Source organism: Zea mays, chromosome 1, assembly GCF_902167145.1.
Source record: "Zea mays cultivar B73 chromosome 1, Zm-B73-REFERENCE-NAM-5.0, whole genome shotgun sequence".
Classification (NCBI taxonomy): Eukaryota; Viridiplantae; Streptophyta; class Magnoliopsida; order Poales; family Poaceae; genus Zea; species Zea mays.
This window is the reverse complement of record NC_050096.1, coordinates 279,549,452-279,621,258: the sequence shown is the minus strand read 5'-3', so window position 1 is coordinate 279,621,258 and position 71,807 is coordinate 279,549,452. Positions and strand designations below refer to the sequence as shown.

General features: G+C 45.8%; 3 protein-coding genes and 1 long non-coding RNA gene across 4 annotated transcripts; 1 reads left to right on the top strand and 3 right to left on the bottom strand.

Moving 5' to 3' along the window:
- Positions 1-25,313: 25,313 nt before the first annotated feature.
- Positions 25,314-29,250, bottom strand: LOC103643967 (uncharacterized). Its single transcript, NM_001364080.1, has 3 exons — positions 29,076-29,250; positions 26,542-26,638; positions 25,314-25,858 (listed from the first exon to the last, which is right to left on the bottom strand). Exons 1-2 carry the CDS (start codon positions 29,228-29,230, stop codon positions 26,563-26,565), a joined length of 231 nt encoding a protein of 76 aa, NP_001351009.1. The 5' UTR covers positions 29,231-29,250; the 3' UTR covers positions 25,314-25,858; positions 26,542-26,562.
- Positions 29,251-29,823: 573 nt separating this feature from the next.
- Positions 29,824-31,329, top strand: LOC103643966 (uncharacterized). The gene is made up of 2 exons (XM_008667136.3): positions 29,824-30,083; positions 30,162-31,329. Exons 1-2 carry the CDS (start codon positions 29,836-29,838, stop codon positions 30,544-30,546), a joined length of 633 nt encoding a protein of 210 aa, XP_008665358.1. The 5' UTR covers positions 29,824-29,835; the 3' UTR covers positions 30,547-31,329.
- A 130-nt stretch (positions 31,330-31,459) lies between these two features.
- Positions 31,460-32,785, bottom strand: LOC118476170 (glutathione S-transferase T3-like). Its single transcript, XM_035964373.1, has 2 exons — positions 32,341-32,785; positions 31,460-32,255 (listed from the first exon to the last, which is right to left on the bottom strand). Exons 1-2 carry the CDS (start codon positions 32,773-32,775, stop codon positions 31,668-31,670), a joined length of 1,023 nt encoding a protein of 340 aa, XP_035820266.1. The 5' UTR covers positions 32,776-32,785; the 3' UTR covers positions 31,460-31,667.
- Positions 32,786-57,622: 24,837 nt separating this feature from the next.
- Positions 57,623-59,533, bottom strand: LOC103643965 (uncharacterized). Its single transcript, XR_561402.4, has 3 exons — positions 59,357-59,533; positions 58,839-58,890; positions 57,623-58,657 (listed from the first exon to the last, which is right to left on the bottom strand). It is a non-coding gene; the product is annotated as an uncharacterized lncRNA (long non-coding RNA).
- Between the last annotated feature and the right edge of the window lie 12,274 nt (positions 59,534-71,807).

Here is a 71,807-nt window from a genome sequence, read left to right as displayed (position 1 = left end):
GTGCTTAGTCACTCTCTCTCATTTACAGTCATCAGTTCAGGATGCCGCGCACGAAGAATGTGTCGGCGCCAGGGGGAGGTGATGATGAGGATCCTCGTCGCCCCTTCAGGCAGGTCAAGGGCAAGACAGTTTACTTGGAGCAGCAGGAAGGCCGCAAGAAGCGGCGTACGGACAGAGCAGCCCGTGCAGCGGCAGCGGCAGCAGCAGCCGCTGCGCAGGCCGAGCTTGGAGATCAGCCACAGACTCCATCAGATCAGATTGCATACCGTGTTCGTCGTCTCGCCTCCCGGCCTCGCCCCTCCACTCACACCACTGCTTCCACTCCTCCACCCACTCTGCCTGCTCCCGTCACCCCAGTTGCACCATCCACCACCACAGCCATACCCGCTACCTCCACTATGCCAGCTTCCACTGCTCCTCCTGCTCCCGCTTCAGCTCCTCCTGTCCCTCCACCTCGATTCCGGGAGCGAGATGAGACTGAGGTACGACCACTTGCTGTAGATCCCAGACTTTTTGACCTTCAGCGTGCTACAGCGGCACGGGTACGTAGGTTCAGATACGTACCCGTGGAGTCTTGGTTACCAGCTCAGAGGGATCCTGCAGCAGTTGACCTATTTAGCACCCGTATTCAGGAGTCTTTTTTCAGAGCTCAGATGTCTGCTCAGATAGCTCTGCGAGTGCACTGGCTCTTGGACCTTCCAGCTTTTCTGCTCGCCGCCGGTGCTGACTCTGAGGCGCACCTCACATATCTGCCTGGCCTTCTGACCCTTTTGACTACCAGCGACAGGTATGTTGAGGAGTGGGTCCGAGTCTTCTACGCGTCTGTATGGATAGACCCGGATCATCACTGGATGAGGTTCCGTTTTGAGTGAGAGGATGTCACCATTACTGCTAGTCAGATTCACCAGCTCTTTGGATTTCCCGAGTCGACGACTCGTCTTCACAGCATCTGCTACGGCACCTATGACCCTCCTCGTCGCCCTCACGGCGGTGTGGCTCCGGGTACAGCTCACGTCGCGGCTCTGTTCCGCCCGCCCTTCTCCGATGGGTCGCGACGTTCACCGGCAGATTTTACTACAGCAGCCAAGTACTTATTTGAGCTTATCAGACGGACTCTTCTGCCGAGGATGGGATACAGGGAGGCAACCACACATATTCAGCTCTGGCTCCTTGGTGCCCTGGTCTCTCACTCTGAGTTTGACGTCGTGGATTTCCTTATTTGTGAGATCGAGGACACCGTTTTGGATGGCATTCGTGCTCGTCGACAGTTGTCATATGCTCACTACTTGTGCCACATCTTTGCGCAGCTGATTCGGCCTCCACAGTTTCAGGGCACGCTTGAGGCCTCACGCCTTGTGTTTGGATCCTACCGTCCTACGCCTGAGGCTCCTGTGCCAGCTTCTGCTCCAGTTTTTGACTCTCAGGACGAGGATGCAACTCTTCGTCAGTTCAACACTCAGGATACAGTAGTTGATGATGATGATGATGATGATGATGATGATGATGATTTTGGGGTTCCTCCTCCGCCTCCGCCTCCTATGCCTCCACGCTCACATGATCATGAGGCTGGGAGTTCTAGTGCTACCCCTGCTGCTCCTCCGGCTATTGACCCTGCTATTGCTTCGATTCTCCAGTCTCTCACTCAGCAGCAGGCTCACCTGGCAGCCGAGCAGACCCGGTTGTCCGAGAGGATGCTCACGATGTTTCAGACCATACAGGACAGACATGATTCACTTCAGCAGCAGCTACTTCAGGATTGGGCTGAGAGCAGGGCATTCATGGCTCTTATGCTACAACATTCTGGTGTCTCAGTTCCCCCAGTTCAGTCTGCTCCACCTCCTCCGCTTCAGGCTCCAGTTGTGCCAGCGATTCAGACCGGACCCCCTATTCCTTCTGTTGGTCCTTCTCCGCTCCGGCCGGTCACTTTGGCTTTTACGTCACCGGTTCTCAGCTCTGTCTGCCCTCAGCCGCCAGTGCCACCAGCATCTGCGGTTACCACTACTGCTGTGGCAGTATCTGTGACCACTTCTGCTCCGGCAGCTCCTGCAGCGCCGCCTCAGTCCGAGTCAGTACCAGCTCCAGCTTCTACAGCAAATCCTGGATCCGAGACTGACTCTGACCCCCCGTCGGTGTTCGCTCTGCTGCCTCGACCGCGACCGGATGCGCCCCCGCCGCCTCCTCCAGCTTCAGATGTTTAGGTTCGGGTGCCCTTTTGGTGTTTGACGCCAAAGGGCGAGAGATATGAGTTGTGAGATCTAGGGGGAGTTAGAGAGTTAGTAGCGAGTCATTTTGATGTAATATATGTGCTTGTTACTCTCTGTACTAGCTTGGTGTTTTTGGCTCACAAACTCTATATATACTCTCGTTGCTTATGATTGACTGTGTGTATTATGTTTTCACCTTATATTTTATCACCAGTCTTCTAGTTCTTGATTCATTGATTTAACTTCACTTTTATATGAACAAGAATCTTATGATGTGTATGCGCTCACTCTTATTATTATGGTACATATTCTTTCTGTCAAAGATTACTGAGTATAACTAACCATCCTTTCTATTGACAGAAACTTCAAAACTACTCTCACAAATCTTGTAGGGTTGTCATCAATCACCAAAAAGGGGGAGATTGAAAGCATTTAGGCCCCTGGTGGGTTTTAGTGATTAATGACAACGTAATGTTATATGTGACTAACGTGTGTTTTGCAGAGACAAATGGTAAGTTAGGTCACATGACAGGTAGAAGTACTACAACGGTGAAAACAATCCCAGAGATAAGAACTCGAAGCGACGGCTAAAACGACGAAACAAAAGGTGAAGGACTACGGAGTCCGAGTGTCAGGGAGATGCGGACACTCGTGATTTAGTTAGGTCTTTTATTCTCTTTTAGCCGTACTATAAAGAGGGGTTGTCGATGAGTAGTTTGACCAAGAGAGTTCTAGTGTAGTATTGGTGCACAATCACACTCACATACAGTGCTAGGTGTCACTCTAGAACTCACTCACAAGTTAGAACGAAAACCGATTTGAAAATCATCTGAAAAACAAGAGTTAGGGTTTCTGGCCCTGGGGCACCGGACTGTCCGGTGTGCACCGGACTGTCCGGTGCACCCTCTGCCAGGTGGGGCCAGGCTGGTCCGGGGAAGAAGCTTCCCTTCGCAGAAACCCGAGAGCGCCTGTTTCAGAAAGGAATTTTAGTGGCGCACCGGACAGTGCACCGGACAGTCCGGTGTGCACCGGACAATGGCTGTTCATTGTCCGGTGTGCCATGAGTCCAACGGCTAACTGTCAGAACTAGCCGTTGGAAACGACCGTTGGCGCACCGGACTGTCCGGTGCGCCATTGCGCAGTGAGATGCCTGTAACGGCTAGTTTGTGGGTGAGGGCTATTTATACCCCTTCCACCCACCATATTCAATGTCTTGCACTCCACATTTATTCTAGCACATTGCTAGAGCATTGCAAGCACCAAAAGCCTAGTGAGGAGATTAGAGAATCTTAATCTGCGTTTGTTCCTCATTAGCGCTAGCGAGAGCCACCTAGAGCACACACCACTTGCATTAGGCTTCTCTTGGTCAAGCGAAAGTCTATAGCTTGTTACTCTTGGTGATCGGCATCACCTAGACGGCTTGGTGGCGTTGGGAGCTCGGTGATCACCGCGAAGATCTTGTTGGTGACCTGACTCAAGTTTGTAAGCGGTCTCGAGGGATCCACCGCGCCGGAGTGGCAAATGATCATCTCGTAGTGAGCACTTGGTTCTTACGAGGACCAAGGGGGAGCGATACCCTTGCGCGGGTGCTCCAACGAGGACTAGTGGAGAGTGTCGAGTCTTCGATACCTCGGGAAAAATTGGAGGAGTCTTCTAAACCTTGCTTTACATTCCGCACTTAATTCAAGCACTTTACATTGTGTATTTGTTTAGCAAGTATTTGAAGTATTGTCTTAGCATTGTTGCATTTCTAGTATTATATTCTTAGTGCTAGTTGTTGGGGTGAAGTTGGGCTCTTGCTTAGCTCTTGCTTAGGTTTTAATTAGTGTTGATTTTTAGAAAAGCCCAATTCACCCCCCCTCTTGGGCATCGTGATCCTTTCAGCATCCATCCGTATCGCCCAATGGGCAGCCGAACTCTCTGAATACCACATCACCTTCGAGCCCAGGACAACAATTAAGTCACAAGTCCTCGCAGATTTCATCATCGACTGGACAGGGCCGGCACGGCAGCAAGAAGAGCCCTCAGAGAAGGTGTGGACCATCCACTGTGACGGCACATGGTGCCATGCGGGGGCAGGCGCGGCTGCATATATCACATCACCCACCTGCGTCAAGCACAGATACGCAGCATGCCTCAGCTTCGCTCTGGAATCTGACAGGTGCATAAATAACATAGCAGAATCCGAAGCCATTATCCTAGGCCTTCGCAAGCTGAAAGCACTCGGCGTGACCACCTGCATAATCAAGACAGACTCCAAAGTCGTCGCTGGCCAGATCGAAAAAGACTATTCAGCAAAAGACCCCACACTTCTGCAGTATCTTACGGTCGTTCGCAGTCTTGAGAAGCAATTCAAGGGTTTCACCCTGCAGCATGTGGATCGCGCTAGAAACGAAGAAGCTGACGCGTTAGCCAAAGCAGCAGCTAGAGGCGAAGCCCTGCCCTCCGACGTGTTCTACCACGTCATTGGCACACCAGCCTTCCGTAGCCCAGAGGGTCTGCAAATAACCACCAACGCCGAGGGCCATCGCATTGTCGACCTCATCATGGCCGAAGACTGGCGGGCCCCAATAACCCTGTTCTTGCAAGGATATTACCATCCAAGTGATGTCAACGAGGCCAAGCGCCTCAAACACCAAAGTCAAGACTTCACACTTATTGAGGGCCAGCTATACAAGAAAGGGATCAGTCAACCCATGCTCAAATGTGTCACAGAGACCGAAGGCCTCCAGATCATGCGCGAAGTCCACAACGATACTTGCGGCTCTCACTCGGGGCCTAGGGCCCTCGCTGCCAAGGTGATCCGTCAAGGTTTCTACTGGCCCGCTATAATCTGCGCCGCAAATCGAGTCACGAGGTCGTGCGAAGCCTGCCAAAAGTTCTCTCCCCATTCGGGCAACCCCTCGCAATTCACAAAGCTGACCACCCACACATGGCCACTTCAACGCTGGGGGCTAGACTTTGTCGGGCCACTACCCACGGCCCAAGGAAACCTCAAGTTCACCTTCGTCGCCGTCGAGTATTTTACCAAGTGGATCGAGGCAAGGGCAGTATCCACAATAACGTCGAAGACTACCCAGAAATTTTTCTAGCAAAACATTATCTGCCGATTTGGAGTCCCGTCTGAGCTCACAGTCGACAATGGCAAACAGTTTGACAGCCAGGACTTCAGGGACTTTTGCTTCTCCATTGGCACCAAGCTCGCCTTCGCCTCAGTATATCACCCACAATCTAACGGCGTCGTGGAGCGCGCCAACGGCAAGATCTTCACTGCCATCAAGAAAATGCTCCTCGACGACAAGAAGGGTAAATGGGCCGACCTGCTACCTGAACCAGTCTGGGCACTGAACACGACCGAATGCCGGGCGACTGGATTCACTCCCTTTCGCCTGCTATACGGATTAGAGGCCATGACCCCGCAGGAAATCAAACATGGGTCACCACGAACAAGCGCTTTAGTCGTCCCCAACGTAGATGAACCAACCTCCAAAGACCTCATCGACGGAGACCGTGGCTTCGCCCTGTAGGCTCTCAACTAATACCAAGCTCAAATGAAGGCCTGGCGCGACCACGCAGTCGTCCCAAAAGAATTCGACGAAGGGGACCTCGTACTCGTTCGGACAACTCGGATAGAGTCACGGGGCAAGCTGGAGCCAAAGTGGGAGGGTCCTTTCATCGTCAAGACGAAGGCGTCCCCCAGCGCGTACAGGCTCACAACGCCATCCGACGAGGACCTAGAGCATTCCTAGAATATCGATAACCTCTGCAAATTTTTTGTTTGAATCCTCAGGGCTAACACGCCCTTGTAATTCACCAAACAATATCATTCCGGCCCGCACTCTTTTCCTCCTGGGGGTGAGGTTTTTAACGAGGCGGAGCCATGTAATATACCCGCAAAAATCCCCCTCAAAAACTAAGACACAATATGTCAAAAGAGACTGTGTCGACGGTCTTCGGCATTCGACCACACCGAAGTCACCGCGAGGGGCAGCGCTGACCACCCTCGCGTGCGACACTCTGCGCAAAAGTCGCCTAAGGGTGCAGCCGGAACAGCACAACAAGTGCGATAATCAAGTCTTTGTCAAAGACACTCCGCGCAAAAGTCGCCTAAGGGTGCAGCCGGACTAGCACAATAAGTGCGCAAAATCGAAGTCTTTTCCAAAAGACTCTCCGTGCAAAAGTCGCCTAAGGGTGCAGCCGGAATAGCACAACAAGTGCGCAAAATCGAAGTCTTTTCCAAAAGACTCTCCGTGCAAAAGTCGCCTAAGGGTGCAGCCGGAATAATAGGTGCGCAAACTTGAAGTCTTTTCCAAAAGACTCTTCGTGCAAAAGTCGCTTACGGGCGCAGCCGAAACAACATAACAAGTACGTAAAGATCGAAGTCGTTCCCAAAAGACTCTCCGTGCAGAAGTCGCCTACGGGCGCGGCTGGACCAACGAAAGCGCAACCTTATCACACAAATTATGGTTACATACACACAGCGAGGGCATCATATATTACATTGACTCAACCTTCGGGATGATACCCATCTCCTTGTAGTTGAACAACATTATCCTTAATTCCTCACCCTCAAAATGATTTCGCAGCTCCCCCTCACCTATACTCACCCCAATCGGCGAGGACAACAATTCTCGCTTACCAGTCCCGTCCACGCGAAGACGCCCACTCTCCATCTCACTACGATGACTCCCACCGCTTCACGACAATCCACTCACTCTCCATTTCGCCACCGCCATTCGCTGCCTATACCCAGTACTCGCGCCCGGAAGCTCCTCAGAACCCTCCGTGCGCGGCGAAGGCTCCGCTGCAGCCACATCCAACGCTGCAAAATAATCCAAGTCCTCATCTGAAGACTCCTCTGTCCACGCAATCGAACTCCCAGAATCATCAGACTCAAAACACTTAGACACAGAGCCAAACGAATTGCCATCAGCAGCCACGATTGAAGCCGCCACAAAAATAGCATTGTTAGTAGCGGTTGCGTGCGCAGGCCCAAACCCCAGAACCTGCGCAGCAACCGAGGTTCTGTATCACACAGACAAAATTTACAAACTCCTCAACACCTATTCAGCCACCTGCGAAGGCTCAACCGCGGTTGTGGGGTCTTCGGCTGCTGGCTCGGCTGCCGGCTCGGCCATCACCTTCAAGGCGTCTTCGCCCGTCGGCGCAGGGGCTGATGCGGGGGTCTTCGCCGACCGCAGTGGGCGCGGGGGTCGCCGAGGGGCCTTCACCGGCATCCGAGGGCGGCACCAGATCGACCTCCGCGGCCTCGGGCAGCGCGCCGTCTAGACCACCAAGGTCCTCGACGTCTTTGGCATGCGCCATCTGCAGCAACAGCACACTCATTCAGCAAAACCACACATACCCACACATATAACCACACAAAAACAGCTTTTACCTGCTCTATTGCCCGGTCGGACCGCTCCCTGACCGCCTCTCGGCCGTGCGGACCCCACATCCTATCGAAGTGCCCCCGCCGACTGCTTCAGCACAGGGTCTTCGACCTTGAAGATTTCACGTTCAAAGTTTTCGTCCGCTTGGTCGAAGACCTCGTAATGCCTGCACCCCTCGCGGGATCAAGCATTCACGGCCCCCTCGCATGTGACGAGGGAGGCGAAGGACATGAAACCCGTCACAATGGTCGGGAGCACCAGCAGCTCCTCCTGCAACCATTCAAGGAAGTGAAGGCCCGCTTCTTGGACGGGCACTTCGAAGTCAGCAGTCCGCGCACCCAGCTCGCGGTACGCGTCCACGAACTGTGCGTGCGTCCGCTCGACCTCCGCGCGCGTTGAGGCCTCGGCCTTGTCCACGCGGCTGCGCAGGGCATTGAACCTCGCCTCCAGCTCCTCGGCGCGTTGGCGGGCGAGACTGCCCTCCGCCCATGCCACTTTGGCTTCGGCCTGCGCAGCCTGCGCATCAGCGATGGCCTTGTTCGCCTCCCTCCTCTCCTCCGCCAGCTGGCGGCAGAGATCCGTCTTCTCGGCCTCCATGGCGGCCACCTTCTCCGACAGCCTGCGGTTTTTGCTTTTCGTAGCCGATTTCTCCCGCACAGCATCCGCATGCTGTGCCCAGAGACGCTCGACTTCGGCAGCAACGTCCGTAGTCAAGGCACCCGACACGACGAGGTCGGCAAAGTCGACCGCCTGACACATAAACCCATGAGACCCGAATCCTCATAAAAACAACAAACATCAAAGTCCAACACAACTTACTTGCTTCAGCTGCTGTGACAGCTGCTGCGACGCTTCCCTCAGTCACTGAGACATGGAGCCCACCACGTCCTTAGCGGCAGCGGCCGACAGAATCTCGCCGCTCGTGCAAAAAGTGGCCCAAGGGTCCCGCGTGGCACCCTTCGCCCCCACCACCACCGTTGCCGAAGTGGTTGCCACCGGAGGCGGGACAACAACCAGTTGCCCCTCACCCGACCCTGCACCATGATACTGGTTAAAGACCTAGTCGATCCAAAAAAATCCTGACGAAGTCGGCAAGAACTTACCAACAAAATAATCATCGACACTGATGTCCATGCCGAAGTCGGCAATACGTCGCGCCGGCGAAGGCGGCCTTCGTCCTTTCACGAGCCCGTCCGGGGGTGGCTTGCTCCCGCCAGAGGCGGCAACCTTCGCACAAGCCGACGCCTTGCTGTGCCCAGGGGCGGCCGGTTTCGCATCCGGCACCGGTTTGCTACTGCCAGAGGCAGCAGCCTTCCTGCTCCCTCGCGCCTTCTTCGCCTCGCGCATAGGATCCGCGATCCTGACGATCGCCCGGTGTTTCTGCGCAGCGTCTTGACGGTCCCTCTCCATCACTGCCGATACAACAGCAACAATATTCCATCCATAAGGAAAAACCTTCAAGTCACGAGCCATGCGAGACGTAAAGAAGACTTCGCCAGCCGCGCGGGGGATCGGAACATTCTTGGGCCATCGACCCTCGGTAACCTCCAGCATTCGGGCCGAAGACTCCCAGAGCTCGGGCGAAAACATCCTTCCCCTGAGGGCTGCACACGTCCCCATCAAATCCACAACAAAACTATCAGAGACCCCCACTCTCCCCACTGCAGTACCTAATTTTCTCTTCTTAGTGGCCGGGGCAGTCCCCTGCGAAGGCCCTTCCTCGGTCACGCCCACCGGTCTCTTCCCGCAGCGGTCGGCAGTGTCATCCCTGGGATAGCCACCGTATGGCAAGCAGTTTAATTCGAAGACCCGATTCAATCTAACATTGGACCCACGGATATCCCAGCTCCATAGACCCGCTGTCCTTGGCACATAGCGCCCCACAATCCTCGCCGCACTGTCCTCCACTTCACGAACAAATGTGGCTGGATCCCGGCCATGCAGATCCAATGCGAAGGCTAGACTTCGCACTCGCTGCCCGCCCAAGGAGGGCATCTCGTGAGGGCATACTTCGCCCAACGCCCAGCCATGTGCCAAGGGCCATACCCCATACCCGATGAATTCCTCAACTAAATCGTGCCCGCTACTCATGCGGGCAGCGCACCGAAGGGCTCCCTCATTTTCATCATCCTCTGCCACCTCAAATTGCGGGTACACCACATAATAATGGGAGCACATCACGGCCACGGGGAGCCCTAGGTGGTCTTCGACTTCGCCCTCGGAAACATAAAACCAGAAATCCCACTAGTTTCCCCACTTATTGCGGGCACAGGGAACTAAATCCACGACTTCCATCGAAGTCTTTCCGGTCCTCGGCGTAAACGTGCACGATCCAAACTATGCAATCTTGTGTCCAATTTTCCTTTTCTGCCAATGCAGACAGTAATGTTTGGCGAAGACCTCCACAGAAGGCTGACCGCCATACGAAGTCGCCGCCCAGACATACTTCGCCAGGGCCACCACGACATTTGGTGTCAGCTGGTGGACCTGGACCTCAAATCTCTGCAGGACCTCCGCCACAAAGCGATGTGCAGGCAGATGAAGGCCAACGGTGAAAAACGCCTAAAACACGACCAACTTGCCCTCGGGCTCGGGAACCTCCTCCGCCCCCAGGACACGACCAACTCCGCTGCCAAAATACCCTAGCTGCTGCATATCCTGAACGCGGACCGAGGAAATCCGCGAAATGCCAAACTCCACCGTATCACCCGGATGTAACTCCTCCGCCGCCACGTTGGTCAAGGTATCCTCGGACGATGCGTCGGGCGGCGGCGTGTTTGCAGCAGACGAGAAAGAAGACGGCATGGCTACGTACCGTCGGCGGCGGCGAGCGGTCTGCTTGACGCGGGCCAGATCTCCGACGAGCAGGAGCAAGGAGGGTAGGCGAGCGGGCGAACGGTTTCAAAAGGAGGCTAGGGTTTTGCGGCGCGCAGAAAGAGTGCCCGACCCGCGCCGCCCCACCCCTTTTTATACACAAGACGTGACATTTCAGGAAACCCGCAGTCCAACAGTACTACGTCCATCAACGGTCACATCAAAAACCCCCGCGGAACCACTTCGAGCGAGGGCAGCGTCTCCACCATCTAGCGACGTCTTTGACACCAGATGACTTAGTCGAACTGGTCCCTCGGAGGGCAAATGTTGAGGCGAAGGCGAAGACGCTACCCTTCGCTCGAAGCCTTCGCCAATCTCGCTGCACCAACGGAGGCAAAACGATCGACGGGGCCCACCCTTCGTCCTCTACACTGCAAAAAGAAAGGCCTACGACAAGGTCGCCCCGTACCACGTCCTCACCCAACCCGGAGGCCCACGTGGGATTCGGCCCATTGTAACATGCCCCGCACGGAGAAGTGTGTTACGGGCCCGACTTGTAATGGCTTTTCTATAAAGACAGTCTGTAACCCTCCCTTATGGGAATATTCCGGGGATAGTCCAGGTGCCAGAGGGCACATGCGTCCTTACATCAAGACGTTGGGCGTTCAGGCACCTATAAATAGCCCCGTACAGTGCCCTTGAGAGGCTGAATTAACAGAGCAATCACCATCTCGTGTTAAACCTCGTTTGCATTCTTTACACTCCCCCGTTGGATCATCTTGCCCCGGATAGCAAGTTCCAACACCATGAATGCAAGAGCATGTCCCTAAGTATGTATGTGACACTAGTACAGAGAAGGTGAGGCAGTTCTGAACCTATTTGCACTGACGTTTTACAAAGCCGCTAGTGTTAGGAGCAGTAGAAATAATCATTTTTACATGCAGGTAACTGAGAACCGCTAGTGAAAAGCCGCCAGTGATAATCCTTTCTAGGAAACATATAATTGGTTTTAAAATAGCAAAAAACGTATTTTAATGAGGGAGGACACACCCACCCATCTACATCGCAAGTCACACCACTTTTTATAGTGATAGCTAGGAATTGAACCTGCAACCACACCCTCATGTGAAGCCTCCACTACCACTCCACCTATGGCATGCATTATGTTTCTAGTGCAGTTTTGTTGCCCAAATATTATAACCAATTCGGTGTAAATGGATTGTTTGAGACCGTAAACGAATTCAAATAAAAAGGTTGTCAACTACAAATTGAATAACTTTTAAAGTTCTACACCTTTTATTTTGAAACTTTTTTCATCCGAGGTCATTTTTAAAATTTGAATTTTAACAAATTGAAATGCAATTTTCAGAGCCGAAATTGATTTCAAACTAAAGTTGTCAACAACAAAGTTTCATAACTTTTAGAGATCTACAACTTTTATTTTGGTGGGTTTTTCATACAAGGTCATTTGAAAACCTCAAAAAAAGGATAAAAATGATTTCTAATGACGTTTTTCTTAATGAACCGCCTGTAGAGATATGATTTCTACTAGCAGTTTTCTTTAAGGAACCATCTCTATAAATAACACTGGTGTTTGATAACTGAATCCGCCTATAAAAATTAGGCCTCACCGCATGCTTGGAACTTTTTTCTAGCGGTGTGAATAGGACTTGAATTCCAAATTTGTCATGAAAAGCCAACTTTCACATATAGGCCTCCGTCCAGTGTAATCATCAACTCTCCGCGTGTGAGTACCAAATTGTTGTATGAACTACAATAACTAGATGAAAATTTTGGAAGGATGAGGCAAAAATATTTGCCTCTCCAATGTATTAGAAGTGTAAAAAAGCACAAGAAAAGACCCACTAGCAAGAAGAAGAAAGAAACTATAGCTTGGGGTATGGGGTATGGAGCAGAAATCCGAAAGAAAAACAAAAAACAATATGCACAACCTCACAAACTGAACAAGCATGTACATCTGCTTAAGAGCGAGGATAAGATGACACTGCACAAAGCTTATTTGATGGTTGCCCTTTAAAGACTAGATATTCCTCCTTCAACGAGTTCTTTCACCAATTGAACAACCTGTTCTATCGTTCTTTGTTGTTGATGAAAGATCATGTTGTACCTTTCCAACCATATGCTTCACCAAAAGTAAATGAGAAGGGCATCGAAACTTTTTCTTGGTTGCTTACTACAGAGGTTCCTGAGAGCACCTAGAGGGGGGGTGAATAGGTGATCCTGTAAATCTTGAAAACTTAAGCCACAAAAACTTGGTTAAGCGTTAGCACAGTAAATGCCAAGTGGCTAGAGAGAAGATCTTGCACAATACGATAACCACAAAGAGTTCAACACAGAGAAGACACAGTGGTTTATCCCGTGGTTCGGCCAAGTACAAAACTTGCCTACTCCACGTTGTGGCGTCCCAACGGACGAGAGTTGCACTCAACTCCTCTCAAGTGATCCAATGATCAACTTGAATACCACAGTGTTATGCTTTTCTTTTCTTATCCCGTTCGCGAGGAATCTCCACAACTTGGAGCCTCTCGCCCTTACACTTTTGATGTTCACAAAGAATCACGGAGTAAGGAAGGGAAGCAACACACACAAATCCACAGCAAAATGCGCACACACACGGCCAAGAATCGAGCTCAAAAGACTATCTCAAGGTTCTCACTAGAACGGAGCTCGAATCACTGAGAATGACAAACGAATGCGCAAAGACTGAGTGTGGATGATCAAGAATGCTCTTTGGTTGCTTGTTCACCTTCTCCATGCGCCTAGGGGTCCCTTTTATAGCCCCAAGGCAGCTAGGAGCCGTTGAGAGCAAATCTGGAAGGCCATTCTTGCCTTCTGTCATCGGGCGCACCGGAAAGTCCGGTGCACACCGGACACTGTCCGGTGCCCGATTTCTTTCCTTAAACGGCGCAGCCGACCGTTGGCCACCAGAGAGCCGTTGGCGCACCGGACATGTCCGGTGCACACCGGACTGTCCGGTGCCCCCTTCTAGCCGTTGGCTCGGCCACGTGTCCCGCGCAGATCGCGCGGCCGACCGTTGGCCCGGCCGACCGTTGGCTCACCGGACAGTCCGGTGCACACCAGACAGTCTGGTGAATTTTAGCCGTACGCCGTCGGCGAATTCCCGAGAGCGGCCACTTCGCTCGAGGCAGCCTGGCGCACCGGACACTGTCCGGTGCACCACCGGACAGTCCGGTGCCCCAGACCGAAACAGCCTTTTGGCTGTACACAGCCAACTCTTCTCTTTTCTTCTTCTTTCTGTTTCTAATACTTAGACAAGTATATTAGTACACAAAACCAATGTACTAAGACTTAGAAACATACCTTTGCTCTTGTTTTGCACTTTGTCCATCCATAAGCATGAATTCACATTTAAGCACTTGTGTTGGCACTCAATCACCAAAATACTTAGAAATGGCCCAAGGGCACATTTCCCTTTCAATCTCCCCCTTTTTGGTGATTTATGCCAACACAACATAAAGCAACTAGAATAAGTGCAAAATCACTTCAAATAAAACTCAAATTTATTTTGATTCATTTTTGGCATATATGGATCATCCTTTGCCACCACTTGGTTTGTTTTTGCAAATCAAACTCAAATCTCTATCTCTGAGTCAAACACACATGTTGAAGCATAAATAGAGTCATTCCAAAAGAGATTGATCAAAGATTTCAAAAACTCCCCCTATTTCCCATAATCAACATTTCTCCCCACAAGAGGCCAACTTTTGACAAAAGAGACAATGCAAGAGTTTTGACAAACAAAAAGCTCTATTCTACTATTTTCAAAATTTCTCAAGTGGTAGCTGATCCATCTATTGCTTTGGCCTTTATTTTCTCCCCCTTTGGCATCAAGCACCAAAACGGGATCAATCTTGGCCCGATAACCCCATTGCCTCACCAAAATCTTCAATTAAGAGCAAATGGCAATAAGAGTTCATGAGATGAACTTGGAATAAGTTACCCTCTCATCGGAGTGCAGTGGAAGTCTTTCATGGTCCAAGTCCACCTTTTCCCTTTCAATTCTCCTTCGAGAAACTCAAGCATATGGTTAGTCTCAAAGGGTCAAGTTGTAACACAACTCCCCCTAAATATGTGCATCACTTACACAAGGACTTGTGAGGTCCAGGGAATGTTTGTACAACTTGAGCACCACAATAAGCAACAAAATGCAGAATGAACATGATCAAAGGCATAAACATATGTATGCTACAATTCAATCCAAGTTCCGCGAATCTAAGACATTTAGCTCACTACGCAGCCTGCAAAAGGTCTTCTCATCTAGAGGCTTGGTAAAGATATCGGCTAGCTGGTTCTCGGTGCTAACATGAAACACTTCGATATCTCCCTTTTGCTGGTGGTCTCTCAAAAAGTGATGCCGGATGTCTATGTGCTTTGTGCGGCTGTGTTCAACAGGATTTTCCGCCATGCGGATAGCACTCTCATTATCACATAGGAGTGGGACTTTGCTCAGATTGTAGCCAAAGTCCCGGAGGGTTTGCCTCATCCAAAGTAGTTGCGCGCAACACTGTCCTGCGGCAACATACTCGGCCTCAGCGGTGGATAGGGCAACGGAAGTTTGTTTCTTAGAGTTCCACGACACCAGGGACCTTCCTAAGAATTGGCACGTTCCCGATGTACTCTTCCTATCGACCTTACATCTAGCATAGTCGGAATCTGAGTACCCAATCAAGTCAAAGTTAGACCCCTTTGGATACCAGATCCCGAAGCAAGGCGTAGCGACTAAATATCTAAGAATTCGCTTCACAGCCACTAAGTGACACTCCTTAGGATCGGATTGAAATCTAGCACACATGCATACGCTAAGCATAATATCCGGTCTACTAGCACATAAATAAAGCAAAGAACCTATCATGGACCGGTATGCTTTTTGATCAACGGACTTACCTCCTTTGTTGAGGTCGGTGTGTCCGTCGGTTCCCATCGGCGTCTTTGCGGGCTTGGCGTCCTTCATCCCAAACCTCTTTAGCAAATCTTGCGTGTACTTCGTTTGGGAGATGAAGGTGCCGTCCTTGAGTTGCTTCACTTGGAACCCAAGGAAGTAGTTCAACTCGCCCATCATCGACATCTCGAATTTCTGCGTCATCACCCTGCTAAACTCTTCACAAGACTTTTGGTTAGTAGAACCAAATATTATGTCATCGACATAAATTTGGCACACAAACAAATCACCATCACATGTCTTTGTAAAAAGAGTTGGATCGGCTTTCCCAACCTTGAAAGCATTAGCAATTAAAAAGTCTCTAAGGCATTCAGACCATGCTCTTGGGGCTTGCTTAAGTCCATAGAGCGCCTTAGAGAGCTTACACATGTGGTCGGGGTACCGTTCATCCTCGAAGCCAGGGGGTTGCTCCACGTACACCTCCTCCTTGATCGGCCCATTGAGGAAAGCGCTCTTCACATCCATTTGGTACAACCTGAAAGAATGGTGAGCAGCATATGCTAGCAAGATACGAATAGACTCTAGCCTAGCCACAGGAGCAAAAGTCTCCTCAAAGTCCAAACCTGCGACTTGGGCATAACCTTTTGCCACAAGTCGAGCCTTGTTCCTTGTCACCACTCCGTGCTCGTCTTGTTTGTTGCGGAACACCCACTTGGTTCCCACAACATTTTGCTTAGGACGAGGCACCAGTGTCCAAACTTCATTGCGCTTGAAGTTGTTGAGTTCCTCCTGCATGGCCAATACCCAGTCCGGATCTAGCAAGGCCTCCTCTACCCTGAAAGGCTCAATAGAAGAGACAAAAGAGTAATGCTCACAAAAATTAACTAATCGAGATCGAGTAGTTACTCCCTTGCTAATGTCACCCAAAATTTGGTCGACGGGATGATCCCTTTGAATCACCGCTCGAACTTGAGTTGGAGGTGCCGGTTGCGCTTCTTCCTCCATCATGTGATCATCTTGTGCTCCCCATTGATCACACGCCTCCTTTTGATGAACCTGTTCATCGTCTTGAGTTGGGGGATGCACCATCGTTGAGGAGGATGGTTGATCTTGCTCCAATTGCTCCCGAGGCCGTACATCTCCAATCGTCATGGTGCGTATCGCGGCCGTTGGAACGTCTTCGTCATCTACATCATCAAGATCAACAACTTGCTCTCTTGGAGAGCCATTAGTCTCATCAAATACAACGTCGCTAGAGACTTCAACCAAACCCGATGATTTGTTGAAGACCCTATACGCCTTTGTATTTGAATCATAACCTAACAAAAACCCTTCTACAGCTTTGGGAGCAAACTTAGAATTTCTACCCTTCTTCACTAGAATGTAGCATTTACTCCCAAATACACGAAAGTAAGATACATTGGGTTTGTTACCGGTTAGAAGCTCATACGAAGTCTTCTTGAGGAGGCGGTGAAGGTAGACCCTGTTGATGGCGTGGCAAGCCGTGTTCACAGCTTCCGACCAAAAACGCTCGGGGGTCTTGAATTCTCCAAGCATCGTCCTCGCCATGTCGATTAGCGTCCTGTTCTTCCTCTCTACCACACCATTTTGCTGTGGTGTGTAGGGAGCGGAGAACTCGTGCTTGATCCCTTCCTCCTCAAGGAATTCCTCCACTTGAAGGTTCTTGAACTCGGACCCGTTGTCGCTCCTTATCTTCTTCACCTTGAGCTCAAACTCATTTTGAGCTCTCCTGAGGAAGCGCTTGAGGGTCCCTTGGGTTTCAGACTTATCCTGCAAAAAGAACACCCAAGTGAAGCGGGAAAAGTCATCAACAATAACTAGACCATACTTACTTCCTCCTATGCTCAGATAGGCGACGGGTCCAAAGAGGTCCATATGTAGCAGCTCCAGGGGTCTTGATGTGGTCATCACATTCTTGCTGTGATGCGTTCCTCCCACCTGTTTACCTGCCTGACAAGCTGCACAAGGTCTATCTTTTTCGAATTGTACGTTAGTCAAACCTATCACGTGTTCTCCCTTTAGAAGCTTGTGTAGGTTCTTCATTCCTACATGTGCTAAGCGGCGATGCCACAGCCAGCCCATGCTAGTCTTAGCTATTAAGCATGCATCTAGACCGGCCTCTTCTTTTGCAAAATCAACTAAATAAAGTTTGCCGTCTAATACACCCTTAAAAGCTAGTGAACCATCACTTCTTCTAAAGACAGACACATCTACATTTGTAAAAAGACAATTATATCCCATATTGCATAGTTGGCTAACAGATAGCAAATTGTAGCCAAGAGACTCAACTAAAAACACACTAGAGATAGAGTGCTCATTAGAAATTGCAATTTTACCTAACCCTTTTACCTTGCCTTGATTCCCATCACCGAATATAATTGAATCTTGGGAATCTTTATTCTTGACATAGGAGGTGAACATCTTCTTCTCCCCCGTCATATGGTTTGTGCATCCGCTGTCGATAATCCAGCTTGAACCCCCGGATGCATAAACCTGCAAGGCAAATTTAGGCTTGGGTCTTAGGTACCCAACTCATGTTGGGTCCTACAAGGTTAGTGCAAATATCCTTAGGGACCCAAATGCAAGTTTTGTCTCCCTTGCATTTTGCCCCTAACTTCCTAGCAACTATTTTCCTATCCTTTCTACAAATGGCAAAGGAAGCATTTAAAGCACAATAAATTGTAGAAGGTTCATTCACTGCTTTCCTAGAAGCATGAATAAAATTCTTTCTAGGCACATGATGAAAAGCATTTCTCCTAGACATATTTCTACCATGCATATAGGAAGAACTAGAAGCAAACATGGCATGAGAGTCAAAATCATCATAAGTATTATAACTCCTAAAAGTATTTCTAGTTTGTCTCCTATCATGGTACATAAAGGCATGGTTCTTTTGCACATTACTAGCCATAGGGGCCTTCCCTTTCTCCTTGGCGGAGATGGGAGCCTTATGGCTTGTCAAGTTCTTGGCTTCCTTCTTGTAGCCAAGACCATCCTTAATTGAGGGGTGTCTACCAATTGTGTAGGCATCCCTTGCAAATTTTAGCTTATCAAAATTACTCTTGCTAGTCTTAAGTTGAGCATTAAGACTAGCCAATTCATCATTAAGTTTGGAAATTGAAACTAGGTGTTCACTACAAGCATCAATGTCAAAATCTTCACACCTATTGCAAGTTTCAACAATTTCAACACAAGATGTTGATTTACTAGCTATTTCTAACTTAGCATTCAAATCATCATTAACACTTTTTAATTTAGAGATGGATTCATGACAAGTAGATACTTCACTAGAGAGCATTTCATTCCTTTTAATTTCTAGAGCAAGAGAATTTTGTGCACTAACAAATTTATCATGCTCCTCATATAAAAGATCCTCTTGTTTTTCTAGTAATCTATTCTTGTCATTCAAAGCATCAATCAACTCATTAATCTTATTAATTTTAGATCTATCTAATCCCTTGAATAAGCATGAGTAATCTATCTCATCATCATCACTAGACTCATCCTCACTTGAAGAAGCATAAGTACTAGTATCATGAGTGCTTACTTTCTTTTCCCTTGCCATGAGGCAAGTGTGACGCTCGTTGGGGAAGAGGGATGACTTGTTGAAGGCGGTGGCGGCGAGTCCTTCATGGTCGGAGTCGGAGGAGGAGCAATCCGAATCCCACTCCTTTCCGATATGTGCCTCGCCCTTGGCCTTCTTGTAATGCTTCTTCTTCTCCCTTTTGTTCCCCTTTTCCTGGTCACTTTCATTATCGGGACAGTTAGCAATGAAATGACCAATCTTACCACATTTGAAGCACGAGCGCTTCTCCTTTGTCTTGGTCTTGCTTGGCTGTCCCTTGCGACCTTTAAGCGCCGTCTTGAAGCGCTTAATGATGAGGGCCATCTCCTCATTATTTAGCCCGGCCGCCTCAACTTGCGCCACCTTGCTCGGTAGCGCCTCCTTGCTCCTTGTTGCTTTGAGAGCAAGAGGTTGCGGCTCGTTGATCGGTCCATTCAAGGCGTCGTCCACGTACCTTGCCTCCTTGATCATCATTCGCCCACTTACGAATTTTCCAAGGACTTCTTCGGGCGACATTTTGGTGTACCTGGGATTCTCACGAATATTATTCACCAAATGAGGATCAAGAACGGTAAAGGACCTTAGCATCAGTCGGACGACGTCGTGGTCCGTCCATCGCGTGCTTCCATAGCTCCTTATTTTGTTGATAAGGGTCTTGAGCCGGTTGTATGTTTGAGTTGGCTCCTCGCCCCTTATCATTGCGAACCGTCCAAGCTCGCCCTCCACCAACTCCATCTTGGTGAGCAAGGTGACGTCGTTCCCTTCATGAGAGATCTTGAGGGTGTCCCATATTTGCTTGGCGTTATCCAAGCCGCTCACTTTGTTGTATTCATCCCTGCACAAAGAAGCTAGAAGAACAGTAGTAGCTTGTGCATTCTTATGTATTTGCTCATTAATGAACATGGGACTATCGGAACTATCAAAGTGCATTCCACTTTCTACAATCTCCCATATACTAGGATGGAGAGAGAATAGGTGACTACGCATTTTGTGGCTCCAAAATCCGTAGTCCTCTCCATCAAAGTGTGGGGGCTTGCCGAGTGGAATGGAGAGCAAATGTGAACTTGAACTATGCGGAATACGAGAGTAGTCAAAAGAAAAGTTCGAATTGACCGGTTTCTTTTTCTCGTAGTCGTTGTGGTCGTCGTCCTTTTGGGAGGAAGTAGACTCATCGCTGTCGTAGTAGACGATCTCCTTGATGCGTCTTGTCTTCTTCTTCTTCCCATCTTTGCGTCTGTGGCCCGAGCCCGAGTCGTTGGACTTGTCATCCCTTGGCTCGTTGACGAAGGACTCCTTCTCCTTGTCGTTGATCATGATTCCCTTCCCTTTAGGATCCATCTCTTCGGGCGATTAGTCCCTCCTTGAAGAGAACGGCTCTGATACCAATTGAGAGCACCTAGAGGGGGGTGAATAGGTGATCCTGTAAATCTTGAAAACTTAAGCCACAAAAACTTGGTTAAGCGTTAGCACAGTAAATGCCAAGTGGCTAGAGAGAAGATCTTGCACAATACGATAACCACAAAGAGTTCAACACAGAGAAGACACAGTGGTTTATCCCGTGGTTCGGCCAAGTACAAAACTTGCCTACTCCACGTTGTGGCGTCCCAACGGACGAGAGTTGCACTCAACTCCTCTCAAGTGATCCAATGATCAACTTGAATACCACAGTGTAATGCTTTTCTTTTCTTATCCCGTTCGCGAGGAATCTCCACAACTTGGAGCCTCTCGCCCTTACACTTTTGATGTTCACAAAGAATCACGGAGTAAGGAAGGGAAGCAACACACACAAATCCATAGCAAAATGCGCACACACGGCCAAGAATCGAGCTCAAAAGACTATCTCAAGGTTCTCACTAGAACGGAGCTCGAATCACTGAGAATGACAAACGAATGCGCAAAGACTGAGTGTGGATGATCAAGAATGCTCTTTGGTTGCTTGTTCACCTTCTCCATGCGCCTAGGGGTCCCTTTTATAGCCCCAAGGCAGCTAGGAGCCGTTGAGAGCAAATCTAGAAGGCCATTCTTGCCTTCTGTCATCGGGCGCACCGGACAGTCCCGTGCACACCGGACACTGTCCGGTGCCTGATTTCTTTCCTTAAACGGCGCAGCCGACCGTTGGCCACTAGAGAGCCGTTGGCGCACCGGACAGTCCGGTGCCCCCTTCTAGCCGTTGGCTCGGCCACGTGTCCCGCGCAGATCGCGCGTCCGACCGTTGGCTCACCGGACAGTCCGGTGCACACCGGACAGTCCGGTGAATTTTAGTCGTACGCCGTCGGCGAATTCCCGAGAGCGGCCATGTTGGGGACTTGTTCTCAAATGCTAAGAGTTAAGAACAAGGCAACATAGAAAATGTTAATCATTAACGTCCTTCGTCCTCCGAGGCATTATTTCCCTTAGGATATAATAACTTGTGGACGAAGGTTATGAAGGACATACCTTCATAAATTCATCAAACAATGACGAAGGATAAAATATAAAGAATATAAGAGAAAACATGAACAATCATTTATTATTACTGAACATAAACAAAAATATCATTGAACTATAAGTGTACCTTCAATCGGAAGGAAATGACAGTACAAGCGTGACGCAAAAAGCAAATGCCAAGTCAGCGTGAACAGTACGGGGATACTGTTCACCTATTTATAGACACGGGACACAGCCCTTACAAAATTACATTCATGCCCTTTACATTTGATAATAACTCTATAGTAGTCTATCGAGGTCTGAATAGCCTTTTCATCTTTAAGTCGGTTCCACTCTTTGCTGTTACGCCGAAGCTTTCCTGCTCAACACCTTCGGCTCTGTAGCAAGCTTCGTATTATTCCGGTCTACTGCAATGCCGACTTTAGTCCGAGGGTACCTGTTCACACATTGTACTACAGAAATATTGTTAAATCCTGTTTTTGAGGACCTTCGGACGCCGAAGGTCCCCAACAGGCCACTTCGCTCGAGGCAGCCTGGCGCACCGGACACTGTCCGGTGCACCACCGGACAGTCCGGTGCCCCAGACCGAAACAGCCTTTTGGCTGTACACAGCCAACTCTTCTCTTTTCTTCTTCTTTCTGTTTCTAATACTTAGACAAGTATATTAGTACACAAAACCAATGTACTAAGACTTAGAAACATACCTTTGCTCTTGTTTTGCACTTTGTCCATCCATAAGCATGAATTCACATTTAAGCACTTGTGTTGGCACTCAATCACCAAAATACTTAGAAATGGCCCAAGGGCACATTTCCCTTTCAGTTCCTTAGTCTTCTACACCAAGCATACAAAGATCTTGAATTGGGGGTACCACTCAGGAACCACAGATCAGCCCAAGCCAAGATCCTGCTCCACACTATTCCTGTGAAGGGGCAATCCTTACAAAGGTGGTCGTTGTCTCATGAGTTGAATTACATAGACAACAGATTGGGATGCAAGGCCATCCCCTTTTCTGAAGGTCAACATTTTTTATAGTGATAGCTAGGAATTGAACTTGCAACCTCACCCTCATGTGAAGCCTCCTCTACCACTCCACCTATGGCATGCCTTTATGTTTTTAGTGCAGTTTTGTTGCCCAAATATTATAACCAATTGAGTGTAAATGGATTGTTTGAGGCGTAACGAATTTAAATAAAAAGGTTGTCAACTACAAAGTTGAATAACTTTTGAAGTTCTACAACTTTTATTTTGATACTTTTTTCATCCGAGGTCGTTTTTAAAATTTGAATTTTAACAAATTCAAATGCAATTTTTGGAGCCGAAATTGATTTCAAAATAAAGTTGTCAACTACAAAGTTTTCATAACTTTTAGAGATCTACAACTTTTATTTTGGTGGGTTTTTCATATAAGGTCATTTGAAAACTCAAAAAAAGAATAAAAATGATTTCTAATGACGTTTTCTTAACGAACCGCCTATAGAGATATCATTTCTACCGCCAGTTTTCTTTAAGGAATTGTCTGTATAAATAACACTGGCGTTTGATAACTGAATCCGCCTATTAAAATTAGGCCTCACCGCATGCTTGGAACTTTTTTCTAGTGGTGTGAATAGGACATGAATTCCAAATTTGGCATGAAAAGCCAACTTTCACATATAGGCCTCCGTCCAGTGTAATCATCAACTCTCCGCGCGTGAGTCCCAAATCGTTGTATGAACTACAATAACTAGATAAAAAATCTGAAAGGATGAGGCAAAAATATTTGCCTCACTAATGTATTAGAAGGGTAAAAAAGCACAAGAAAAGACCCACTAGCAAGAAGAAAGAAACTATATCTTGGGGTATGGGATATGGAGCAGAAAACCGAAAGAAAAACAAAAGATAAGACGCACAACCCCGCAAACTGAACAAGCATATACATCTACTTAAGAGTGAGGATAAGATGACACTGCACAAAGCTTATTCGATGGTCGCCCTTTGAAGACTAGATATTCCTCCTCCAATGAGTTCTTTCACCAACTAAACAACATGTTCTGTCGTTCTTTGTTGTTGATGAAAGATCATGTTGTACCTTTCCAACCATATGCTCCACCAAAAGTAAATGAGAAGGGCATCGAAACTTTTTCTTGGTTGCTTACTACAGAGGCTCCTTAGTCTTCTCCACCAAGCATACAAGGATCTTGAATTGGGGGTACCACTCAGGAACCGCAGATCAGCCCAAGCCAAGATCCTGCTCCACACTATATATTCCTGTGAAGGAGCAATCCTTACAAAGGTGGCTCGTTGTCTCAGGAGATGAATTACATAGGCAACAGATTGGGCTGCAAGGCCATCCCCTTTCTGAAGATTGTCTGAAGTTAAAACTTTGTTGTGCAACAGCGTCCAAGCGAAAAACGGCATTTTGGTTCGGTTCGTGCTTTCCAAATGAGACTGATTTTAATTCTATAGAAGTTTGTTGTGAATTGAATTTTTCATGCACTAATTATACTGTATTGCCCATCTGTTATCCATCGCAAAGAAATTGTGTCTTCCAGAGCATTGAGGTCTTGTGTGCTGTTGATTGCATTGCCACATGGAGACAAAATCTCTCGCTTCCTCCTCATGAGTGTAAGGAGAACAAAACTGAATTCAGTAATTGTTTCGAAGAGCTTTGAACACCGTGATATTCTTCGTCCTTGTTTTCTTATATATACTTGGTGCAATAGTCCTCGGTGCCTGTCCTTCGATCCAACTCGATCCCCAGAAATATGTCATCTTCCCGTTGCCAATGTTCACAATTGTGGATGCATCGAAGAGATGCACAACAGTCTTGTTTTCTTGTTCACAATTGTGGATGCATTGAAGAGATCCCCAGAAATCTGTCCTAAACATGTTTCAAAAACTTTCAGAATTCTTAAACACTCGACTCTTTTGGCAAGACCCACCCAGAAGCCCGGCAGGCGTCTGCCGCCATCTCGATTGTCTGCTGTAGAGTGCCCATTGCTCGGATAAACATAAAGTGAGGTGGCGGATACACATGTGCCGTATAATAAAGAAAATTGGCCACTGTAGATTTTAATTGGCTCCCTGTTCCTTCACCAGCAAATTGTCCTCGTTATCCTCGTGACTCCGTGACCGTGAGGCGACACGTGAAGCTGCGAGACGGCGAGAGCAGTGAGCAGCAGCGGAAACGTCGAGACTCGAGAGGAACAGGGCGGCAGCAGCAGCAGCAGCCGGGCCTGGTACGTACGCGCAGTGGGAGAGGCCAATCAGTTGGGACCGTCCGTCCGTCCGTTCCCGATCACGGGAGATCCCAACGGCGTGGCATGATTTGGCGGTTAAATGCTGGAAATGGTGGTTGGATGCCCGGCCGCGGCGACGGGGTGGGCATGGGCACATGCGTGCGTGCGTGCGCTGGTAGCCCAGTAGATTCGGCCGGGAAATGGAGCGCACGAGGGGGGCGGATCGGGCGAGCCTCTCGCCTTCTCCTCTCGCTCGCTGGGAATCAATGACGGATTGGATGGATAGGAGGATGGGGATGCGTTGTCGACAGGGAAATGGAGCCGTGCGCTTTGTTGGGAGTTGAGGGACTCACCAGTACAACGCACGCTAAACACATGGGTTTAGGAGGCAGAGCCTACCCGTAGGTACGTACGTTAATTACGTGTACGGTGGCGCTGTGACCGGCTGATGCGAGCTCTACCTCTGAAAGTGAGCGGAGCAGGGTTCGGCTCTGGCTTTCCATTTCCGCGATGCAGATCAATCAGCCAAGTGCTTGCCCGGCTCCGAACGACAAGACATGATCTCCTCAGATTTGCTGTGCTAACCATCCATATCCATCTCCGCTCGTTCGTCCTCGCCCCCGGACGCGTGATGATTTTGCGAGGGCCGCGATCGCACGATGATTGCAAACCTAACCGAACCAACAACCAACTTGTCAGGCGCGCAGTCGCCACGTTGAAAGTTGCCAATGCAAACCCCAGGCGATTCCATGTCCCTCTCGCACACCATTGGATTGGAGGAGCAGCAGCCATCAACACCGCCGGCTCGCAAGTTGCAACCACCGAAAGCCCAGCCCTCGGGTACAGTACAGTACAGTACAGTCGCTGCTCACCTCTCCAGCAATCCGCGGACCAGTCCAGCCGATCCACCCGGCACCTGTCGCAGGTGGCGCCCCCTCTACCAGAATGCCGACGATTTCGTCTCCTGCTCAAAACAACCAGTCGGGCAGGCGTTCAGTGCCACACGGGACCTTGCCACTCTGGGTAGTACTGCCCCCCGTACACGCTCTGGCCACCAAATGTCCAAACAGGCATGCAGCTTCCTCCATGATATTTCTGTAAACAGCAATGCAAATCGCTCAACGGTTCGGTTCTACTAACAAGCTCCAAGCTTTCACTCGCTATGGGGTTGTAGAGCAGCACTTCGCGACAGGTTGCATTCAAAGGCACGCTTCGCTTCATTCAAGGTCTGCTTTATAATTGACCGCTTCCGATTCAACAGGGCGCAGAGAAACCAGTGGGTGGTGCAAGAGCTGCCAAAAAAAAGTGTAAGCTCAGTATAACACCAACGAAACTTGAATTACGTGTTCAATAGAACTATCAAGTTGATACATCTATAAGCAAGGGCTTGTTCGTTTTTATTCCAGTCCATGTGGATCGGAGGGGATTGAGTGTGTTTAATCCTAAACAAGTCAAAATCTAATTCCTTCCAATCCAATCCACATGAGATAGAAATAACCGAATAAGACCTAATCTGATACGCAAAGGCCAAATACTGTTTTGAGTTACCCAGCATAAATACATATGCACACTCCCAGAGAAACCTTTTGTGAACCAAAAGACTGGATGGTCAAAAAAAAAATGATTGAACTCTGTTCGCTAAATAATTGATTTGAATCTGTTCGTCCTTGCCAGCATCTTATTGTGAAGCATTGTTGAGACAGTTGTTTCTCCGATAACTAACCAGTGATATCAGGACTTCCACTTACTGGGCAAGCCATCCAAATATCAAAGCTACCAGCAGGGCACATGTACATTAGCTAAGAGCTTTAGATCCTTTACAAGCGAAATACAACAACATAATCTAGCTGTTCCACACAGGCCCAGTGCTTCTGTTCAAACGGAAACATAATCTGGCCGTGCATCTACTTAAGAGCTACAGGTTCCTATCACGTTACTTACAAAAAAAATGAACGGCTTTAAACAGGGGTCATACCAATCATATAAACAACTCGAATCAGTGACTGCCTTCCTTTGGCCTCTCCTTGGAGACAGTTGAGTCAAGTTTCTTCGGAGCTGCTTCTTTCGTGGACCTGAAATGTTGTTTGGTATAACTTTGGAATTAAATAAAGTGTCGTGATCATGCTGCTACTAGTTAACAGCGGAAAGACATGAACTATCCGTTTAAGGTTAAAAGAAAAAACTACAAGGGACATTTGCTCCATGCTACTGCAAAGATATCAATTCTTTCAAGATGCAGAAGCTACATCACACAACAAGTACACAACAGTAGGGTAAGATTCGCTCAGATACAGCTTCACAGGTTTATGCAATACCATAGCTGGTCGTTTCTTTTCCAGACTGGTTCAAACAACTCTAGGTATAAGTTAAACAGGTAGCTGGAATTCAATATGTAATGGTAGTGGCATTAGTCAAATAGTATGTAACTACTGTTGCATACAAATGTTGGTGTATTCAGATTTTAGAGTGCAACGCTATGTATATACTACTATACTTCATGTGCATATTGGAAATGATGCGAAGCTAGGAAAATTGTAATATGACAGTAAGTGTTTTTTTTTGTTGTAAGTGCCACCCTATACATAATGTCGTTTGTTGATTTGTCCATGAAGGCGGGAACAAAGGGTGGATCAAAGCCTTGTCCAGCCCAAGCTGTGCCCAGCCTGAATTGGCCAAACAAAGCCCAAGCCTAACCAATACCCATCATATATGTGGTGCAATTCAACCTACTTGTTTAAATGGACAGCCATGCTATTTGGATGCAAGTGACCAAAAATGTCTCTCCAAATGGAGGACCAATAGCTTAGTCTCGTTAGAATATTGCAGAACCACAAATATGATGGGCAGACCCAGTACTGAAGAATCCCTTAGTGATAGATGAGGTCACGAGGGATATACAAGAAGATATCCCTTGGCGTATGCTTTTTGCTGACGATGTAGTTCTAGTAGATGAAAGTCGGAAAAGAGTAAATAGAAAGCTAGAGTTATGGCGTCAGACCATAGAGTCAAAAGGATTTATAATTAGCAGGACCAAAACCGAGTATATGAGCTGTGACTTTGGTACTACAATTAGTGAGGATGGAGATGTAAGTTTGGGAAGCCAGGTAGTACCAAAGAAGGACACCTTCCGTTATTTGGGATCGATGCTACAGAGAGATGGTGATACTGATGAAGATGTTAGCCATAGAATCAAAGCGGAGTGAATGAAATGGTGTCAAGCATCGGGAGTCCTATGCGACAAGAGATTGTCACAGAAGTTGAAAGGCAAGTTCTACAGGACAACGATTAGGCCTGCTATGTTATATGTGGCTGAGTGTTGGTCTACTAAGAGACGACATATCCAACAACTAAGTGTCGCAGAGATGCGTATGTTGCGTTGGATGTGGGCACACAATATTGGACCGAGTGAGAAACGATGACATACGCAATCGGCTAGGAGTAGCGCCAATTGAAGAAAAGCTTATTCAACACCGGTTGCGATGGTTTGGGCATGTCCACCGGAGACCCCCAGAGGCACCGGAGCATAGAGGCATCATAAGACGGGACAATAATGTGAAGAGAGGTAGAGGTCGATCAAACTTGACATAGGGGGAGACAATCAAAAGAGACTTGAAGGAATGGAATATCCCAATGAAGTTGTGTTTGGATAGAATTGCTTGGAAAGAAACTATCCATGTGCCTGAACTGTGATTAGACATTTTTCCTTTTAGTGCTCTCAAAAGTTTTTCCCTTCCCCTTTCTCTCTTTTTCCCCTTTTGGTGACATCTTGTTGGGTTTCAACTATAGCCTATCCCAACTTGCTTAGAACTAAAAGGCTATGTTGATGTTGATGAGGAAAGGGATAAACCGAGACAAATCTTTCACGCAAATGCGAAGAGAATGCTTCGAACCCAAGACGTGGTGATTCAGTGATACACCTCTCATTAGTCATTACTAGTGATACACCTCTCATTAGTCATTACTGTACCAGTCTGCCCTTATAGAATCACAAATATGATGAAGTCGCAAAAATCATCCCAATGAAGATGATAGGGAAAAATCTTTGGCAACGGACACCAAAATAAACTCTGCAGATTCAGAAAAGACTCCTCACGTCAATTCTTCTGATATTGCATTGTTTGGTAAAAAACATGGATCCAAATTATAAACTGTTATACTTCTAAAACCCAACGGTGAGATGTGCTATGCTTCCAATAGACCAAAAAGGTACTCCAATGATCCACCACTTTCGCATGATTACCTGGAGAGTGAGAAACAATCATACTATAATCCACCAGACATTTTCGTCCGTCCAATAGAACGAATAAATTCAGATCGCTCATTACCACTATATAGTTGCCATCTGAGTAACTCGATTTTCAAACGACCCCTAAACCTAAACAGATATCTCGACAGTTAGTTAATCCGGACTCCGGATCAAGTTAACCTCTCATTCCATCTAAATAACATGGTAAGGACAGCGACAAGCAAGAAGACATGGGCCAGCGCACAGCACCACAAACAACTTACTTGGACGCGGCGGAGGCCGTGTCCTCCTGGAGCCACTGCTGGAGCTGGCGCGCATTGCGGCGGAAGAGGGCGCCGGACCTGCGCATGTCGGTGGTGAAGAGGAGCACACCCGCGCCGACAACGGCCACCGTCACGATGAAGTTGGTCAGCGCCATCGCTTTCTCGATCTATCGTCGAGATCGGGGTGTTCCTGCCGCCGGCGGCGCTTACACCGGTGTGTGACAGCTGCTACCGTGTAAGACTGTCTCCAGCAGCGTCCCCTAAATTTCGTCCCCTAAAGGAATATTCTTTGTCCTTTACAGAACACTCTAAAAGATTCTGTCCTCTATATATTCTCCGTCTACAGCAGCGTCCTCTAAATTCCGTCCCCTAAAGCTACAGTGTTAACAGATTCACATTTTCCATTTCTTTTACATTTTTCTTTGTTTTCTTCTCATTTGACACTATATAAATGATACGAAAAAAATGTATTTATTAATTTTTAAACCAATAAATTCGAAATATCAATAATAATTACATTGCTTGTTTTGATGTTCTGTAATTGTTGTCGGTAACGCGCAACATAGTATAATATCGTTGCCAAAATATGTTTTCAAATGGACAAGCTTGCACCGTAAGCCAGTACTCTTCTTCGAGAAGCCATAGCCTAGCTTCCCTTGCACGACAAGCGAATGGCTTGTATCCAAAGCGTACTTCCTCTATAAATACGAAGTGAGCCTTCCATACTTCACTCAACCTTGCATTTCCAAAGTCCACAACCATGAATCCCTACTTAGAAAACAATTTTCTTGTGCGCTTGATGGAAGAAATGGAAGAGGAAGAAGAAGAGTTGCAGTTGGCGAGGCACATGGTCAATAGGAGGCGACGTGCACACAATGAGCGTCGTCATGGTGGTTCGATCCCAGGGCGTGTTAGGATTCATCGTGATCACATGAGCGGCGATGCAAGAATCCGAGCGGACTACTTTGGAGCGAACCCGGTGTACACGGATGCTCAATTTCGTAGGAGGTATTTACAATTACCACATTCTTTTTACCATGTACAAAACTTCATGACCCCTATTATGACACATGAATTGTATGGTAGGTTCCGCATGCGTCGCCATGTCTTTGAGCGCCTTGTTGATGTTGTGCAACAAGTGGATCCATATTTTATTCAGCGTCCAAATTGTGCGGGTGAGATTGGTCTTTCTGCTCTACAGAAAGTTGTTGCTGCTGTTCGAATCCTTGCTTACGGTATTCCGGCTGATGCCGTTGACGAATACGTACGAATTGGGGAATCTACTGCTCATGAAGCATTGAAACACTTTTGCACGGCCGTCCAAACCGCGTTTGCTCCCTATTATCTCCGTGCACCAAATGCAGAAGATATCGCACGCCTTCTCCAAGTTGGCGAGTCACGTGGGTTTCCTGGTATGCTTGGTAGTGTTGATTGCATGCATTGGGAGTGGCGTAACTGCCCAAGTTCATGAAAGGGGATGTTTACAGGGCGTGGTAAACATCCTACCATGATCTTGGAAGTTGTTGCGTCGTATGACCTGTGGATATGGCATGCATATTTTGGTCTGCCAGGTAGTTGCAACGACATAAATGTTCTTCACCGTTCAAACCTTTTCGAAAGGCATCTGAGCGGTGACACACCTCCGGTTTCATTCACTGTGAATGGTCACACGTACAATATGGGATATTACCTAGCAGACGGGATTTACCCTGACTGGCCCGCATTTGTTAAGACAATCCGTAACCCCTATGACGTTAGAACGCAACACTTTGCAACGATTCAAGAGTCTGCTCGAAAAGATATAGAACGAGCTTTCGGTGTACTCCAGAAGAGATGGGGTGTGGTCCGTGGACCTGCATACGGATGGAGTCCTGAACACATTGGGGACATCATGAAAACATGCATAATATTGCACAACATGATAGTAGAAGACGAAGGTCCATTGTCTTTGAACACAACCTTTGAAAACATCGGAGTGGTGGCAGACACAACTCAAGGTTCACTGGAAGAGCGCAACGACTTCGTCAATCAAAGGTACAACCAACTGAAAGACCGCAACAAATATACTCAGCTTCAGATAGATCTGATACACCATCACTGGGCGCGACATGGATCCGGAGTTGCATAGGATGCAATGAAACAAGTTCTGTCATGGCTGTTCTTATCTACTGTCGAACTGTCTTTGTTTACTTTACATTGTTCTACTGTCTGTGTTAGTGTCATGTTTGTTCTTATCAAGTGTGTGTACTGTGTGTCTTGGTGTTCAAGTGTCGTAGTGTCTCATGCTGCTGTTTCAATTCAATAACAAGGAGTACTACTGTCATGCAAGCACATGTGTGTACAAATGGTAAACATAAACTGCACCAAGCTCATAAATCATGAACCCAAATACGTCAACACATATAGTAAAACATTCAGGTACAAACCATGACAAATAGTTCAAAACAATAACTTCAAAACAAATAGTTCAAACACGACCTAAAAAAAATCTGGTACAAACCAGATTTGGGTCTCACGACAGCAAGCTCACAGTAACAAGTCCGAGTACGCCTCATTCATAAATGACAAACAAACATAGTAAGTAATGAACCTTCACTGGCCAGATGAAGTAGACCCAGTAACCCTTGCCAGTATCTCTTGTTGCTTGGCTTCATAGTACTGGCGGAGTAGAGGGTTACATTTGCTCAAATCCATGCTTAAGATCATTATCTCCTCTTCCTTGTCCTCCTTTAGTTTCTGCCTTTCTAGCCTTATTTTCTCCAGGTTCAGCTTCTTTTCTAGGAGCAATTTCTGCCTCACATTTCTGTTCATTGAATCCAACTTCTTTTCCTCAGTTGAAACAGCTGTTTTGTACACTGACAGGCGCTCCAAAGAAAGATCACCCATGCGTGTCATAAACTCAGAATCTGATGAAGATGTGTCCACAGATTTAGTCCTCTTTGCCTTTTCCTTCGAAGCATCTCGACCAAGGGGCCTCTTCGATGTGAAGCTTGATGGTACAGATTCTTCAGCATCCAAATCGACAGTGTTGGAATGTGTGGGATTAGCGTTGGCTTGCTGTTGTTGTTGACCCATGTGGTTGTCCATCCATTTTGGTTGGTCCTTAAGAATAGCCCAACAGTGTAAAAAGTGGAAAGGCTTCTTCTCAATTGCTGCAAACCTAGAAGCTGCCAGTGATGTCTGCCACACATAAGAAAGTGTTACAACATGAACCTACTAAAAAACCTCTAAATACTGATGTCAAAATGTTACATGAAAGATGTACCTTGTCTGCGTCACTGAGTCCACTAGGATTCTGTCGAAGGACTGCCATCATGTATCCAGCAAAAGTGGAACACTGTGTTTTGATAGTATCCCATCTACTCATCAAAGATTTTGTGGACCTTTCTGGCAATGTTCCTCGTCTTGAGTTGTATACTGCAGTAATTCTACTCCAAAATCCTTGACGTTTCTGGCCTGTGTTAATAATGGGATCGCAACTAACAGCAAGCCATGCATGGCATACCCTTGTGTCCTCTTCAGCAGTGAAGTTTGCTAGCTTAGTTCTTTGAGTTGGCTTTTTAGTAACAGCTGGTGTTCTTGAGCCCTCGGGTTGCCCATCAACTGGAAATTCAGAATATTGTGTTCCGATAGGCTGCTCGTCAATCTGGCTAAGGAAGCTTCCATATTGAGACATCACCTGGTTCCAATCACTACCCATTCTATTGAATACAGGCAGATCAAACATGACATAAATGAGCATGTAGTCATCATGTAACATGGTATAAAGTAAGGCAAACATAGTCCAACATAACACAATAATTATTGTAGTAACTGAACCGGATTCAGTTTACATAGACCAGAACATTAAACTCCCCCAAAAGCATGAACATACCAACCGACAACTACAGCTGAACATAGACCTAAACATGCTACAATACTTCTACTGAAGTTTAACCTAGAACACTAGTACGGATATGTGTCGTCGGTTGAGTAGTCACGACCATCGTCGTAGCCCACAAGGTCTTCATAGTTAATTGGTGACTCTTCGTCTATCAGTAGCTCGTCTTCTGAACCATCATGTATGAGAAGGTCCTCTACTGCTTCCTCTTGTTGTGGTTGTTCTTTCACTTCACTCTTAGCCATATTTTCTACCTCCCACTGAGTTTGCACTGCTACGTCTTCAAGATCCTTGGCGAGGTCGTCAATCTCAACTAGTGCTCGGTTCAATTCGTCGACCAAAGGTGAGTTGAAAGGCTGGAAGGCTGATGTGATGACATCAACGATGTCACAACTACGCTTTTGAACAACTCTGAGCAGAGTAGCCAGTGCTTTACGGAGCTTTTCGTTCTCCGAATCCATGGCTACATCAAACACAGTGTTCAATTAGTTAACACCGACTACAATTTACGTATGTTACGAACTACTCAATCGAAGGTATTCCAAACTATGAGTACACAGTTAGAATTTGCAGATTAGGTTACCTGTTATATATTGCATCTATGTGAACCTGTTATAAATTTGCAGATTAGGGTACCATGGTCGCATACAAAATTATTGTTCAGTAATTTGAATCTGGACAGAACCGAATCTTAGGGGACGAACAACCCCCCCAAACCCGAAATGGATCCCGCAAATGTGGTCTAAATTTATGCATCCGGACAGAACAATAAGCCATTGTTCCATGAAATTGAAGCGCATTATTTACAATGCTCAAGATCGTAAACCCTAAACATCCCACAAACCCTAATCCATACCACCGAGTACGAACAATACAATACGGTAATCATTAATAAGTACTAAACAACAAAGGATTTCTGTAATTCGTACCTCGCTCTTCGCGGATCTGGCTCGATGGACCGAATCGAAGACGAAGACGACGGCGGCGAGGAGCTTCTCTTCCTTTTGGCGACTGCCTTCGACGAAGTCGGCGGACGACGAAGCCTTTTGCCGATGGCGACTCTCCGGCGACGAACAGGGGGAAGCTGGCTTGGATCTTCGGTTGCGGTGGGTCGCGCCGCCTCGGTTCCAAGGGTTGCGAGCTCTACGCCGACAGATCCCCCTCCGCACGGCCGCTTCTCGCCCTCCTGCCTCGATGCCGGCGGCGAAGCGCGCCGGATCGAGGGCTCGGCCCCGGAAGACGCAGTCGCCAGCGCGGGGTACGAATGCGCGGAAGTTTCCTGGCGGCGGCTGGTGGACGAAGAGCGCGGATAGCGCACTGCCGGAGCCCTCCACATTTAGAGTGCCTGCCACATCCTCTAAAATTTAGAGGACGCTATAGAGGCCCTTGCTGGAGCCTTAGAGGACCTGACAGTCCTCTATATTTAGAGTTCAGAACCGTTTACAGGCCCTTGCTGGAGACAGCCTAAGCCCGAATCTTCTGGGATCATGGAAGGAATTTGTGCTCTTCAGTGTGAGATTGGGCCGGCGTGGTCTTTTATTCATGGGGTTGTTGAACCCAAGGCACATTGTGTTGACCAAGGCCCATTATCTCGGAGGACGATGAAGCCAAGCCTTGTTGAGGGGTCAACAAAGAGACATGGGCTCTTGAAGATATCCTGTCCAAAAAGTGAGTGCATGCCGAAAGATAAATTAACCAAGCTCCTAGCTGATGAAGTATGTTACTCATTTTCTGATGACTAAAGAATAAAGAGTGGTTTCTTCTAAAAAAGGTGAGTGCATACAATGTGAAAAAAACATTGCAATATGGTTCTGAAATCTTTACAAAATTAATTTTCTTTTATTATAAAATTTAACACCTTCAGAGGTGTTATTTGTATGAGTAAAGATCAGATGTTTTACGAAAGAACAAAGCCAATTGATGCTAGATATAACTTTATTGAGATGTCATTGCTGAAGATGATTTTAGGGTATGCAAAATAAGTACTCATAATAACCGCACTAATATATTGACAAAGTTTGTCTTATTTGGTCTCTATATGGTGGAATTGTGTCATTCTATCTCTGTTCGTTCAGTAAGTTGTTATGAACTCTATTCTAATCGCTCTCTTCATTGGTCGTGTTGTACCAAGACATATTGGATGGAGTAAACAACAACATCAGTTAGTCAAATCAAAAAATATTATGGGAAGAGCGGAGACAATCAATAAAAAATCTTGAGATATTTTTGGTGAATAGTTTACGTGGGTATTGTTCGTGGAGCTGAATTTGAGTTATGCTCAAGCTTAATTAGTACTATAATTTAAGTTCTATTGATTTTTGACACCCAGATTATTTATCATTGGAGTGAGTTGATTGATGATACTTCATTTGCTACAAGATAAAATTCATTTTGAGGTGGAGTTTGTTGCAATATGATCCGAATTATAACGCAAGTCTTGCACGAACGATTAGAGGACCCATAGTTCGGGGCATTTCAATTAGGCCCCGTTTGTTTCCTTTCATTTTGAGAAATTGGAATCTTACTAATGTAATAGGCTATTTTTTTAGAATATGATATTCCACCACTTTCTAAAGTTATCATATAAGCCTATCTCAAATTCATGGGGTGGGAGATGAAAATTGATTCTATAGATTTACATGCTATTTTTTCGATGTACAACTTATAGCATACTCTTCTACTTGCTTCGCTATAACATAAATGTAGTATATAACTATCTCTCTCATATTATTTAGGATAATATACAAATATATTACATATATAAATATATAAACTTAATTAGTTTTGTCTGAATTATAATTATTAAAATGAAATTCAATTCCAATGAAACAAACGGGACCTTAGTGGATTTGTTTTCGTATTAGACTATCCATCCTATATATATACATTTGGTAAGTCGCACAGCTTGAGTGATGTTACATATTGAAGATTGACGGTTGGCATCCGCGTGGGTTTCCCGCAAATGTTTTCTACGTAAATTTTTAAGTATAACCAAATCAAGATACGCTGGAATCATAGACTAGCTTGCTTACATGAACGGAATTAAAGTAATCAGGCACCGGCAGCATATATATTATCGTCTGGCTGTCTTTGACAGCTTGGCGCTTTTCTCCTAAATTCATGACTAGTTGTATGATGATGCAACCATGTACGGGATTTTTTAAAAAAAAATCTGCTTGTTCTTGGTACGGTGCGCACAAATTGGCTTATTGGCATTAGAGAATCGTACACACAACCGGTTTCCACCTAGCCCCTTTTTTTTATAGGACAGGAGGGGCGAGCCCCTACTGGAATTTTATTAAAACTTTAAAACGACAGAGTTATAAGCATACAGGAAGATATATTACAGAAGGTTATAATTGGTGGTTTCTACTGCCAATGTTGAAGCCATTCAGGTATTGCCGAATCGAATCTCCCTTTAGCTCTATGAGTGACCAGGTGTAATTCTTTTGTGAACTCATTTTTATATTGTTGTACTATTGGGTCCTTGTCCTAAAAAAGCCAGGCATTACGGCACTTCCAAATGCTCCAAGTCATGAGAATGACGATTTCCATAGAGAAGGGAACATTGAGGTGTTGTTCAAGATTTGCTGCAGCATCCACAGGATTAGTAATTCTTGGGGGCGTCAAACCAATTGAATTCCAGCAAGCCTTCGCGAAGTTACATTTGAGGAAAAGATGATAAAGGGTTTCCTCCTTTTGCGAGATGCGGTTCTCACAGGTGTAAGACTCAAGAGTCATGTTTTTCCTCCTCAGCATATCCCTTGTATTGAGTCTGTTCTTTAACCAAAGCCAAAAAAAAGACCTTATGTTTTGGTTGATATTTATTTTTCCAAAGCGATCTGAAGATCTGATGAACTTGAGCCTGACCCATTAAATGTTTATAAGTCTTCTTTGTAGAGAAATTATCAGATCCCCAAATGAATTTCCAAGCATCCTTTGTGTTGGTCACCGTGATTTGTCCCCAAGTTTCGTCTAATTCAAGAAATTGTTCATAGGCCTGCACAGACAGAGGAAGCTGAAAAATATCAATAAGGTGTTCCTTTTGTTTAGCTTTTTTAACAGTAAGTTTGCTGATACAGGTGAAGGAAAATAATTCGGGATATTGATGGGCCGGGATGCCCTTATTCCACATATCTCCCCAGAAAAGAATAGTTCTCCCATCCCCAATAGTTGGGGCGGCCAGTCCCTTGAAATCTTGGACAAGACTGAGCAAACTTTTCCACCAAAAGGAGCCAATTTTTTAGCAGCTAGGGAGCCTGTCTGTCCTGTAGTAGTTGTTCCAAACCAGATTTACCCAAGGTATATCATGATTATTGAAGAACTTGTGCAAAAACTTCAGAAGCAAAGCCTTGTTGTGCGTCTCTAATCTGACCACTCCTAGGCCCCCGTTTTTTTAGTCTGAGTAATCATGCTCCAAGCAGCCAGAGCAGGTTTCTTCGAGTTGACGTCATTTCCTCTTCAAAGACAGTGTTTCCGATAAGAATTAATCTTCTTGACCGTGGCAACCGGAATTCTCAGGGTGCACATCAGAAAGGTTGGGAGAGCTGAGAACACCGAGTTAACAAGCTCTAACCTATTGGCCTGGGAGAGGAGAGCAAAAGTACATGACAATCTCTTCTCAATCCTATGAATGAGCGGTAAAAAGTGACAGATTTTAGACTTTGACAGACCAAGCGAAACACCAAGGTAGGTGAAGGGCATTGAACCCGTCCGACAGTAGCCCCTTTTCGTTCTTGGTGTCCATATTGTTTATAGATTCGCAACCCATTGCATGATTGATTATCAAACAGCTAGCACCGTACTGTCGTGATGCTGTTTGTTGTCTAGATATTGACTACGACGGTGCTGTGACTGTGAATCACTCTTAACAGCTTACCTGATCATCTTCTTCATCAATAAAATAGACACGATCTAAAAGGAACTACCTCTGGTTTGGTTCTACTCCCTACAGGCAATGGATGCTTGTGATCTTTAAAAGTATTATTTCGTCACTCGAGATCATTTCGTATATATATTCCGTATAAATCTTTTCAAGGTTTTCCCCTGAATAAACTAGGCTCTAGCTGAGTCAGAGACTCAGACGGGCAACAACCTACTGGTAAGCAAGGCACAGCGCAACGGGCGATGGTGAGCACGAAGGGTGACGACGGTGGTGTACGGCGAGAGAGCCACCCAGGTAGGGCGGCATATGAGAAGCGAGCCAGGGGTAGGGTCCGGCATAACATAATTCATGAGTATTCAAAATCAACAAATGAATTAGTATTAACGCTAAAATAATTTAAGATTTTTGACAAAAAATAGTATATATAGTAAATCTCTACTCTCTATTATACTTAAAGCATCAGTTTCACCGGTCGTCCTGCGTCATCTTTTTACAAAAAAATTCCTACATTTATTCTAAATCAACACAGCGTAAAATGTGGGTTATGTTAAAAAGTGGTGCACGAGGTGGGTTTAAACCCACACCCTGATGGAAGAAGGGTGTAGTAAGACATTGGACGGAGCTATTTAACCAATAGAACATCATGCTTAATTATTTATAATATTGAATATAAATTGTATGTATGTATATACGATTTTTTGTAAAAATAAAAAATAATCGTCTCGGGCCGGGCCAGCACTACGGACCGAGACTACAACCCAAGCACCGCACGGCGCTCGTGCTGGGTTGGCACAGGCACTATTAAATGAGCCGTGTCTCGGGCCGGCTCACCAGACATCCACACAATAATGATGGTCCTCGCCTCAGTTGCCACCACCTCGTTCGTCATTCTACTTCTTTTCTCTCTCCCCTCATGCCTCCACCTTGGCACCACCCCATTCTCGGCAGAGGGCGTAGGAGCATGCACATCCTCCCCGTATTCGTCCGACACCAGCCCCGATACTGACTCGCGCAGGGGCTATTGCACGTCCACGAGGACGTTTCATATCATGCACGCATCATCGTTTTTGCCATCGTTGGACGTACCATTTGTCTTCCCAGCCTTCGCCCTGTTCTTCTTTCCCAACCTGCTGCCCCCGCCCACAGTCGCAGCCGCGAGCCGACTGACGCTCGTCGACGCGGGTACGGGGCGAGTCGGCCATGCTCCTGGCCTTTCTCCATGTGTGCCGTCGAGGAGGACATGGTGGCGCCTGCCACGCTTAGGTTATCTTGGCGATGAGGAGTCTAGGTCTGAGATATTGGACAACCAAGGCCCGTAGCGTGGCAATAGTCGGCATATGCTACGGAGTTGGTGGTGGTGTTGTGTCGCTTCAGCGGGTCCAGGGCTGGGTGAAAGTCGCCTAGAGGGGGGTGAATAGGCGTAATCTAAAATTTACAACTTTAAACACACACTACAACCCGGGGTTAGCGTTAGAACAAATAACAAGTCCGGGAGAGAGGGGAAAACAAATCAAATGAGAATCAAACGAATGAACACGGTGATTTGTTTTACTGAGATTCGGTTCCAAAGAACCTAGTCCCTGTTGAGGTGGTCATAAAGACCGGGTCTCTTTCAACCCTTTCCCTCTCTCAAATGGTCACTCAGATCGAGTGAGTTTTCTCCTTAATCAAACGGGTCACTTAGACCCCACAAGGACCACCACACACTTAGGTGTCTCTTGCTTTGATTACAAGTCACTTTGAAACAAGAATGAGGAAGGAAGAAAACGATCCAAGCAACAAGAGCGCAAATGAACACGAACACGCGCTCTCTCAAGTCACTAAGTGGTTGGAATAAATTTTGGACTTGGAGAGGCTTTGATCTTTTGAATTGTGTCTAGGATTGAATGCACTAGCTCTTGTATTGAATGAAAACTTCAGAAAACTTGGATGCCTTGAGTTGTGGTGGTTGGGGGTATTTATAGCCCTCAACCACTAAGTGGCCGTTGGGGAAGGCTACTGGCGATGGGCGCACCGAACAGTCCAGTGCGCCACCGGACAGGTCCTGTTCACTGTCTGGTGCGCCGCCACGTCACCCAACCGTTAGGGTTCGGGAGCAGTCGATCGTTGGCGTCGTTGTCTTCTAGTGGCACCGTATAGTCTGGTGCCACACCGGACACTGTTCTGTGCGCCTCTGACTCTGCGGCTCTGACTCTGCGCGCACTGTTCTTCACTGTTCACTTGTCAGTGTCTCTTGCAGTCGATCGTTGCGCGAGTTAGCCGTTGCTCCGCTAGCACACCGAACAGTCCGGTGAATTATAGCGGAGTGCGCCTGCTAAAACCCGAGAGTGGTTGGTTCAACCCTGTACGGGCCTGGTGCACCGGACAGTCCGGTGTGCCAGACCAGAGCACACTTGGTTTCTTTTGCTCCTTTGAATTCGATCTCTAACTTGAATATTTATTGGTTTGTGTTGAACCTTTATGCACCTGTAGAACATGTATTTTAGAGCAAACTAGTTAGTCCATTTGTTTGTGTTGAGCATTCAACCACCAAAATTAATTGTGGGAAAAGGTTAACCCTAATTCCCTTTCAATCTCCCCCTTTTTGGTGATTGATGCGACACAAACCAAAGCAAATATATAAAGTGCAGAAATGAACTATATTGCATAGATTACTTGGAATTAAACCAATTGATAATCTTACTAGATATGAATGGATTGCTTTCTTTTATTTAACATTTTGGACCACATTTTCACCACTTGTTTTGTTTTTTGCAAATTCTTTTGGAAAATCTTTTCAAAGTCTTTTTGCAAACAGTCAAAGGTATAAGAATAAGATTTCAAGAAGCATTTTCAAGATTTGAAATTTCTCCCCTTGTTTCAAATGCTTTTCCTTTGACTTAATAAAACTCCCCCTGAATGAAATTCTCCTCTTAGCTTTCAAGAGGGTTTTTGAGTTAGATTTTGAAAATACCAATTGAAAGATCAATTAGATACCAATTTTAAAATATACTAATTTAAAACTTCATTTCAAAAAAATGAAATTTGGTGGTGGTGTGGTCCTTTTGCTTTGGGCTTAATATTTTCTCCTGTTTGGCATTAATCGCCAAAAACGGAGAACATGAGAGCCCCTAATTACTTTCACCCCATTGGTACAAGTAAATAAGAGTGAAGGATTATACCAATTTGGAGTGAGCGGAGTAGCGACGAAGGATAAATGATACCGGTAGAGTGGAGTGGAAGCCTTGTTTTCACCGAATACTCCATTTCCCTTTCAATCTACGACTTAGTATAGGAATATACTTGGAAACACATTAGTCGTAGCCTTGGTACATAAATAATAAGAAATATGCATATGAACCAAATGAAAGTGATATGATCAAAGGTATATAAACGAGCTATGTGTGCAATGTTTCAATCAAAATTCCGAGAATCAAGAATATTTAGCTCATTCCTAAATTTGCTAAAGATTTTCTCATCTAATGGCTTGGTGAAGATATCGGCTAATTGTTCTTTGGTGTTTACATAAGCAATTTCGATATCCCCCTTTGTTGGTGATCTCTCAGAAAGTGATACCGAATGTCTATGTGCTTAATGCGGCTTTGTTCAACGGGATTATCCGCCATGCGGATTGCACTCTCATTGTCACATAGAAGAGGGACTTTGCTCAATTTGTAGCCATAGTCCCTAAGGGTTTTCCTCATCCAAAGTAATTGCGCACAATAATGGCCTGCAACAATATACTCGGCTTCGGCGGTGGAAAGAGCTACTGAGTTTTGTTTCTTTGAAGCCCAAGACACCAGGGATCTCCCCAGAAACTGAAAAGTACCTGATGTGCTCTTCCTATCAATTTTACACCCTACCCAATCGGCATCGGAATATCCTATTAAATCAAAAGTTGATCCCTTAGGGTACCAAAGCCCAAACTTAGGAGTGTATACTAAATACCTTATGATTCTCTTCACGGCCCTAAGATGAACTTCCTTAGGATCGGCCTAAAATCTTGCACACATATATACAGAAAGCATAATATCTGGTCGAGATGCACATAAATAGAGTAAAGATCCTATCATCAACCGGTATACCTTTTGGTCTACGTATTTACCTCCCGTGTCGAGGTCGAGATGCCCATTGGTTCCCATGGGTGTCTTGATGGGTTTGCCATCCTTCATCCCAAACTTCTTAAGTATGTCTTGAATGTACTTTGTTTGACAGATGAAGGTGCCCTCTTGGAGTTGCTTGATTTGAAATCCTAGGAAATACTTCAACTCCCCCATCATTGACATCTCGAACTTCTGTATCATGATCCTACTAAACTCTTCACAAGTTGATTTGTTAGTAGACCCAAATATAATATCGTCAACATAAATTTGGCATACAAACAAATCTTTTGCAACAGTTTTAGTAAACAGAGTAGGATCGTCTTTTCCGACTTTTAAGCCATTAGTAATAAGAAAATCTCGCAGGCATTCATACCATGCTCTTGGGGCTTGCTTGAGCCCATAAAGCGCCTTTGAGAGTTTATAGACATGATTAGGGTACTCATTATCTTCAAAGTTGGGAGGTTGCTCAACGTAGACCTCTTCCTTGATAGGTCCATTGAGGAAGGCACTTTTCACGTCCATTTGATAGAGCTTAAAGCCATGGTAAGTAGCATAGGCAAGTAATATACGATTTGACTCAAGCCTAGCTAGGGTGCATAAGTTTCATCAAAGTCCAAACCTTCGACTTGTGAATAACCTTTAGCCATAAGTCGGGCTTTGTTTCTTGTCACCACACCATGCTCGTCTTGCTTGTTGTGGAATACCCATTTGGTACCTACAACATTTTGGTTAGGACGTGGAACTAAATGCCATACCTCATTCCTCGTGAAGTTGTTGAGCTCCTCTTGCATAGCCAGCACCCAATCCGAGTCTCTTAGTGCATCTTCTACCCTGTATGGCTCAACAGAGGAGACAAAAGAGTAATGTTCACAAAAATGAGCAACTCGAGATCTAGTGGTTACCCCCTTATGAATGTCACCAAGGATGGAGTTGATGGGGTGATCTCGTTGAATGGCTTGGTGGACTCTTGGGTGTGGCGGTCTTTGACCTTGTATTTCTTGCTCATCTTCCTTGTCTTTATCATCTTCGTCTCCCCCTTGATCATTGTTCTCCTCTTGAGGTGGCTCATCCTCTTGATCTTCATTTTCATCATCTTGAGCCTGATCCTCGTCTTGGGTAGGTGGAGATGCTTGGTTGGAAGATGATGGTTGATCTTGTGCTTGTGGAAGCTCTTCGGATTCCTTAGGACACACATCCCCAATGGACATGTTCCTTAGTGCGACGCACGGAGCCTCTTCATCATCTAATTCATCAAGATCAACTTGCTCCACTTGGGAGCCATTAGTCTCATCAAACACAGTGTCACAAGAAACTTCAACTAATCCAGTGGATTTGTTGAAGACTCTATATGCCCTTGTGTTTGAGTCATATCCTAGTAAAAATCCTTCTACAACCTTAGGAGCAAATTTAGATTTTCTACCTCTCTTAATAAGAATCAAGCATTTACTCCCAAAGACTCTAAAATATGAAACATTGGACTTTTTACCGGTAAGGAGTTTGTATGATGTCTTCTTGAGGATTCGGTGTAGATATAACCGGTTGATGGAGTAGCAGGCGGTGTTAATCGCCTCGGCCCAAAACCGGTCCGATGTCTTGTACTCATCAAGCATGGTTCTTGCCATGTCCAGTAGAGTTCTATTCTTCCTCTCTACTACACCATTTTGTTGAGGTGTGTAGGGAGAAGAGAACTCATGTTTGATGCCCTCATCCTCAAGAAAACCTTCAATTTGAGAATTCTTGAACTCTGTACCATTATCGCTTCTTATCTTTTTGATCCTTAATCCGAACTCATTTTGAGCCCATCTCAAGAATCCTTTTAAGGTCTCTTGGGTCTGTGATTTTTCCTGCAAAAAGAACACCCAAGTGAAGCAAGAATAATCATCCACAATAACAAGACAGTACTTACTCCCGTCGATGCTTATATAAGCAATTGGGCCGAATAGATCCATGTGGAGTAACTCGAGCGGCCTGTCAGTCATCATGATGTTCTTGGGTGGATGATGAGCACTAACCTGCTTTCCTGCTTGACATGTGCTACAAACCCTGTCTTTCTCAAAATGAACATTGGTTAGTCCTAAAATGTGCTCTCCCTTTAGAAGTCTATGGAGATTCTTCATCCCAACATGGGCTAGTCGGCGATGCTAGAGCCAACCCATATTAGTCTTAGCAATTAAACAAGTGTTGAGTTCAGCTGTGTTCTCATTAAAATCAACCAAATATAGCTAACCCTCTAATACTCCTTTAAATGCTATTGAATCATCACTTCTTCTAAAGACAGTAACACCAATATCTGTAAATAAACAGTTGTAGCCCATTTTGCATAATTGAGAAACGGAAAGCAAATTGTAATCTAAAGAATCTACCAGAAAAACATTGGAAATAAAATGGTCAGGTGATATAGCAATTTTACCAAGTCCTTTGACCAAACCTTGATTTCCATCCCCGAATGTGATAGCTCGTTGGGGATCTTCGTTTTTCTCATAGGAGGAGAACATTCTTTTCTCCGCTGTTATGTGGTTTGTGCACCCGCTATCGATTATCCAACTTGAGCCACCGAATGCATAAACCTACAAAACAAATTTAGGCCTTGTTCTTAGGTACCCAAACGGTCTTGGGTCCTTTCACATTAGAAACAAGCACCTTGGGTACCCAAACACAAGTCTTTGAACCCTTGTGTTTGCCCCCAACATATTTGGCAACTACTTTGCCTGATTTGTTAGTAAGCAGATAAGAAGCATCAAGAGTTTTGAATGAAATGTTATGATCATTTGATGCAGCAGGATTTTTCTTTTTAGGCATTTTAACATGGGTAGAATGCCTAGAGCTAGAAGCCTCATTTTTATACATAAAAGCATGGTGAGAAATATTATGAGGTTTCCTAGCATGAATTCTCCTAATTTTGTGCTCAGGATAATTTGCAGGATATAAAATATAGCCCTTATTATCTTGAACCATGGGTGCCTTGCCCTTTACAAAATTAGACAATCTTTTAGGGGCATTAAGCTTGACATTGCTTCCTTGTTGGAAACCAATACCATCCTTAATACCAGGGCGTCTCCGATTATAGAGCATACTTCTAGCAAATTTAAACTTTTCATTTTCAAGTTCATGTTCATTAATTTTAGTAGTTAATTTTGCAATGTGATCATCTTGTTGTTTAATCATGGCAAGGTGATCATCCATAGCTTCTATATTAACATCTCTACATCTAGTACAAATAGAAACATGATCAACAGTAGATGTAGAGGATTTGCAAACATTTAATTCTTCTATCTTAGCATGTAATATGGAATTCTCATTTCTAAGACAGGAAATAAAATCATTGCAAACATTTAAATTTTTAACCTTAGAAACTAGGGTAGCATTTTCATCTCTAAGGCTAGAAATTGTATCATTCAATTCATCAATCTTAGCATTTAGACTAGCATTTTCATTTCTAAGACCGATAATTGAATCATGGCAAATCCTTAGCTCCTTTGTCAACTTTTCACATTTTCTTCTTCCTGAGCATAAGCATTCTTTACTTTAACATGTTTCTTGTTTTCTTCAATAAGGAAGTCCTCTTGGCTTTCCAAGAGATCATCCCTCTCATTAATGGCTCAATTAGTTCATTTAATTTTTTTCTTTTGTTCCATGTTAAGGTTGGAAAAAAGAGACATTAAATCATCTTCACTCTCACTAGAACTACCCTCATCACTAGATGTAGTATACTTGGGGGTGGTTCTAGATTGTACCTTCTTCTTTAAGCCGTCCTTGGCCATGAAACATTTGTGGCCGATGTTGGAGAAGATGAGTCCCTTGTTGACGGCGATGTTGGTGGCATCCTCGCCGGAGGAGGAGTCGGTAGAGCTCCCGTCGGAGTCCCATTCCCGACACACGTGGGCATCGCCGCCCTTCTTCTTGTAATATCTCTTCTTCTCCTTCTTCTTCCCCTTCTTGTCGTCGCCCCTGTCACCATCACTTGAATTTGGACATTTAGCAATAAAATGACTGGGCTTACCACACTTGTAGCACACCCTTTTGGAGCGAGGCTTATAGTCCTTCCCCCTCCTTTGCTTGAGGATTTGGCGGAAGCTCTTGATGATGAGCGTCATTTCCTCGTTGTCGAGCTTGGAGGCATCGATTGGAAGCCTACTTGGTGTAGACTCCCTCTTTTCTTCTTTCGTCGCCTTGAATGCGACGGGTTGCACCTCCGATGTGGAGGTGGCGCCTTGCTCCAAGTTGACAATATGTTTGGAGTCTTTGATCATGAGTTCAAAGCTCACAAACTTGCCAATTATCTCCTCAGAAGACATAAACCTGTATCTAGTATCCCCACGTAATTATTGAACTTGAGTGGGATTACGAAATACAAGGGATCGTTGAATAACCTTGACCATTTCATGGTCATCCCATTTTGTGCTCCCAAGGTTGCGCACTTGGTTCACCAAAGTTTTGAGCTGGTTGTACATTGCTTGTGGCTCCTCTCCTTTGTTGAGGACGAATCGACTGAATTCTCCCTCGATCGTTTCACGCTTGGTGATTTTGGTCACCTCGTCCCCTTCGTGCGCCGTCTAGAGGACGTCCCAAATTTCTTTGGCACTCTTTAACCCTTGCACCTTATTATACTCCTCTCGACACAAGGAGGCGAGGAGTATAGTTGTGGCTTGGGAGTTAAAGCGCCTAATTTGGGCGACCTCGTCCGAGTCGTAGCCTTCGTCCCCCACCTTAGGTACATGCGCTCCAAACTCAACAATATCTCAAATGCTTGCGTGGAGTGAAGTTAGGTGATGCCTCATTTTATCACTCCACATACAATAATCTTCACCATCAAAATATGGTAGTTTGCCTAAGGGAACGAAAAGTAGAGGAGCGCGCTTAGAAATGTGGGGATAGCGAAGGGGCATCTTACTATACTTCTTGCGCTCATGGCGCTTAGAAGCGACGGACGCCTCGGAGCTTGATGTGGAAGGCGACGATGAGTCGGTCTCGTAGTAGACCACCTTCTTCATCTTCTTTTTCTTGTCGCCACTCCGATGCGACTTGGTAGAGGGGGGATCCCTCCTTGACTTTGTTGCCGGACTCCCTTGATGGAGCCTTCCCAAGGCTTGCAGGCTTGTCACCGGTTTCCATCTCCCTCTTGGCGTGATCTCCCGACATCACTTCGAGTTGTTAGACTCTAATGAAGTACCGGGCTCTGATACCAATTGAAAGTCGCCTAGAGGGGGGTGAATAGGCGTAATCTGAAATTTACAACTTTGAACACACACTACAACCGAGGGTTAGCGTTAGAACAAATAACAAGTCCGGGAGAGAGGGGAAAACAAATCAAATGAGAGTCAAGCGAATGAACACGGTGATTTGTTTTACCGAGGTTCGGTTCCAAAGAACCTAGTCCCCGTTGAGGTGGTCACAAAGACCGGGTCTCTTTCAACCCTTTCCCTCTCTCAAATGGTCACTCAGACCGAGTGAGCTTTCTCCTTAATCAAACGGGTCACTTAGACCCCGCAAGGACCACCACACACTTAGGTGTCTCTTGCTTTGATTACAAGTCACTTTGAAACAAGAATGAGGAAGAAAACGATCCAAGCAACAAGAGCTCAAATGAACACGAACACACGCTCTCTCAAGTCACTAGGTGGTTGGAATGAATTTTGGACTTGGAGAGGCTTTGATCTTTTGAATTGTGTCTAGGATTGAATGCACTAGCTCTTGTATTGAATGAAAACTTCAGAAAACTTGGATGCCTTGAGTTGTGGTGGTTGGGGGTATTTATAGCCCTCAACCACCAAGTGGCCGTTGGGGAAGGCTGCTGGCGATGGGCACACCGGACAGTCCGGTGCGCCACCGGACAGGTCCTGTTCACTGTCTGGTGCGCCGCCACGTCACCCAACCGTTAGAGTTCGGGAGCAGTCGACCGTTGGCGCCGTTATCTTCTAGTGGCACCGGACAGTCCGGTGCCACACCGGACACTGTCTGGTGCGCCTCTAACTCTACGGCTCTGACTCTGCGCGCACTGTTCTTCACTATTCACTTGTCAGTGTCTCTTGCAGTCGACCGTTGCGCGAGTTAGCCGTTGCTCCGCTGGCACATCGGACAGTCCGATGAATTATAGCGGAGTGCGCCTGCTGAAACCCGAGAGTGGCTGGTTCAACCCTGTACGGGCCTGGTGCACCGGACACTGTCCGGTGCGCCAGACCAGAGCATACTTGGTTTCTTTTGCTCCTTTGAATTTGATTCCTAACTTGAATATTTATTTGTTTGTGTTGAACCTTTATGCACCTGTAAAACATGTATTCTAGAGCAAACTAGTTAGTCTATTTGTTTGTATTGAGCATTCAACCACCAAAATTAATTGTGGGAAATGGTTAACCCTAATTCCCTTTCACTGGGAAGACACTCGCATTCTCTCGCCCTTCTCGGATTGATGCCTGGTGCTAGTGCCTCTCGGTTTGGAGCTGCTCCCGCTGGGCTTCTTCCTCCGCTTGCGTGCTATCTCCCTATATATCTAGCAGTATACTACCTATGTCGCCTCCAGATACCCGGGTCTTCGTCGCGTCCTTCTCCAGCAATGAACAGGTATGTCCACCTCTTCCCTTCCCTTTCAACTCTACGGAACCTTGGAAGTGGGGGAGGTGAGGGATGGGGTCTCTGATTTGCTGCCTATGGTACCCGTGCATTCATAAAAAATATTATGTGAAGAGTAGAGACAATCAATAAAAAATCTTGAAATCTTTTTGGTGGATAATTTACGTGGGTATTTTTGTGAGTCGTCGCAACGCACGGGTAACCGACTTGTATTACATATGTACTAGTCGGTTGCCCATGCATTGCGACGGCTCACAATAATACCCACGTAAACTACTCACCAAAAAAATTTCAAGATTTTTTATTGATTGTCTCCGCTTTTCGCATAATATTTTTGATTTGACTAACTGATGTTGTTGTTTACTCCATCCAATATATCTTGGTACAACACGGCCAAAAAAGAGAGCGATTAGAAGAGAGTTCACAACGACTGACTGAACGAACAGAGATTATAGAATGACATAATTCCACCATATAGAGACCAAATAAGAGAGTTTGTGAGCACAAGTTTCTAAAATAAGTCACATGAACTCAAACTTATAAGAAAGATAGATCAAAATATAGATTGGTTGCTAAAGTCAGGCATCAATATAAACTAGATGCGCTCCATACAAATTATGGTACTTCGTAGCAATTACTAACGTTTAAAATCAACAAATAACCTTTCCTTTTATTGTTAGTGTGACAAATCATTGTTGCTCCATCCAATTCAGCAACCTCAAACACCATGGAGTCCATTGCGCCAATGTGGTCTCAGAAACGACCTAATGCTTGCAAGAGCCAAGAACACAAGGGACGAGCACTCTGGGGTAGTGCCCGCATGGATCTCCAAATCCTAACACATATTTTGCAGGATCCATGAGCCATCATCAGAAGAACACAAACCATGTGCAGACAATAAATAAAGTATTAACACACCCAAATTATGTTAAGTCCTTAGCACAACAAAAAACTAAATCCCAAAACAATAGAGGAACAACACAATATTTTTGCAATGTTAGAATGATGGGTGACAGGTACATAGAAGTTGTAGAAGCATACCGAGTCGATGTCGTGGTAAGGAAAAGACCATGTAGCCAACATGTTGATCCTTTATGAAGTCCATGTACCAACCAACCATGAACTTTGTTTGATCTCATCCCATAGAATGGTCCTCTCACGAGTACAGTTGTCACCGTCAACCTTATCCTTCCCTTTGCCCATCTGTGGGCATCAACAATATAGTAGCAGTATAAACTAACCACTTAAGATCGGAAATATCAATAACAAAATAGGCACTTTAGGTCTTAATAATCAATACAAAACAACTGCTTAAGGTCCAAAACAACAATGCAAACAACGACACAAAACAAAAAATAGGTCTTAAATACATCGCTACAAAATAACCACACAAATACATCAATTGTGCTCCAAATTGTCCCACATCTGTTGAGCTAACTGACCACGCATGTTAGCCCATTGTTGGTTGTCTCTATTCATGTCAACATGGAAACGATTGCTTCTTGGAAGGCTTTGAAACCAAGTCTCATCATCGTATACATAAATATCAGGACCATCATCTATTATGAAGTTATGTAATGCATAACAAGCCAAAACTATCTTCACTTGAGTTTTCAAAGGGAAGAATGGTTGACTTGTTAGTATCTTAAATCTATTTTTAAGTGTGCCAAATGCTCATTCAATTGTTGTTCTAAGAGACGAGTGACGGAGGTTGAACAATTCCTTTGGATTTTTTGGTCGTCTAGTACCCTGAAACTCCTTAAGATGGTACCGAACACCACGATACGGGGGTAGTATGCCAAGTCTTGCTGCAAAACCAGCATCATCTAGAAAGTAATGACCTACAATTGGATTTTTACTATAATTAGCTATGCATTTAAAAGAGAAAATATGGTATATATTTATGACTTTACTAATACCTTCAAGAATTTTTAAGCCCGAAGGGCGTGATAATGCGTCTTGGAGCACAAAGGAATCATGAGCTGACCCTTCCCATCCAGCCAACACATACGTAAACCTAAGATCAAAGTCCACCGCAGCTAATACATTGTGTGTTAGGTAGTGTTTTCTACCCCTGAACCTATCTTGCATATAAATAGGAACCCATGCCGGTATATGTGTGCCATCTAGTGCTCCAATACATTTCTAACAACAATGAAAAACATAATTTTATTAGTACATGTTAAAGGTTGATATAAGGATGGACTCCAGTTATATATATGTTACCTCAAAGTATGGATGAAACCTTCTCGAGCTATTAGATATCTTTGGATGTGTCTCTGTGGTTCTCATGGTAATGAGGTCACGTGATAGGACACATAAAGCATCTAAAACAACGTTAAAGTACCTACTAACTGTCTCTCCAGACCGCAAGAATTCAAAACCAACAGATCTATTTGTCCATCTATGGCCAACAAATTTCATAAACATGGCTACCTGTTCTTCAATTGAGACATTGATAGAGTCCATTAAAAGCCCATGGGTCCTTAAATGACCACATCGAAAGTCGCCTAGAGAGGGGGTGAATATGCGTAATCTGAAATTTACAACTTTAAACACACACTACAAGCCGGGGTTAGCGTTAGAACTAAAATCAAGTCCGGGAGAGAGGAGGGAAAAACAAATCAAATGAGAATCAAGCGAATGAACACGGTGATTTGTTTTACCGAGGTTCGGTTCCAAAGAACCTAGTCCCCGTTGAGGAGGTCACAAAGACCGGGTCTATTTCAACCCTTTCACTCTCTCAAACGGTCACTTAGACTGATTGAGCATTCTTCCTTAATCTCACGGGTCACTAAGACACCACAAGGACCACCACACACTTGGTGTCTCTTGCCTCGCTTACAAAGCACTTGAGAATAAGAATGAGAAAAGAAGAAAGGCAATCCAAGCGACAAGAACTCAAATGAACACAAAAATCTCTTTCTCACAAGCCACTAAGTGTTTGTAGTGAATTTGGGACTCGGAGAGGATTTGATCTTTTGTATTGTGTCTTGGAGTGAATGCTAGAGCTCTTGTATTGAATGTTATCTTCAGAAAACTTGGATGCTTGGAGTTGTGGTGGTTGGGGGGTATTTATAGCCCTCGACCACCAAAGTAGTTGTTGGGGAGGCTGCTGGCGATGGGCGCACCGGACAGTCCGGTGCGCCAGCGGACACTCACTGTTCAGTGTCCGGTGCGCCGCCACGTCACCCAATCGTTAGGATTCTAGAGCAGTTGACCGTTGGCGCCTTTGTCTTCTTGTGGCGCCGGACAGTCTGGTGGTGCACCGGACAGTCCGGTGCCCCTCTGACTTGCTGCTCTGACTTCTGTCGTGCACTGTGCTGCACTGTTCCTGCTGTCAGAGTCGACCGTTGCGCGCTGGATAGCTGTTGCCCGCTAGCTCACCGGACAGTCCGATGGCTCACCGGACAGTCCGATGGCACACCGGACAGTCAGGTGAATTATAGCGGAGCGCGCCTGCGTTTACCCGAGAGTGGCTGCTTCAGAGTTGTACGGGCATGGTGCACCAGACACTGTCCGGCGGCACACCAGACAGTCCGGTGCGCCAGTCCACAGCACACTCAAGTCTTTGCTCCAGTTCAATTTGGTCCCTAACTTGAATCTTTTATTGGTTTGTGTTGAACCTTATGCACCTGTAATACATGAGTTCTAGAGCAAACTAGTTAATCCATATATTTGTGTGGACATTCAACGACCAAAATTAATTGTAGGAAAAGGTTAACCCTATTTCCCTTTCACACATAGCCTGTTAAAAACAAATTTGCGCATACGCAACTCACTAATGCAGTTGGCTTCGGTCCCATGGTACAAACGGTCCAGCCGCCTTTCCCTTTCCAAATCTCTTTGTAACAAAGAACCGTATTTGGTGTGCTTCTTATTCAATCTATTCAGCTGCAACTTATACCACAATGAAACAATGCGGATGGTAATGAAAACAAGCACCCTTCTCCTTCGTAGGTATTGATTATAGTTATTGCAATACTCAAGATACATCTTCTTTGAACCCATCTAAAAAATGCAAGGTAATTAAAATGTACACTCTGTAGGAAACGGGTGACGCCTAAGAGGGGGGTGAATTAGGACTTCTAAAACTTTTACTAAACTAGGCCACAATTAAATCCCTAGAGCAAAACCTATGCAAATAATCAAACTAGAATGTGCAAACTAGGTTTTGTCTAAGTGTTGCTATCTCTACCGCAATGGCTAAGTTTCAATCTACACTAAATAAGTATGTATACAAGATTGAAACTTAAATGCTTAATATAAATGCGGAAACTTAAAGAGCAAAGTAGAGAAGCAAACTCTCGTGGATGACGCCGGTATTTTTACCGAGGTATCCGGAACCGCGCAAGGTCCCAACTAATCCTCGTTGGTGCCCCTACGCAAAGGGAAGCCCACGCGAGGGCCAAGCACCTCGGTCGAGTAACTCCGTAGAGAGCCACGGGCCTTCTCCACGCGCAAGTGGTGCTCCGCTTCCGGCTCCTCTCGGACGCTCCCCGCCGTCTCCACTATCGAGCTTCCGGCCGAAACGCCGCGGGCCTCGTTCCCTCCGATACACGGTGGCGGCTGTGACACAAACGCGGTTGTCACGGTCTCGCAAGACTCTCGCCCCACTCGGTACAATTACTACGGCTCACGCAAGAGCCGAGGGGTTGTGAGGTTTGTCTAAACTCACTCAACAATCTAGGGTTCACCTAGAGCAAGCGCTAGAGCGGTCTAACTAGCCTAAGCACTTCGCAAAGCACCTACACTAATCACCGAGTGATTCTATTAAGCACTTGGGTGTTTGAGCTCTTGGAAATATGCACTATGTGTCTTGGTATGTTGCTTGGGCTCCCACACTAGAGAATGGTCGGTTGGGGTGGTATTTATAGCCTCCACACCCCAAACTAGCCGTTGGACAGAAAGCAGCAACTTTCTGTCGTCGGGTGCACCGGACAGTCCGGTGCACCACCCGACAACTACTGTGGAGTGTCCGGTGCACGCCACGTCAGCCGATCGTTGGCAGCTGTAGCAGTCGACCGTTGGATCCGACCGTTGCCGTCTGTCCGGTGCACACCACACAGGTACTGTGCACTGTCCGGTGCGTCACCAGGCGCTGGCTGACAGCCCTCTTCTCAGGTTTCTTCGCTGATTTCTTTGGGCTTCTTTTGTTCTTGAGTCTTGGAATTCTATGCATCTTTTTATGACTTCTTTTGAGGTGTTGCATCCTCATTTCCTTGGTCCAATCCTCAACGCATCCTGTGAACTACAAACATAAACACTAGAGAACTTATTAGTTCACGAATTGTGTTGTTCATCAAACACCAAAACTCAATTAGCCAAATGGCCCGGGGTCCATTTTCCTTACAATCTCCCCCTTTTTGGTGATTGATAACAACACAACCAAAGCAAGCAAATAATACAAATATTTGAATGTAAATATGCAATCTACTTGCTAGGATGCATAATTGTCCCCTCAAAGTGATATTATGGACTTAAGCCTCCCCCTAACTCCATAATTCACTTACTTCCTATTTTGGACCAAATAACCAAAACCACTTGAAAAACCATTTGGGGATTAAAATTTTAAATTGGTGGTGTTTGGTGTTTGATCTAGTTTTCGTTGCTTTGGTCCCTACACTTCTCCCCCTTTGGCATCAACCACCGAAAAGGAAGACATTGAAAGCATGTAGGAAGTAAATAAAAGGCTTGCCCTCAAAAGATTACTCCCCCTAAATGAGTGTTCTCTTTTGGAAAGAGCGTTTCTCCCTTTTTAGAGACAAAGAAATACTCCCCCTGACAGAGATCTTCTACTTAGGAAAAAAGCATGTGAAAAAAATTTAAGGTGCAAAACATGATTTGAATAGACTAACTTCCTCTATGCATAGGTAACAGAGTATGAGATAACTGCTTATGCATTTTTAGCAACATGGAAGTATATGATATGAAATACAGTCTAGACAAATATTGGAGAAGACATGTAACTGATACTAGATGTAGTCTCAAAAGATACCGATTGAGATTCAACGGTGAGCTTGAGAGACATGAGAGTTCTTGGAGATTTTGCAGTGGAAGATTGTTGTCTTTCTCTGGGGACCTTATTTTCCTTACAATGAGACTATCACATGAAATAGACTTGAAAAGGTGTTAGTCTCAAAGTGTCAGATTATAGAGTAACCTCCCCCTAAAGGTGTACATACAAGTTTCTGAATACTTGAAGGAGACATGCACTTTTGATTTGACATCAAGAGGGGCAAATTATCCATAATCCAAACTTTGGCACATATAAGTCAAATGATACAACTTGTAGAAATGAGAGTTATTAATTGGTGCATCATTTACTATGGAGTGAAATTGAAGCTATGTGCCATGCTTAAATAAACATTTTAAGACATGTAGGTTTGCTTAAGAGTATGAATTGAAAGCAAGCAATCCTACCATATGATTTACCTAGTATGCATGCATTTAAACAAAAGTAAATACCAAAATGTAATACTAGGCATGAAAAGTAAACTAGATACAAAGTAAATAGATACGCATATCTTAAAACAAGAAATACAATAAATCTAGTTACCTTAGTCATGGGTGGGAAATTTGGGTCCAAAATTTTCACTAACCCACTTGGCAATAAAACTTGATCCAATATGATGTATCCCATGATATACATCCCAGCTTAGCCAAGTCTCCAAATTTCCCGATGACCTTTGGTCCACTCACTTCCCTTTCGGGATCCAAACCTTCTTGGTGCTTTTCATGGTTGAAATTATTTCCTTTGGCACCCAGATGCGTTTGCCCCCCTTTTCTTTGTTGGCTTGCTTGTTGGCCTTGATTGCTATCACCTTTCCATTCTTTTTCTTCTTGATCAAATATGGTGTAGCAGTCTTTTTGTCCACCTTTTTTATGTAGGTGTTGGAGATTTTGCTTGTTGGCTTTTGCTTGAGCTTTTGCTTTTGCCTATCCCCGGTCATCGCCTTGCATTGGAAAGATTTGTGGCCTTCCTTGTGGCATAGCCTACAAATCACGGTTTCTACCTCCATAGGCTTGTTCACTCCCGTAGTGGTGTTATCCTTTGGAGGTCGGATTTGTTTGGCTTTGCCTTTCTTGTCATACAAAGCCTTACCAAGGCGAGCCGCTTCTTGCCTTAATTGTTCATTTTCCTTTGCAACCTCGTCCGAACATGTTTCTACAACAATATTCTCAACAAGAACTTGGTTGCAGGGGTTAGAGTCATCAATTAAATCAAAGCAAGAAGTAGAAGCATCTTTCTTAATAATTTCAGGAATTTCAACTAAAGATGCTCCTAGGGTGCTACCAATGTTTTCTAGCTTAGTAGTTAGCTCATCATTGTGTATGCTAAGAATTTCCATTTTCTCTAGCAAGTTTTCAATAGCTTCTTGAGAGCTAGCTAACTTAGCCTTAAGTTTTTCATTCTTTTTAATAAGGCCATCATCGGTAGCAATGGATGGAGCACTAGACTCTAATAGCTCAATTTTAGTTGACAGTTCACCATTTAAGTTTGCAAAAGTTTCAAATTTTTCTAGCAAACCTTTGTAATCATTTTGGGAGCTAGTCAACTTATTTTCAAAGTTTTAAGTTGAGCTTTTTGCTTAGTGCAAACATCCTGGAAAAATTCTATGGCTTCCGCAAGCTCATCTACGGAAGGCTTTCCCTCACCTTCATCATCACTACTACTTTCATCACTAGAGGATGGAATGCTTTTGTTACCTTTTGCCATAAGGCATTTGTGTGATGACCGTGATGAGCGTGATGAGGACCGGTGACTGCGCGTCCTTGGAGGTTCATCTTCACTTGAAGAGTCATCCCAAGTTCTAACACTTGTTAGCGCCTTGCCTTTGCTCCTCCCCTTCTTGGGTTCGGCCATATTTGGACAGTTGTCCCTGAAGTGGCCCTTCTCCCCACATGCGAAGCATCCTCTCTTCCTTTGCTTTTTCCTGTCAATATTAAAGAGAAGATCTTCGACCTGCAGGGGCACACCCATTAGATTAATCTTGCGGATCATCCCCATTACCTTTCCGACGCGTCAGATTGTTTCTTCGTCCTTGGAGGATGATGTGCATGGTTGATTATCTTCATCATCATCACTTTCTTCTTTTTCCTCTTCTTCACTTGAGGAACTTGGAGTGGGAGCCTTCTTTTTGCCCTTCCTTTCATCACATGCAAAAGCAAATGGCCTTGAGGAAGTTGGCTCCTCTCCCCGACACATTTTTCGCGACATCTCAAAAGCCGCGATTTTCCCAATCACAATGGTCGGGGTCATGTTGCTCAAGTCCTCCATGTTGTGAAGGATGGTGATGATGCTCCCATATCTTCATTGTGGTAGCAGGGAGATAATCTTCCTCACAATGTTCGCATCACCTAGCTTATTAATGCCAATAGAGTTGAGCTCATTGATAATTAGATTTAAACGAGAATACATGTCTCTAACAAGCTCATCATCTCTCATAGCAAAAGTATTATATTCATTTAAGACTAGGCAATGTTTTTGCTCACGGACATTGGATGTGCCGTCAAGGAGCTCATGCAATTTTAGCCAAATCTCATTAGCAGTTTTCAAAGTAAATACTTGATTAAAAATGTCCATGCTAAGAGATTCATACAAGCAATTTTTGGCTCTAGCATTTAAATGAATTTCTTTTTCCTCACTCGTGGTGGGTTTCTCGGGATTCTTGGAGGGTTTCATCCCGTCACGAGTGACTCTCCAAACACCTAGATCAACGACCTCTAGTAACAAGCCATTCTAGCACTATAATATGGGAAGTTAGTGTCGTCGAAGTGTGGTGGCCTATGGGTATGCATCCCTTCCTCTAAAAAGCGTCGGCTCTTTTAGCGGTGAAGCTAAAGCGTTTCAAATGAGCCAAACCAGGCTCTGATACCACTTGTAGGAAACGGGTGACGCCTAAGAGGGGGGTGAATTAGGACTTCTAAAACTTTTACTAAACTAGGCCACAATTAAATCCCTAGAGCAAAACCTATGCAAATAATCAAAATAGAATGTGCAAACTAGGTTTTGTCTAAGTGTTGCTATCTCTACCGCAATGGCTAAGTTTCAATCTACACTAAATAAGTATGTATACAAGATTGAAACTTAAATGCTTAATATAAATGCGAAAACTTAAAGAGCAAAGTAGAGAAGCAAACTCTCGTGGATGACACCTGTATTTTTACCGAGGTATCCGGAACTGCGCAAGGTCCTGACTAATCCTCGTTGGTGCCCCTACGCAAAGGGAAGCCCACGCGAGGGCCAAGCACCTCGGTCGAGTAACTCCGTAGAGAGACACGGGCCTTCTCCACGCGCAAGTGGTGCTCCGCTTTCGGCTCCTCTCGGACGCTCCCCGCCGTCTCCACTAACGAGCTTCCGGCCGAAACGCCGCGGGCCTCGTTCCCTCCGGTACACGGTGGCGGCCGTGACACAAACGCGGTTGTCACGGTCTCGCAAGACTCTCGCCCCACTCGGTACAATTACTACGGCTCACGCAAGAGCCGAGGGGTTGTGAGGTTTGTCTAAACTCACTCAACAATCTAGGGTTCACCTATAGCAAGCGCTAGAGCGGTCTAACTAGCCTAAGCACTTCGCAAAAGCACCTACACTAATCACCGAGTGATTCTATTAAGCACTTGGGTGTTTGAACTCTTGGAAATATGCACTATGTGTCTTGGTATGTTGCTTGGGCTCCCACACTAGAGAATGGCCGGTTGGGGTGGTATTAGCCTCCACACCCCAAACTAGCCGTTGGACAGAAAGCAGCAACTTTCTGTCGTCGGGTGCACCGGACAGTCCGGTGCACCACCGGACAGCTACTGTGGAGTGTCCGGTGCACGCCACGTCAGCCGACCGTTGGCAGCTGTAGCAGTCCACCGTTGGATCTGACCGTTGCCGCACACCGGACAGTCCGGTGCTACAGCCCGAGAGCGCCTGACTTCGGCCTCTCTGCGCAGACTGTCCGGTTGTCCCACCGGACAGTCCGGTGCACACCGGACAGGTACTATGCACTGTCCGGTGCGTCACCAGTCGCTGGCTGACAGCCCTCTTCTCAGGTTTCTTCGCTGATTTCTTTGGGCTTCTTTTGTTCTTGAGTCTTGGACTTCTATGCATCTTTTTATGACTTCTTTTGAGGTGTTGCATCCTCATTTCCTTGGTCCAATCCTCAACGCATCCTGTGAACTACAAACATAAACACTAGATAACTTATTAGTTCACGGATTGTGTTGTTCATCAAACACGAAAACTCAATTAGCCAAATGGTTCGGGCTCCATTTTCTTTACACACTCGACAGATTAATGGATTTAGGAATTGTTTGAACCAATCTAGAAAAATGCAATCTAACTGTTTGTGCTCACGTACCTTGAGCAGTAGCAAACAAGGGTCTCCTGGTGCCCTCAGCTTGCAACAAGTCCTTGAAAAAGATGAAGAAAATATTAATGATGGTCTCCTACTGAATATGCTATACTCTAACTAGAAATCTATTGCAGCAAGGTAAAAATCATGTTGTCTAGCTGCAGCAATTGAAATAAAAGCAAATATGAAATAGTACTCGATTTATCAAATGCCAAATACTGATATGTGGCCGGACTACCTAAGCCCCTGATCTGAGAAAGACTGGGGACAAGCTGCAACTGCTCTCTGTCCCTATTCCAGCATTCTACAAACACGTCCATGGCAACCGGCCAGATCTAGGACAAGGCGTCAGAAGACAACTACGACAAGAAGGCACTACGACGCTCGATCCCTCTGCTGAGCTGATTCGGCACGCAGTCTGATGCTAGCGCCGGCAACCACCGACCAGGCGAGCCCGCAATAGGTGAACTGAAGGACGAAACACAGGCGAGGAGGCGCATCATGCAGATTGGGAACGAGCTCACCTTCTAATGGCAGTCGACAGCCAGCATCAGATCCGGTGGTCCAAGTATCAAGGGAGTTGCAGTGGAGGTGCTAGGGCCGGCGCTGGCGCCCTAGAGAAGTGTGGCGGGTCTCAAGTTTGTGGCGGCCGAATCGGCAACCACAAGTGCTGCGAAAAGTTATGTGGCAAGAATAGAAGTGCGCCAAATAAAGTGTGGCAGCCTAACATTAGGAATAAACCAAACATCTACAAGTCTGTGTGGCATACCTAATGTTAGGCTGTGGTGTCCTAGGCATAGAACCAAACATGTCCGTAGATCGACCGTCTCTTCGCGAGCGACGAGTATTGTTCACCGTGCCAAACATGTGCTTGGAAGACGCATAGTTTGACTGACCACAGACATCGCCGTCTAGGTTCTGTTCGTAATTAGTCATGCTATAGGCGTTGTGTGCTACTTTCATTTTGGGTACTTTAATAGGTAATTTTTTTCCCGGAAGAAACTGAGAAGCAGGTGCTGATCGATATGTTAAATAAGGCAAAGTTCCAAATCTCTAAAACTAATAATTAATAGCTAAAATCAGTTGGGAGTTTTAGAGCAGGTCATCTATTGAACCAACTAATTGTTAGCAGGGTCGTCTCTAGGAATATGGTGCTTCGGAGCAAACTATATGACAGGACCTAAAGATATATGAAAATTTATATGTATAATATAACTAAGATGTGTTTTCACTCATTAAATAACTTAAATATGTATTGTTTTATATCAAATACTAATGTTAAAAGAGTAAACGCATTGTTGACTTCATGTTCTAGAGAAAAACGTCAACCCCAAACAACGATGGTTCAGTGTAATTGTGTTCTAATCTAATCAGCGCGACGTGAGACGGATGAACAGGCAAAAACAGTGGTGGTCTTGACGTCTACTTAGTATTTGTTAATGGGCCAAAGCAAAAAATGTGATCCCATTGATTTTGGAGACCCTGTGCACAAGCACCACTCACACTTGCCCATCGGCGGGCTGATTGTTAGCTATACTCTAAAAGCCATTAGTTGTAGTTGTAGTTGTAGCTGTCTCAACCAGCTAAAACCACCTTGTGGTTGGTTGATAACTAAACTGCCCTGTCTGTTTCTACTTATTAGCTTATCAAAAAAAGAGACATAGACAACAAAGATATTTAGCTTATCAGAACAATATATTAACTTCAGGTCTAAAATACTACCAACTAATAGTTAGTCATCTAATTCAGCTAACAACTTATTAACTGGCTAACAATTTATTCTAGAGATTTATCACATGATCTAAGTATAATATCTGACTTACCTCTAGCACGGATAAAGTACAAAACATTATCATGCTAAATATGTATAATAAAATTCGTCATAAAACATATGTTTATAATTCGTTTAATTGAAGTCATGAATATTGACAATATTTTCTATCAATCTAGTCTGCTTTACGACAATTGATTTAAACCATACCTGGAATCGCATTTCTGTCGGGACATACATAACATGCATGCAATTGGTTAGCTATGTTTTTTATTGGAACATGTCCATTTGTGTAGACTTAGTGCAACTCTAAAAGGATGCTAAAAAAATCCTCTAAAAATGGTTATTGGGGTAGGTTAAAAAAATTTAGAGGTAAAATATGGTATATACTCCAACAGTTTCTTCAAACAAAGACAAAGGCTAAAAACCTGCAAACTGGACCAAATTGAAAAGGTTGCTCTGTTTTCAGTCTAACGGATTGAACAATGTTCAGAGTAGCAACCACAAACAACAAAGCAAGGAATTGCGTGCCTGCAGGCAGCAGCCACCCTCGGCCACAAACAACACAGGCAGGCACCCTGCAGGCTTTGCCGCCGATGCCTATTCAGTATACACGGCGATACGGAGCGTGGGAAGCGCCGAGAGCGCGAGAATCCCGCCAGATTGTGTGATGGCGTCCAAATATTGGGGAAGGAATTGTCACGCACAAATATGAGGAAATGGAGGCCACATACGAGATGAGGGATGCGAAGCTTTTAGGAAAGAAAGAGAAACCTGTTGGAGCGAAAAAAATGATTACTTCTCTAATATTAATTTGAGGGTTAATTTAGAGCTTCGTTTAGAGTTGTCTTAGGCCTTGTTTGTTTATCCTCTACACTCTTAATATGGATATTCAAGTTTTCGCCGTTCAGATCCTTTGAATTGAATTCCGATTTAATGATAATAATTCAGGCAAATATCAATAAAGCTAATATGATTTTATGTAAAATGTATTTGTATATTATTATTAGCAATATGCGAGAGATATTCATGTGCTACATTTTTACTATAGAGTAGTGAGCCAAAGAATATCTTATAAGTTGCAAAGTAGAAATATATTCTACTGATACATAAAAATTATTTTTTGTCCTTAAAATTTGGAAAGTGGTGAAAATACCAAATTCCAAGGTAAGGCTCTGTTTGGGATAGCTTCAGCTCTTGGAAAATTGGTGCAGTTGGTGAAGCAGGTCATTAAGCTGGAGTTGTATTCTTTTAAAATACATTTAGATAAACCATTATATTTATTATTTGGATTAAAAATATTTTTAAAACTTAAATAAACTATAACTCAACACTAGATTTGGAACCTGAAGTCATCCCAAACACCCCTAAATAAACTATTATATTAAGTGTCGGAGAGGAAATCTTCTCGGCCGGGTGGCAGATTGCACCCGCCCTAAATCCTGAAGAGAGGAGGTGCTTAAGCGTTTTGCTTGCTACGAGACTGGTGGATCAACACACGGGAGCACACGAGGGTTTAGAGTGGTTCGGGCCGCCGGAGCGTAATACCCTACTCCACTGTGAGTTGTATTGCTCAAGACCTTGTATGAGCTTAGCGAGTCTAAGATTGCGTGTGTGTAACGTCGCATGCCTCTCCTTTTATAGCTGAAGGGGGGCATGCACAAAGGGACTGGGCCCCGACATGCGGGCCCAGGGACAAAGAATATAGTGCTTGGATCCTCTAATGTCTGTTGCCGAGACAATCTTCTTGTGCCCTGTCGCTCGAGGTCTGCGTATCCTTGGCGTGCAGGGGAAGCTTCCTGCGGAAGAGAAGACGAGTATAGGGTGTCGCCTAGCACGGGCGCACTGTTTGCCAGCAGACCCAGCAGGCGTGCCGCCTGCTGGATGACCATGACGCCGCCTGCCAGCGGATGGGGCGGGACACATTTAATGCTGAGAGGGCACGTCGCCCGTCAGCGCAGTGGCAGGTGGTGCGTCTTTTCCTCAATAAATGCAGGGTCTGCACGACTTCTCGTCAGGCTCGGCCCGATAGCTTATGTCATGGGCCACAAGCAGCGGGTTTCCGCCTAAGCGGGAAGCGGAGGGCAAGGCCCGCACACGTGTCAGCGCTGGACTCCTGCTCACACTAGGGTACTTCTCGTTCCGGGACCCTGCTGGAGTTCGGACTCATCCGGGGGTTCCGGACTTGTACGTACATAGGGGTCCGGTATCCTTCCGCGGGGGTCCGGCCTCACTGGGGTGTGGTGTCTTTCCCTGCCACGTGGCGCCCTTTGGCCTGTCCATCCGGTGGGGTCAGGCGCGGTCCTCCGTGTGGCTAAGGGACGTCACATTGGTGCGGAGTCTTCATGTTGTAGGAGAGGGTACCCTGATTTTGGGTACCGATATTAAGTAAATTTCAATTTTTAAAAAATGAATAGATCCAAACGACCATTAAATTTATTGTTGAGAAGAAGCGTTGTTATTTCTTGGACGATAGATGATGTGCCAACAAAAATTCAAAAGTTACGTTTGTAACTATACGGTCTGTCGGCTCAACGTAACGCTGAGTCGCTGACACCCGAATTATTCTTGTGTATCACATTCGGATGAATGCACTTGCGTATTTACTCTGTTTCATAAAAGGAACAATTGGATCTATACCATTAAAAGATCCAAACTTTAGATATATACCATGAACCCCACATGTCATTGACTCATGTGGACCCACATGTAAGTGAGATAGTAATGGTATGGATCCAAAGTGGTGATCTTTTAATGGTATGGATCCAAATTTCCCTTCATAAAAAGAAAAACATGTATACATTCTGCTTTAATTTTGTAGGGGTGTTTGCACTCAGCCATATTCTACTGAACACTACATACACTATCCCCCCTCTCTCTAAGGGCATGCACCTCAAAATCTGTACTCGTGATTGTTGTAAACAGTGCACCAAAATATACGCCAAAGACAACCAAGACCTTAGACCTACAGCACTCTAGTGTTTTCCCCCCTAAGGGCATGCAACTCAAAATCTGTTAGAGCATCTCCGTCAGCTTTCCTGAAGTCTCTCATAAATCCAGTTTTTTTTGAAAACATAAAAACATGTTTCCACCAGTTTCCCTAAAACGTCCAACTTTTTCATAGATCTTAAAACTCTCTCATTTGTTGTAATAAGAGCAACTCCAAAAAATATGTAAACTAACTCAAAAACAGATATTAGTCAAGAATAGTGGTTTTTCTTACTCCAACAGCTCTCTCATTGTTCCCAAAAAATTCACGTCCCGCATCCACAGCCTTATCTCCCTCATATTTTGGTGTGTTCCATCCCTCCTCAATTCATTCCTCAACGTATCGGATCATCCACAGCCTTCCGATGACTGTATAGATTGCGCCACATGTCACATTTAGAGGAACTGTTGGAGTACCCATCATGATTCACTCTTAAAACTTTTTAGCCTACTCTTAATAATCAGTTTTTTGATTAAAATTTTTAACATCATTTTGGAGTTGCTCTAAATGAGTGGTTTTTAGTCTCCCCAGAAACAATCTGTCGCTTTAAGGGATCTGTCGGTGTTTGGGACCCGACCGCGCACCCGGGGTTACCCCTCGAGGTGCTTTTGGGTAGGACGGTGTTGCCGACTGTAGCTCGATGGTTCGTGCTAAGCGCACGAGAGACGATAGACAGTTTTCTACAGGTTCGGGCCGTTTAGAGAGGCGTAACACCCTACTTCCTGGTGTGCATCTTTATGTGGTGGGTTACAGGGGATTCTCTAGTATAGAGGATGCTAGAAAATGGAGTAGATGGCTGATGAATGACCTGTCTTTTGAAGGGGTGCCCCCTAGGCCTTATATACTCGACCGTGGGGCGTTACATGCGGGTATGATAACAACGTACACCTAAGTAATAGTGAACCGACTGAACTTATCTTCCTATAATCCTGCCGACTTATCCTCATTTAGTTCCGACGTCTGAGGGCGTTGCGCGGGAGAATTGGGTCAATGCTACGGATAATGCTTAAATCCAATGAGCCGTCTAGGCCCGAGTCTATCCGATCTTGCGTCGATCCATTCCATCAGCAGTTCCTCCCCTGGCCCACGAAGGGATGACCTTGCGAAATAATGGGCTCAAAGACTTTCGCGAGGCCTTCTAGCCTTCTATGGACCCGAAGGATATCTGTCCCCCACAAGCCCCCAATCTTTGGATTGATTTTGAAATAATCGGCCCAAAGATTCTAGGTCCAGCTTGCGGTTTTGTGATTTCGGTAATGGATGCTTTGAAGAATACACCTGTCGAATCGTTGCTTCTGAACTCTTAACAATTCAGTAAAAACAATCTTCTGTTATCCTCCTTTGGCACATTCAACGGTCTTCGCCTTATACTTCAGAAATCGGTGCTCTGTTACTGGCTTATGCTTTGGAGATCAGCATTCTGTCCTTTGGGGTTGAAGATTAATTGGGTGCACCGGAGGTGCACCCAATGGGTGTAGCCCTCGAGCTTTGAGTGGATTACTGAAAATAATCCACTCAAAGGTCTTCATCTCATGCTTTTTAGAGATCATTGTTTTATCTTCATCTCATGCCTTAGAAACCAGCATTTTATCATCGGTTCATGCTTTAGAAATCAACATTTTATCGTCGGTTCATGCTTTAGAGATCAACATTCTGTCTTTTGGGATTAACGATGAAGGTGCACCCAATGGGTGTAGCCCCCGAACTTTGAGTGGATTACTAAAAATAATCCACTCAAAGGTCTTCATCTCATGCTTTTAGAAGTCATCATTTTATCTTCATCTCATGCCTTAGAACTCAACATTATATCATCAGCTTATGCTTTAGAGATCAGCATGTTGTCTTCATTTCATGCTTTAGAAACCAGGAGCGTGATCTGCCCATGTCCTGTTAGGTTTGAAATTTATTTGATCGGCGACAGATTGGACGTCTGGTAGATGGCTCTTGGCTGGTCTTCATTTCGCTTTGTGCTTCAATGCTTCTGTTGATTAGACTTGTACTTCAGCAGCTATATTTGGCTTTCATCTGATTTCCATCGATATCTTTCTTCTGTCTTGATACATTCATTGCGTATATTGTATGGATGTGACTGCTTGGGAAAATCTATTGAAAATTCCTGGACGTCCCCCCCAATGGGTGTGACCGAGGGACGGCTTGGTACGCTGAGCATTTAGCAAACTGTCCTTGAGTAGTAACTTGACATGACCGCGGGGTGTAATCATATCGTCCAAGCAGTTGACCTTAGTCCAAATGGTGTCATGTTACGTGAAACGGCGTCTGATGCCTGACTTGCTTCCAGACGATTTGAATTGCTTATTGAATACTTGCGACTGTTCGGTGACCGTGGTAGGAGATGAGCGGTTGCTTCCGGCCTCTATAAATAGACTATCTGCCTCACTGGTGTCTTCACACATCTTCTGATCGTCTGTTGCTTATTTTCCCACTTTTCTCTTCTCTTCCAACCGACCATGGGCAAGAACAAGATGGGTGGAGGTTCGTCGCAGCACTCCGACGATAAGTAGAAGCGCGAGCCAAGTCCCCCCTCGGAGGACTTTGGTGACTCCGAGTACTCGGAGGAGTAGTTTTCCTTTGAGTCCGAGGGGGCGTCAGTCTACACCTCTTCCTCGGTGTCGTCCGATGACTCGGACGATTCCCGGGGGATCGCCGCCGAGGTGTGGACGTACATCCGGGCCGTCGAGCGCTCCGGGCTCGAGGGCTCGGATGAGTCGGAGGTCTCCTCGGACGAGGAGAACTCCTCCGACTCATCCGAGGAGGAGAGCGGCGGTGACAGCGATGACGAGGGCGACTGCGGCGACAGCGGCGATGACGGCGACGACGACGGCAAGGGCGACGGAGGTAGCAGCGACAAGGGCGACGACAACGGCAAGGACAGCGGCGGCAGCAGCAAGACCAGTGGCAAAGCGCCACTGGTTTAAATATTAGTATGGATAATTAGTAGTAGTAGTAGCAGAATAATGTAGTAGTAGTTAGTAGTATAGTGTAGTGTGAGTAATGTAGTAATGTAATGTAGTGAAAACGGGAGAAAGGCTGACTCATAATGAGTTGGTCTTTAGGTTTGTGAAAAACTTCCCTCCTCTACGTATCAAAGAAAACTTCAGCTTATTCCGGGCAACCTCTCGCTTTCCCGCCGTTCTTTCTTTATAGTCGATTGATAGTTTGTCTTCGCGCCTGACGCTGCTGACGTTATTAGAAATAATTACCAAGTAATAAATGGTAACTGCTGAGTCGTGTTTGGTTCCGCCGACGTTTTAGAGATAACGGTCGAGTTATGACAGACACTGTCGGTGTGCTTGATGTTGTTGGCGTTTTAGAGGTAACTGCCGAGTTATGCTTGACCCCATCGGCGTTTTAGAGATAACAGCCGAGTTATGGCTGACACTGTCGGCGTTTTAGAGGTAACGGTCGAATGGTGCTTGATGTTGCCGGCGTTTTAGAGGTAACACCCGAGTTATGCTTGACCCCGTCGGCGTTTTAGAGATAACAGCCGAGTTATGGCTGACACTGTCGGTGTTTTAGAGGTAACGGCCGAATGGTGCTTGATGTTGCCGGCGTTTTAGAGGTAACAGCTGAGTTGTGTTGGGAGTCTCGTTTTCCCGAGTGATGACTTGGCACTTTTTAGAAATGGTGCCCAACCCGGGAAAACCCCATTTATACTCATGTCGACGTGCGCTTTTGAGTTCTGAGCCCTAACTTCACATTTCCGCCTTGAACCACTCCTCTGTTTCCCTAAGATTTCGCCTTTGTTCGATCCGCAGGCGAGATTGCGATGGCGCCCAAGCGGAAGAATCAGAGTTCTGTTGCGGCAGTCATTCCTTTCATCGATCCCAACAGCCAGTTACTGTTCGCAGGTAACCACATGTCTGTTGTCTCAGAGTCAGATCTCCTCCACCTTGTTGATGTTGGAGTTCTTCCTCCAAAACAGCTCTGCTCTTGGCGGATTTGTCGTGGGGTCACTGTTCCGACAGAAGATACCCATGAGTCCGTCGTCTACGTTCCTTTTCTCATCCGCGACCTTTCTCTTCCCGTTTCTCCCTTCTTCTGCGGTCTCCTTGATTTTTACAATCTAAACCTGACCTATTTGAATCCCAATTCCATCTTGCAAATTTCTATCTTTGTGCATCTGTGTGAGGCCTGTCTCAGAATTCTTCCTCATTTTGGACTATGGAAGTATTTGTATCACTGTCGGCCTAGGATGGCTGGGGCGCAGCACCAGCTCGTTGGTGGTGCAAGTTTGGAGATGCGCCGCAGGAGGAAGATAGAATACCTCGACATTCCTCTCAAGGATAGCATTAAAGGGTGGCGCCTTGAGTGGTTTATTGTGGAAAACCACTGCAAGTCCCTCCCCCTCGTCGGGGAGACAGCCAGATGTACGCACTCCAAGCTGGGCTGAGTCTCCAACTTCCTTGGAGGTAACAGAGGCCAGAGTTTTGCTTGCTGAGATCTGTCTGCTGAAGGAGAGAGGTCTGACTGCCGAGGTTGTGGTTGCTGACTTTGTTTTCAAGAATATTTAGCCTTTGAAAGACAAGGCGCATCCAGCTTACTTGTACAGTGGTATTACTGACTCTACCCGGGTCACCAACAAGAAAATTTGTACTGAAGATCTAGTGAGCCGACTAGACATGATCCTGAGGGGCAAGATATCAAATATTGGTGCTCATGTTGCCTATTCTGCTTGGAATCTACCACCTCATAGGTCATTTTTCAATTTTGTGTCCAACCCTCCTACTAGTGATGGTGGTCTGGGTCTTAGAGTGCGACCCTCTCCCGAGGACATTGAAGCTCTGGTTGCTCCCCTTTGTGATCTTCCCAATGATGAGAGACAGGTTCACTTTGAGATGCCAGCAAGTCCGGATGATGCAGAAATAGATGATGTACTCAGTATGTTGGCTGGAGAATCTTCTGACTCGACCCATGCTGAACCGATGGCTATCACGGTTGGGCAAGAGCTTAACAAAACAGTGGAGACCCGAAAGCCTGAGGGTACCCGCCCAAAGCGTACTCGCCAAGTTAGTCGTCCGACTATGCCTGTTGAGGAAAAGAAGAAGAAGAGGCGGCTTCGGCGACTGTCATGCTTGGACCAGGATGCCAGTCCTTCTGCTCATGTTTGTGATGTAGTGCCAGCAGAGGTCCTTTCTGAGGTTAATCCCAATGGTGGCGTCCATGTTGAAGTTGATCCCAATGGGTGTAACCGTGTTGAAGCTGATCCCAATGGGCGTGACCGTGTAGAAGCTGACCCCAATGGGTGTGACCGTGCAGAAGCTGACCCCAATGGGTGTGACCGTACAGAAGTTGATCCCAATGGTTGTAACCATGCCGAAGTTGATCCCAATGGGTGTGACCATGCCGAAGTTGATCCCGATGCGTGTGACCGTGCGCCGGCTGTTGTCCGTATTTTTGATGAGGACGAAGAAGAGGAAGAAGAAGTCCCGCTGATTCGTAAGAATAGCCGGCATTACAGAGGTAGTTGGGGGGATAGTGATATTCCTTCTCCAGCTCTGTCTGTTCTTGTCAGCCTTCAAGAACTATCCATAACGGACTTTGATCAGGCCCTTGATGATGTCGTCCCTGAGGATATGCTATCGGAGCCGACTACTGATGACATGATGGTTGTTTGTTCTGAAATTCCAGACATGGGATTAGAGGTATCCCGAGCAGTGTCTCGTGCATCATCGACTTTGGAAGGTAGTCTTCGATGTCAAGACGTTGGTCAAGATTGCCCGACTCACATGGAGGTGTTGAGGATCCTTCAGCCTTAGAGATGGCTGTTGCAGAAAACCCAGCCCTCGAGGGTGGTGCCGGCATTTACCCAGCCCCCGAGGGTGTCACCGGTAGTGATCCGGCTTTGGTGGGTAGCGCGAGCTGCAACCCAGCCCCTGAGGGTGTTGTCGGTAGTCATCCGGCTCTGGTGGGTGGCGCGAGCTGCAACCCAGCTTCTGAGAGTGTTCAAGTGAGCTCTCCTTCCTACACCTCCATGGATGTCCATGTTGGATCGTCTCCACCACGATCTGATGGGGTGATGGTGATGCATGCTTCTTTGGACTCGAGCGAACAAGTCGCCTTGGAGGTCGGCGAGCCAGATGCAAGAAGTCTGACATCCGCTGTCGGGGCTGAGCCAACCCTCGACAACGTTCTTCAAATTGTTCCGGTTGATCTTCCTTCGTCGAGCTATGACGCAGGCACGCGGCTCCTCCTGACTTGGGGTTACCATCATTCCTCTCCAATCTTCAGGTAACTCAGCTCTTGTGTTCTGTCGTTCCTCCTGGTAAATTATCTTTCCTATACTCATTTGTCTTTGATCGCAGGCTTTGGTTGACGGAATGTCTGCTCAGTTGAGGTCGCATGGTGCCACTATCCCAGAAGGGGCTCTATCTCTGATGCAATGGAACCCATTGGTGCTTCAGAAACAGATAGCTGACTTGAAGGCATCAAACGCTGGTTAGTAACTTCGTTTCTTCCTTGGCAAATTGATCAACTTGTTTTTAACCGTGTATCTTTCTTCGATTGCCTTGTCAGATATGGCTCGGTGGTGCTCTGAGCTTGAGGAAAAACATCTTCAACTTCAAGCCGACTCAACCCAACGGTACTCTGATCTTGAGGAGAAGTATTCTCAAGGTCAGGCCAACCTGTTTCTGGTTTCTGCTTCTCTGGACGATGCACATTCTTTGAATTTTTCTCTCAATGCTCAGCTTAACTCCAAGAGGGCAGCACACGAGGTAAACTTCCTTAATTGGCTCTGTCGTGCTTACTGTTTACTGGATGCTAAAAGTTGATTCTTGTATGTAGGAGGAGAAACGAGCACTTGCAGCTTCTCGTGATAATCTGGATAGGTTGTATCGTGATGCCAGCAATTCCTTAACCATCTTGGAGAGGATCCATCGCTTTACTATGTCAGATCTGGATCATCATTGTCGCGAGCTACAAGTGTCCTAAGATGAGGTCCTGCGGCTTAGACAGTTGGTGTCAAGCAAGGATTCCATCGTCAAAGATCTGTGTGCCTCCAAGAAGTTAGCCGCCTAGGAGCTAGAGGCCGCTCGACTAGCTACCAAAATCTCAGAGGACAACTGCTCCATTCTGAAGGCTCAGCGCGACAAGGCTATGAACAAAGCCATTCGCGCGGGGTAGATCTTGATGAGGAGGCCCGGCGTAGTTGTTCCTGATGACATTGTTGCCGACGTTAAGGCTGCGCCTGGTGCCTCGAGCCGACCTTCTTCCTCGATTGCACCTGCGAAAGATATTACCAAATAGAGACGTTCTGATGTAGCGACGTTCTAAGAGACACTGACTGTACTTGTGAATTCTATGTGCGTGTGATCATTGTGTTCGAATATTCGGTGGACAGGGCACTAGAATGTGTCCCTGGTGTTGACAGCTATAATATTTTGTTTCTGTTGTCAGGATATAACAGTCATCCCGAACAGTTGTAGAAGTAAGTGTGGCGTGCTGGTTTTGGAGTTTTTTCTTGACTTATGTCCATCGCTTGGCTGGTAGGGCATAGTGGTCGTCCTAAGATGAGAAGGCGTGAGCATGTCGCACCGTTTTAAGTCGTCGTCGACTTAAGCCGATTGTTCTGTCAGTAGGGTATAGTGGTCACCCTAAGTTGAGTAAGCGCGAGCATGTTGCACCGTCTTAAGTCATCACCGACTTAAGCCGATTGCTCCGTTAGTAGGGTATAGTGGTCACCCTAATTCGAGTAAGTGTGTTGATTCCAAGTCTGATTGAATCGAAGTCAATTGATAACTGACAGTTTGAATGCCTTTGAGAATGAAATTTTTTATTGATGGCGTATTTTCCAATTACAGAGTACAACGTTGATCCGATAGCTTTTGAGGTCTTGCTAAGGGTAAAACTTTCTAAGATGCTCTATGTTCCATGAGTTCCCCACTTCCGTACCATCCATTTGAGTAAGCCGATATGATCCTGGCCGAGTGACCTCCGACACAATGAATGGCCCTTCCCATAGTGGTGACAACTTGTGCCATCCTTCCCCCGTTAGAATTCGGCGAAGGACCAAATCTCCCACTACAAAGGATCGATGTAGTATAGCCTTATCATGATAGCGCCTCAAGGTCTGCTGGTATCTAGCTAACTGGATTATTGTGTTTAATCGCTCTTCCTCCAGCACATCAATATCCTCTAGCCTGGTAGCTTCTGCTTCAGCTATGCTTTCGAATACCAGCCTTGGTGCTCCAAACCT

What these genes read in the sequence shown, in the direction of transcription:
- LOC103643967 (NM_001364080.1), bottom strand. Translation starts at nt 29,230, where the DNA reads ATGGCGCTGACCAACTTCATCGTGACGGTGGCCGTTGTCGGCGCGGGT. An exon ending in ACGGCCTCCGCCGCGTCCAA is followed by an intron (nt 26,639 to 29,075) that starts GTAAGTTGTTTG and finishes ACAACATTTCAG; the next exon opens with GTCCACGAAAGAAGCAGCTC.
- LOC103643966 (XM_008667136.3), top strand. Translation starts at nt 29,836, where the DNA reads ATGAATCCCTACTTAGAAAACAATTTTCTTGTGCGCTTGATGGAAGAA. An exon ending in GATGCTCAATTTCGTAGGAG is followed by an intron (nt 30,084 to 30,161) that starts GTATTTACAATT and finishes ATTGTATGGTAG; the next exon opens with GTTCCGCATGCGTCGCCATG.
- LOC118476170 (XM_035964373.1), bottom strand. Translation starts at nt 32,775, where the DNA reads ATGGGTAGTGATTGGAACCAGGTGATGTCTCAATATGGAAGCTTCCTT. An exon ending in GACTCAGTGACGCAGACAAG is followed by an intron (nt 32,256 to 32,340) that starts GTACATCTTTCA and finishes TATGTGTGGCAG; the next exon opens with ACATCACTGGCAGCTTCTAG.